At 36.2% G+C, this 72,089-nt stretch overlaps 3 protein-coding genes and 3 pseudogenes across 5 annotated transcripts; 3 read left to right on the forward strand and 3 right to left on the reverse strand.

Annotated features, from left to right (window-relative positions):
- Positions 1-4,540: 4,540 nt before the first annotated feature.
- On the forward strand, positions 4,541-6,895 carry LOC120214093 (annotated as a pseudogene).
- Positions 6,896-8,857: 1,962 nt separating this feature from the next.
- On the forward strand, positions 8,858-10,526 carry LOC120214122. Its single transcript, XM_039212094.1, has 2 exons — positions 8,858-9,638; positions 10,180-10,526. The coding sequence occupies exons 1-2, from the start codon at positions 8,929-8,931 to the stop codon at positions 10,418-10,420; spliced, it is 951 nt and encodes a 316-aa protein (XP_039068025.1). The 5' UTR covers positions 8,858-8,928; the 3' UTR covers positions 10,421-10,526.
- Positions 10,527-11,761: 1,235 nt separating this feature from the next.
- Positions 11,762-14,634, reverse strand: LOC120214136 (annotated as a pseudogene).
- A 22,999-nt stretch (positions 14,635-37,633) lies between these two features.
- On the forward strand, positions 37,634-38,157 carry LOC120214187 (annotated as a pseudogene).
- A 468-nt stretch (positions 38,158-38,625) lies between these two features.
- LOC120214095 lies at positions 38,626-39,899 on the reverse strand. The gene has a single exon (XM_039212078.1). It carries the CDS (start codon positions 39,805-39,807, stop codon positions 38,626-38,628), a length of 1,182 nt encoding a protein of 393 aa, XP_039068009.1. The 5' UTR covers positions 39,808-39,899.
- Positions 39,900-49,602: 9,703 nt separating this feature from the next.
- LOC120214137 lies at positions 49,603-52,090 on the reverse strand. Of its 3 annotated transcripts, XM_039212102.1 has the most exons (4): positions 51,672-52,090; positions 50,876-51,388; positions 50,698-50,761; positions 49,603-50,586 (listed from the first exon to the last, which is right to left on the reverse strand). In XM_039212102.1, the coding sequence occupies exon 4, from the start codon at positions 50,245-50,247 to the stop codon at positions 49,654-49,656; it is 594 nt and encodes a 197-aa protein (XP_039068033.1). In that variant the 5' UTR covers positions 50,248-50,586; positions 50,698-50,761; positions 50,876-51,388; positions 51,672-52,090; the 3' UTR covers positions 49,603-49,653. The 3 variants fall into 3 exon arrangements, with proteins under 3 accessions (XP_039068033.1, XP_039068034.1, XP_039068035.1); XM_039212103.1 differs by lacking the exon at positions 51,672-52,090 and having other exon boundaries at positions 50,876-51,396; XM_039212104.1 differs by lacking the exons at positions 50,876-51,388; positions 51,672-52,090 and having other exon boundaries at positions 50,698-50,867.
- Between the last annotated feature and the right edge of the window lie 19,999 nt (positions 52,091-72,089).

Genomic DNA, 72,089 nt, shown 5'->3' on the forward strand with positions numbered 1-72,089 from the left:
AACCACAAGCCTATAAACATACCAATTGTTTATGGACATTTTTATAACGCGGATGCAGGTAGGCAGCGTCTCGTATATATCGATCTAGCCATATAATGTCGAAACCACAAGCCTACTGCAGCTCTATCTATATCGGTGGGAGGTAGATACTTTATACTTCCTGTGATCAAACGGTCCAACGCCAAGCATACGAGAGGACTACAATCCCCTCTGGGTCCTTTCGTTTGTTGTGGTGCGGTCTCGTCTCTGCTAACTGTAATATTGAGCTTCTTTGGCTTCTTGTTTCCAGAACGAGTCCAATAATTTATCGCATCCAAGTATTTAGCCAAATAAGAGCTCCATCCCTTAATATATCTCTTAAATCAGCCAATGATATGTAATTTATCATGCTGTCATATACTATTGCCTTAAGGGATGGAATCTGAAGCTCGACGAAACCAATGGTTACGTTCCAAAACAGGGATAAACACCTGCAATCATAAGTAATAATTCATTCATTTGCGCACTTATTTATGATACCTTTAAACTCATCTAAAAAAAACACTAACCTTATCGACCTCCCACCATGCAGGATAAGTTTAGTTTGTCCATTGCCCAACGCAAATGATTCATCTCGTTGATTCTTCAAGTGAACTGCGTTAAAAGCCGTCGGCATTTGGTATACCGTGTATTTCTTTTATTTTTCCTTAAGTTTCCTAATTATTAGTAGACGTGACACCCATGCATCGATATGCTGTTTTACAAAAAAATACATATATTAGTGAATTACATTAATTTTTAAACAAATTAATCAAATGAAAATATAAGAAAAATATAAGACTTACCCCTCCATCGAATAGCCATTGTCTTCGACCCCTAATAATACGCCCCACCAAGACCGATCAAGCACAAATAGATATCATCATTGAGCTTGCATATGTCAGTGAAACACCCCTGGCTTCGCTCATGTAGATAAAAATCAACTGCGGTCTTAGCCCAAAGGGTGTTATCCAGAATTGTGTCTGGTAGTTGTTTCCTCTCCTCTTCAGATACCGGTATGGTACTGGCCGTCATACGAGAGCCAACTTGAATCCATCATGTCCGGCACGTCAGAGGGTTTCTCAAGAATCCTACATATGACGCCATGTGAATCGGGCTCTTGAATGGTGGAGGGACCTCTTCAACGATGACAGTGGCCTCTTGAACGATGGGAGGGGACTCTCGAGGAATGATAGGGGCCTCTTCAACGATAGGAGTGGACTCTTGAGGGATGATAGGCAAGTCGGGCTTCTTCTTGTGGTGTATTCGCACTATTGGGGTATACGGAGACTTAATAGCACGTGCACGCCGTCTGATGCGTGAACTCTGTCGTGCAAGAAAAACCCGACGTAAAGCATCCACTTTATCGGTCCGCTAAATAAAAATACAAATATCAGTAAATAAACAAACATGATATTTAAACAGTGAAAACAAAGATAAATATATTTCAAACTTTCAACCAAAAGACAAAACAAAGACAATACTAACTTCACAGTGTTAAAGTAAAAAGTTTAGCAGTTTTTGGCAGCAACCGAATAAATTTACTAAGCAATCTAAGTGAAATGGTTAATTTAGTGAAATTACGAGTAAATTTATCAACAAGTTAAATATGGAAAATCTTAAACTTACCTCGTTGCGTAGAGTATGAACCTCATTCTGCAACGATACTACCATCTCACGTAGAGCGGCAACCTCACCACGTAAAGTAGACACCTCCACACGCCATGCACCATCGTTTCGCGTAGAGTACCGATCTCCTCACGCAAGGCATTTGACCTCATCACGTAACTCCCTTGACTCATCCTGTGGAGGTGGAGAACAGGGAGATAGAAGTCGTGGCATCTTTGTCGGTCGCCTATCATGAGGTGATGTGGAGAAGAGACTCGATGATGTGACGGGATAGGTGATGGCTCTCGTTGTAGAGGTGTATAGTCGGGTCAATCAGGTGATGGCTCTGGGTGAGGTGATGGCTCTCGAAGTGGAGGAAGTGGGCTGCTCATCATTCGTGCCATCAAAAAAAACGCTGACTAGCTTGCCACCAATCAGTGGCAAGCTCAGCCTCCATGGGTGTCAGTCTCATTAATGGAGTGTTGGCCTCCTAAAATATAAAAACTAAAACAAAGTTAAACGTCTACTATTAATAACTTGTTTATATATGATAGTATTTGTGTTAACTTACATTATTTATTGTAGCATATGGTATTAAGTCTTCCCAATCCAACATACGTTTCCTCTTCCAGGAAATAGCCCTAGGAATATCATCTGAGGATTTTAATGCATATGTCTGCATGCTGGGGAAAGCCTCGAATATCCAAATCTACAACAATATAATAACAAACATTAGTAATTGTTAAATAATTAATTATAATTTTGAAAACATTATATAGAAATTCTTACCTTAAAGGCCCAAAAAAGCCTGACAAAGTGTATTTCGACCTATCACCCCGCAAACTTTTGCGGTCATCAAGGCAGACGACAACTTAGTCCAGGTAGCTTTCCATATATACGAACCCCACGGAAACAGATTCCATGCATTTAGGTCCTCTACCAATAATATTAGCTCCTGGAATAGGTTGTCTGGCCTCTCTGCCTAGAAAGCCGGCATACAAAAGTAGTAGAAGGCATACTCGGACAACATTGACGTCATTCATCCGAGTAAAACCATCTTTCTTATTAACAATTTCTTCATGTCGTCGACGTGTAAGTTAGGCTTCTCTATTGACTCATCAGAAAAACCCTGGATAACCATGATGGACGTGATATGACGAGTGTACCGGCCTACATCATCGTGTCCGAATCGTAGACCAGTGATTAAGCAGAACTTCTTCCGCCCAAAACAAGTATACGCCGGTGGAAAATGAAACCATATCTCTTCCTCACCACGTTGTATACTGTCGGTAGATCGTTAGTCATGGTCTGAAGCCACAAATGGGTCAAACTAGCATCTCCACCCGGATGCTGTACTCTCACCATGGCCCGAAGCAGGTTTCTTCAAACAATTTTCTTTGTGCAGGTGAAAGCTTCGAAGCAATTGTAGTGGCTAGGCTAACTTTATTCCTTAATGTCAATGAAGCCGAAAAAAAATTTCTACAAAAAACAATAAACATACCAAGTTAGATATACCAAAAATTACACTGTCAAGATATACCAAAAACAAAACAATAAACATAAATAATAGTTTATTCTTGAAACTAAATTTGCAACACTGTTTTTGTCTTTTGGTTAAAATGAAAATCGCAACGAGATAATGAGAATCGCAACGCGGAAATGACTATCGCAACGAGAGAATCGCAACGCAAATGACTATCGCGACCAGACAATCGCAACGCGAAATGAAAATCGCAACCGCGAAATAAAATCGCAACGCGAATGAAAATCGCAATGCGATTTTGGTTTCGCGTTGCGATTTTTATTTCGCGTTGCGATTATCTCGTTGCGATAGTTATTTCCGCGTTGCGATTTTCATTCTCGAAACTATTCTTCTTCTGCATTACTTCAACCAAAGACAAAGCAAGACAAATACTAACTTCACAGGCTAAACAGTTTAGCAGTATTGGCAGCAATCGAATGAATTTAATAAGAAATCTAAGTGAAATGGTTAATCTATTATTGAAATTACCAGTAAACTTATCATCAATCTCAATATGAAAAACCTAAAATAATGTAAAATTTCAAAATAAAAATAAAAAAAACTAACCCTCGGAGGTTGATTTTCCATTTCTGAATGATTGTGAGGGATTTTTGACTATGAATGGTTGTGAGGATTTCGCCGGCGATGGGGACGGAAATCTTCGGAGATGGGACGGATTTCGCCGTAGAGAGTGAGAGATGGAGATGGGACTGAGTGTTGTGTTTTTGGGTTTGAGGTTATGAGTTGCGATTACTGTGGACGGTTCATTTTCCGTTTATTAAGAAAAAATACGTGTTTGGAATTTGAAAAAAAAATACGCGTTAATACGAATGGCTATGTAAATCGCGTTGCGAAAGTCAGTATCGCGTTGCGAAAGTAAGTATCTCGTTGCGATTTTTTATTATCGCATTGCGATAGTCAGTATCGCATTGCGATTTTCCCAATTCGCGTTGCGATTTTCCCAATTCGCGTTGCGATTTACTTATTCGCATTGCGATTTTCCCAATTCGCGTTGCGATTTACTTTGCATTGCGAATTGGGAAAATCGCAACGATACTGTAGACCATCGCAACGCGATTTTCAACTATCGCATTGCGAAAATGCAACGCGAATTTGCGATAATGGAGATCGCGTTGCGAATTAGCGATCGCATTGCGCTTTTGTTGGTCATTTTGGCAAATCCGGAAAAACTTGGTTAAAATCGTATATTATATGATTTTTTGGTCACTGAGGTTTTTTCTCTTTTAAAAATGGTTCCAATTTTATCTTTGATATTTTTACATTAAATTTTATAATAGATTTTTAAAAATAATTAAGGTGTCATTGACCGAATATGTCGGGCTCTACTATTAAATTAACAATTCTCCAAGTCGTTATGTAACAAGACTCTTTGCCGTTAAGTCTGGTACTCGAGTGACCGTCATCACTCTAACGCTAAATGGAAACGGAACTGGAAACCGTTGGAAACGGCAACGGAACCACCGTAAACGAAATCAAAGTCCCATCACCACCGCCCCTAGATGGCGGCGAAGCCGCCGATGAAGGAACGATTGCGGAAGCCGTGAAGATTCGGCGGCCGGAGGGCGAGTGCGCAAACAGCGAGTGAAGGGCCTTGGTCGCCAAGGAAGATGCGATACTGAGTGAACTCGTAAGCAAGTTCGGGGCGAGGAATTGGAGTTTGATTGCGCGTGGAATCACCGGCCGTTCTGGCAAGTCGTGTCGGCTTCGTTGGTGTAATCAGCTTGATCCGGCCGTTAAGCGCAAGCCATTTACTGGTTCGAAGTCTATACATTGGCTCATTTTCTTTGATCTGTCGATGTAGTTATCTATTTTTCTTAACGTTTAGGAGTTGCTTGAATGTTTTTTGCCTGTTAAATTATGTAATGATTTGAAGTTAAGAGTAATATGCTTTCCAAAGTTCAAGATTAATGCCTTTTTTATTTGTTTGAAAACTACAAACTCTTAAGAACTGTGGTTTAAGTGAATCATCATATGATTTCCCCAAAATTTCTCATGCTGACCTCTTTTTAATGTTGAAATTGAAACAAAGTAGCTAGCTCTTGCTATGTAAAAGCTTGAATCACATGTTGAAATTGGGGCTAGATGAATCTAGTTGCTTGGAAATGGCAGTAGTTTTGGCAAGCATTACGGAAACTGCGTGTATTTTGGGCAAGTGTCATTACTTATAAGAAAGTAGCAATCTTCATTCATAAACTTGGTATTCGAGCCGAAATGATATGTATCAAGTCAATGAACATTCTGCTCGTAGTCATATAGCGGCAGTGAGTGTTAGTTTGCAACTTCACTTCATCAATTTTTTACCTTTAAACATATTTAGCATTTCTGTGGTTAGTTGGGTGTTTCGATTTATTAGCATTTAAATTTTTGACAAGAATTTATTTAATTCTTTTGGATAAATCAACTGATAATCAAGTTTTCTGCAGATGAGGAGGATCGGATGATAATTTCAGCTCATGCTGTACATGGGAACAAATGGGCAGTGATTGCAAGGCTTCTACCCGGGAGAACAGATAATGCTATTAAAAATCATTGGAATTCCACATTGCGGCGCCGATACATGGATCTTGGCAAAAGAAACCCAGAATCTGCAAATATGATGGAAGATGCTGGCTTGGACAAAAACAAGGCATTATCTGAAGAAACTCTGTCTTGTGCGGAGGACAGTTCGTTCAGATCCCTGGAAGTAAAAGATGTAAGCTCTTCGGAAAAGTTAGATAATCAATCAAAGGGAAAAGCACCAACAAGGACTCAATCTAGCCATGAATCAATTGAACAACCAACACTTTTCCGACCTTTAGCCCGTATCAGTGCTTTTAACGTTTATAATAACATGGATAGACAGAATTTGTTTCACCTTGTTCAAGGCCAGTTCCAGTGTTCGGCCCTTCTATTCAAATCAAAGCCAGATGTTGGGATTTGCAAATTGCTTGAAGGAGTTTACACTGATCGTTTAGTACCTCCGCAATGTGGTCATGGCTGTTGTGGAACTCAAAATGGTCAAAGTAAGTCCTTGCTGGGGCCAGAATTCGTGGAATTTTCAGAACCTCCATCTTTTCCGAACTATGAGTTGGCTGCAATAGCCACCGATATAAGTAACCTTGCTTGGCTGAAAAGCGGATTGGAAAATAGCAGCGTCAGACCAATGGATGATGCAGCTGCTGGTACAACACCTCATACATCTCTAGCGCACATGGGACATTTTGAGGAGAGCCGAATGGGTGATCGCTTATAAATTGAGAAAAACAGCAAGTTAATGGGCACTATGACCAACCTGCTGTCAACATAGAATGAGACAATTGTACTTATAAATTGAGATAAAGCGGTCAGAAAAATGATGAAGAATGGCAGTCTTAGCTTTTGAATTAGCTTGGGAGTAATGCTGGAATGGGATCCCGGTTTCTTGTGTTCAAGGTAAATGTCTTGCGGTACTGAATCACAAGAAAGACTTCATATGAGTTCATTGCAATGCTTGACCCCGATGCTTAAATGGGCATAGTGGTTGATAAGTTTGATACGGGGGAGCTTGTTTCCATTTTCATTTGATCAACAATTCCTATTAAATGGGCTTTTAGATTAAATGTTCATGTCTTGTGCTTGAATGACCTTTGATGCCAGAGAATAACATGGAGTGCGGGACAAAGCGTAAAGTAGGTTTCATGTGTTTAATTCTGAAGTAGAGCTGCAACTGCCTTGATATTTAGTTTCGTTAGATTCAAACAGTTAAGGAAGGGCAATTACATTTATTTCCCTTGATAGTTGAGTGAATATAAAAGTGGAAGACATCAGCCTTCACTAAAAGCAAGTGGCCATTACTAGTGAAAGAAACACGTCGATGTACCCTTTCCAGGTTCCATCGTCACTCCCTATATAACATACTAATCTTTCCAGGGTTCAAACCATGAAAGGGACACATGCTAGGGGCTGCCTGAAAGAGGGTGACCATGTGGCATTCCATTTGCAGAGATGCTTTTGGACTGAAACCAAATGTATGTGTGCCAACTCTGATGTCCATTTTGGTGCCAATTGTGTTGGTTTATGAATAGAAAGATTCAGCTTTGTCCTCTGAGAGGGTCTTTTCTTTTCATTTTTTCTTTGGTGTTTGTTTTACAAAGAGAATTGAATATTTGCCTATTTCATGAGACCTAACCCTTGGAATTTGATGGATTATGAGTACTTTGTTCCTTCTTTTGTCTTAGAAGTAGTAACTTTTGAACTAAAACCAATCATGTTCATTCATAAGCTCCAAACTTTTGAAGACGTTTGAAGTAGTAACTTGAGTTATCATAACATATTCTGATATTTAGAGACAAAATGGGGAGAATCCTTGTGAATTACAGCATTTTTTAAAAGCAATACCAAAGAAAGTATTCCAGGGACAAAAGGAAAACATTAGTGAAAACAGAGATGGCAAGAAGAGGGTTAGCAGACCCATCACATCACTGGCTCCCATGAGAATTGCAGATTCAACCGACACTTGAAAGGCATCCAAAACGGATTTCAGTTTTTCATTACTAATTTTATTTTGGAAATGATTTGTCAGAAGAAATACATTTAGGTTCAATGTTTGTACTGAGCATTTTGCCTTGATCTGCGAATAAACATGTGAGCCTGCTTCATTGTCAACTGATTCCTCAGACCCTCTTTCGCCTCCCCCCCCAATTGTAAATAAACAAGGCATTTATAATGTCCATTATTCAATCCAAAGTTGAAATTCTATATCAGAAGCATTGTATTATACTCAAAAGTCCATTTCAGCTGATAATCAAACCTAAGTTTAAAACACAAAATCTGACATTAGCAAAAGTTCAATTTAAAAATAACTTTTAATGTAAATATTAAATTATTCTAAAAAATCCATGAAGAAATTAGTAAAACAACTCCGGAGGATTTAAATTTTACAAAGAAAAAGAAGATGAATGAATAATTTGAAAGATAAAAAAAACACAAAGATGAATGAATTATGAAAAGTTTGTCTCAAGAAAAAACAAGATGGAGGAGAAAAAAATCTTACCCATAAATAATTTTTAAAATATATAATCTATGAAAATAATTTATATAAATTTAAAATATTTTTTATCTAATAAGATTTGAAATAATTCGTTAATCACAATAAACTTTTCACAAATAATTTTTATAAATTATATATTAATAATTTGTTACTCATAATAAACTTTTCAAAGTATAAAAACTCACAAATAAATACATTTTAAATTAAAAATTACAATTCTTATTAGATAAATATTAAATTTTAATTTTAAAGGTATAAAAATTACAATTTTTACATTTAATTAAAAATACATTTTAAATAAATATTTTTCAAAAGCTATAACTTTAAAAAATAATTCTAATCTGAAAAAAGAACTTTTCAAAAAACAAATCATAAAACGAGTTGTAAGTGATAATTCTCGGACAAGTAAATTTGTCGTTGCCCTCGAATTTCCATTGTCATAAAAGTATCGTGCGATCTTGAAGGATTATGCCTACCTAAATTATTGAGCGTCAGATCATCTTCACACCACTATACTGATACCATCGGACGTACAGAATCAGCTTAGAACAGAGATCCCCAAGTACTAACACCAAATCTTCCAACAACTTTGTTTTCTCTGTTTCCATCTTTATCATCATATTAATTATGTAAAGAAAAAGAAAAGAAAAGAAATCGATTCTCGGTTCTCTGTTTTTCTGTTTTTCTTCTCTTTAAGCTTCTGCTCCACTCTCTCTCTCTCTCTCTCTCTCTTAATCATTGTCTTTTTTCTATGCATTTGAGAAGCCATGGCTCTGTAAATCTTTGCCATGTTTTCACCTTCTGGTTCTTTGGGTCAGTCCTTATTTTTCTTCTTTTTTACAAGTTTTTCATATTTAATGTAAACTTTAATGGAGGTAAAGGGTCACCTAATCCAATAGCAACTTCTTTAGGTCCTCTCATTTTATTGTTTAAGACCATCACAAAGCTTCAATCTTTGACACCATTGTTGACCTTCAAAGCTTCAAACTTTAACCGCTTCATACACTTTTTTTTAATTCCAAATATGTCATCATTAGAGATTTCCCACTTCGATTTAGAGCAAGGTACTCACCGCCGGAACGGGAGTGATATGAGCGCCGATGAGGCTAGCGTATGCTTCTCCGACGCCGACGAGGGCTCTTGCTACTCTCAGTTCTATTCCACCACCGGCGGTTCCTACGATGATTGCGGTTCAGATGGCGAGATCGGTGACGTTTCGGGTTCCGGGAGGGTATCTTCGGCATCGGATTGTTCGGTGGTGGTGCAGATTCAAAACGGAGCTAATGAAATCAAAGTGCATTTGGCTAAAGTCGAGAAAGATTGTAGAATTTGTCATTTGGGTTTAGAGAGTAACAGCCATGAATCCGGTGGTGCTATTGAATTGGGTTGTTCTTGCAAGGATGATCTTGCTGCCGCTCATAAACACTGTGCTGAGGCTTGGTTTAAGATCAGAGGAAATAAGTAAGCATAATTCAATTCCAATCTCAACCCTTTTTAGAGTAAATTAACCACCTTTTCATGGATCATTATTGATATTTCTGTGTATTACTCTTTTGATGATTGCTTGATAGTTTAAAAAAAGTGATTACTTTAGGTGTTAGACTGTTTGTTTAACTATAGTTGTAAGGTGAAAACATGAGACAAATTTGCTTAATTGGAAAGAAAGTAGGATAGATATTACATTTATAAAGCAGCTTCAATGTAAAGCTAAAGACTCAAGATTTGTGCTTTGTTTCACTACACCGACTATTCTTTGCTGTTTATGTGCTTAATTTTGAGGTTTAGGAATATCTAGCTTTTGTTCTTTTCTCCTTTATGTTCACTTTCCATGTAGGAAAATGGTGCTTTGACATTTTTTTATTAATGCATTGTCTAATCTTTGGTCGAAGATCATTGTTTGGCGGTGCATTGCTTCGGATATTTTAATTTGCAAGTTGCAGATTCTAGATTTCTTGCTTGACATGGTTAGGGAGATTTGACATTTCTTGCTTTGGTCTTTTAGGACCTGTGAAATTTGTCAATCTATCGCACGCAACGTAGTTGGAGTGAATGAGATCGAGTCGGCAGAGCAACCAAACGACAACAACAGTTCTGCTGCAACAGCTGCTGTCTCAGGACCAGTATCCTATTCAGAGTCCCGGAACCTCTGGCATGGTCATCGCTTCCTCAACTTACTCCTTGCATGCATGGTGTTTGCTTTAGTCATATCATGGCTCTTCCACTTGAACGTGCCATCATCCTAAAACTTCTTTCCGCGCACAGTTGAACGATGGCAAGAAGAATGAAAAATAAGCAGAATTACTGTAAAGGATCCTCGGAAACTTGTTGCTGTGATGATGAGTAATGGAAATACGACTTATACAACTCTCTTCTCCATACGTGTATAAAGCTTGTTATATTATGCGCATTCATCTTAGTTATCTCTGGTCCGAATAACCGTTGTCGCTTGATTGTCGTCCGGGGTGCGTTTCTTTTACCGGATTTAATTTTATTCACGGTTGTGACTTCAGGGAAATACCATGTTCATCAATTATGATTGTAGTGAGAAATCTTAGCAAAATTTCAAAACCAACGATAAAAATTTGAAGAGTTATGCAATGCAGCGAAAACACAATTAAATACTCTGTTTTGAAAACCGGACCGAATCGGCCGGTTCAACCGGGAACCGTTGCTTAATCCGGTTCAATCTAAATCGGTTGAACCGCTATTAGTGAACCGGTCAGAACGCTGAACCGTTCGAACGGACCAGCTGAAAACCGAAAAAACCGGGATTTTTATTTTTTATTTTAAAAAATTAAACCAAACACGTCGTTTGTTAAACGAGCCAAGTCAACTCGAGTATTGCTGAGCTCGACTCGAACTTGAAAACTTTAAAAGTAAGCTCAACTTAACTCAAACTCACAAGCTAAAAATTATCAAGTTCAACTCAAACTCGAAATATAATATTGAAACTTAAACTCAAAAAGGCTTGAACTCAAAAAAAAATTAGAAGCTCGATTGAAGCCTAAAATTCGAGCTTGATTGAAGTGAAAGAATAGTTCACTCAATGCTCACCAAAAGGCTCTATGATTTTGAATGTCAAATTACCTTTTTTATTTATAGAAGATAATGTGATGCACTTCTATGTTTCTTAGCAATGTAAGATTGTTTTGTTCTCATATTTTACTCTTTAGACTTTTGGGATGTTCTTCTATGTTTCTTAGCCATGTGAGATTGTTTTAAAAAAAAAATTAAACCAAACAATATCATTTTGTTATGATTTTTTTAGCCCCAAATTTATTTTTTAATTATAGTTATATAATTATATTTATTATTTAATATATTTTACCTTAAATATTATGTTGTAGTTAATTTGAATCATTTTGTTTCACTTGATTTTATGTTTTTAACTTATATATGTTATGACTTGCTTTGAATATGACTTGTGATATAAAAATTATTTTTTATGAAATATTTATGGTATTTTTATTTAATTTTTTAAATAATTATGATGTCCGGTTCTTCCGACCGGTCGGACCGGTTCGACCGGTTGAACCAGTGAACCGATAGCATGACCGGTTCGCTAACCGGTCTTGTTCTGAAAACCATGATTAAATACAAGAGCCTGAAAATGAAAGGAAAGATAAAAAATAAATAAAACAATTTGAAAACCTATACGATATTCAGTTTTTGATCCTTTTGGCTTCCAAGTTGGTGCCATCTTTGAGTGTTTCTCGGGCATCAGTCTCCATCCCTAGGCTAAACAAGCAGGCCGCTTGTAAATACAAAGCAGTTGGCCACTGCAGCGACACCACCTGCGCTTGCATCGCATCCCCGAGAGCCTGTTGCGGCTTATCGTTCATCAATTAAGACAAGCAGCGTCTGGCATAGATGGTCAGTGACACTATGGTACCGCCATCGATGAACTACACAAGGTACACTAGTTGTTAATGTTCTGAAAAAAGAACTGCGAAAATTGAAAACCGATTAACATTTGGTCCCAAAGGACGGTCATATAGGAGGTGTTGTTTCCTTGCATTCGAATCATGGTGTTTATTATTTTAAGGAACAGTTGTATAACCAGTCTTGAACTCGGTCTCAGTATGTTGTACAGCAACAATCACAAGCATTATAGATTTGAAAATGAGTAACTCACCTGTGTGTAACAGTCAATTGCAGTTGTGAAATCCTTAGCTCGAAAAGCGGTATCACCATGTTTCTTGGAGTTCAAGGTTTCCTGCATTTGACTGGTCCACATTTGGAATGAAAGCTGAAATGAACCAGAGAATTTTGATACAAATTACATGAAAGCTCAAGTAACATTAGCTGTGGCCAGTGTAATAATAGAATATTGAGGATGGAGTAGCGAACCTCATTAGCAATTCTCTCGTCGTCTTTGTATCCGATCTCTCCAATATTTCATGTATAGCAGTCAGATCAATCGTCATGCAAGCCTCTTCGAAAGGCGTCAACGACGACGGCTGTTTCGAAGCAGTTCCATGTGGAATACCCATCAACACATATGATGGCACCTAGCAAAACTCCATCCAATGAGAAATTCAATGGTGTTTACAAAAGATAAATCTGTAATAACGAAGGCCATGGAGTTGGGATGATACCAAACTGCACAAAATTAACAGCTAAAGTTTATGAACTTGCAGGATTCAATTCAATCATCAATTATGTGTACCTCAGCTTCCTTCTGAACTGACATGATAGATATGACAAGGGATTTCGTGTTCGGCCTCTCACGAGCTTCATAATGCAAACAGCATGAAGCTAACCGCACTAACTCCATTCCGTCATCGTTTGAGAAATGGCCTTCCAAAGCAGAATCCATCAACATGAGAAAATTCTTGCATCGGATCAAATCAAGTGCCTACAAACAAAACAGACAGATTTGGATACATTAATGTTACTAAGCTTTCTCTTGCAATACCATAAAGAAAGACCCTAATTGCAACAAAAAATATTACTATGACAGAATGAATTTACATGACTGGGAGGAATATGTTTGCCACTCATAAGATCTAGCAGCAAGGTCCGAAGCTATACACGACACTTTCTGGCGACACTCAGACCTGCCGAAGGAGCACATCCAGACTTTTAGTAAAGATTCGAAGTAATACATCTCTTAAAAGTAAAGAAAAATGAATCATTTGAACATGTTTAGCCTGTTCTCAGATATTCTGGAGGTGTAAAAGCTAAGTTTGTACTATAACTCTTGCCATCTCTGCTGTTCTTCATGAGTCCAAAACAAGACAACCTGGGTTTACCATCCTTTTACCAGAAAGAAAAAGAGAAATAAGCCAATTCAGAAATCATAAACAAAGGGTCATTTGATTTCACAAGTAAAATCTTCATTAACTTACATTATCAAACAAAATCTTATAAGCATTGAGATCATGGTACAAAGCTCTTCCTTTACTACTACAATACTCCAAAGCTTGAGCCAAATACAGTGCCACCCTTAACCTCATTGCCCATCTCATTGGCTGATTTTCCCCTGAAAAAATTAACCCATTTTCCTGTAACTTGAATCCCAAGCTTCACTTTGAGCATAGAGGGAACAAAAAAGAAGAAGAAAAGGCTATGAACTTACAGTGAAAAAGATGCTTAGCCAACGTTTCATGGGGCATAAACTCGGCGACCAACAATCTATCATCACCTTCACAGCAACAACCGATCAGATTCGTCAACCGTTCACTCCTTAAACTCCCAACAGCTTTGGCTTCCTCCTAAGGAAACGTGTAATTTTCAAAAAGTAAAGTTTACTCGGTTAAATGATCAAGCAGTTAGAGAACAAAAAAGAAGTGGTGAAACGGACCATGAATTGGCGAGAATCGGGCTAGGCGAACTTGTTAAACCGTTTAACGGCAACCCAACGGTCGTGTTGTCGAGCTTCACTTTGTAGACAATGTTCGGAGCTTTTTCCCCGTGTTCCGACACTATGTTGTCGGAAGAAAAACCATTCGTGGCAGCTTTGAGTTGCTCCAAGCTAAACTCAGTAAAAAAAGGCCATGTGTTCTTCTCGCCTTTGCCCCCATTCTCTGCATTTGATTACGATAAGAAAAAAAAAGAACATCTTTTAAAGCTAAGAACCAGAAACGGAAGACAGAAAATGCAGTACCGAGATCGGAGGATTCGAGGACGGAAGCTTTCAGGTGAGACTGAAACCAACAGACTCCGTACATGTCTGCAACAATCCCGAACTCTGGTCGTCGTGAATTCAAAGTTTTCTTCTTTTTTTCTTTTCTTTAGTGACACTTACTTTCCCCCTCTTTGTTTACTATAAAAATGCAAAATTGTAGGACTTCAAATTTGTTGACATTTATCAAACAAATTCACAAAAAGAGACTTTTTTTTTTCTACAAGCTCATCATTTGAGTTTCCTTTTTCCCTCTCGTTTCTCCTTTTTCAACTTTGTGGGTGGTTTTTTCTGGAAAATATGTTATGATTTGGAGGACCTTTTGACAAATCTTCTTTGCCTTTTTGGATAATATTAAACATCTATATAAAAAAGGGTTGTTCTTTCATACGCGTAGTGGCGAAAGTTGGACAAGATCATAGTTTTTGGTCTTGGATTTGGTAAAGTTGCATCAATAAACTGATTATCTTTCTTTGACAGGGATCGAGTCACCATTTTTGGGGGGTTTAAATAATTGAAAACGAGAAGAACAACAGGCAATGGTTGATTTTTTTTAAAAAAAAGTGATATTCTACAAGTTTTGCTTTCAAGAATCGCAATTTGCATGACAAATCCGTCATGGAAACACGAATAATGTGCATGATCACCTGGAAATGATTGTTGCTATTAAAGAAAAATCGATAACCATTGATGACAGTGTAGGAAAAACATGTGGTCATTGACAATTGAGCAAAGCTGTCGTTTAATTTTACTATGATTCATCATCCTCCCTTTTTTTCAATAATGTGAATCCTGGGAAACCATAATCTAAGGGGGGGAAAGGCAGATTGGGTTTATAATTATATATCTGTTTACTGCACATTTAACCACTTAGTCACCGCGTAAAGGTAATGATAATCTGATTCATTACAAGTTACAAATGGAAGTCTGTACTATATGAAATGAAATGCTGTGAATATCAGATTGACGGTTGGGTTTGATTAGTTAAATCACTAGTTGTAACATCGATTCCTGATTCAACCGACTGATCATGTTATTAGGCAAGGGAGAAAGGGGTGTTAAAGAGTAAATTTATTAAAACTCCGGGTGAGCAAAACTTTATTAGATAAGAAAATTCGACCCAATTTGATTCAATTTGAATTTCATATATTTAGTTCAATTTAAAAAAGAATTTAAATAAAATTTAAATTATAAAACATGATTCGTTAACTAGACTAACTCAAATTTTCTTTTCTAATTGAATCAACTCGTTTAATTCAAATTCATCCTAATTCCTTCCTCATTTTAAGAATATTTTACTAAATTTAAATCACGTGCTCATGTAACACCAAAGAATATTTTTTTTAACTTTATTTCTTATTTTTAACAATAAACTTATTTTGCATGAACCATGTGACTTCAATTGTTAAAAACATGATTATTATATTTAGAGGTTTCGGATTTGAACACCAACTATATGATATTTAAAATTTTTTAAAACAAATATTACCACGTGTAATCTCCATAGATTAATAAAAAACAATGTTTTTTTGCTATAAATGTATGATTATATCAAAATACTATATCACCTAATCTATTAACTGTTAACAACAGTAAATCATGTGGTGCTTAGATCTTAATTAAATAAAAACGAAAGTAATTATATCTTAATTAAATAAAAATAAAAATGATCATATGTTATATTTTTTTAAAAATCAATGAGGAAAAATAGATAAAATAAATATAAGTGATCAATTATCTAATCACCCCAAAGAAAATGAGAGGTGATATAGGGTTAGGCTTACATGCCATAATGTTCAATACTTGAACTAAAGGTTTAAACCCTAAACTGCATACTAGGCCTACATTAGGGAAAGTTATACTTTAATACAGTCTTAATATACTGTTAATAAAAGACGTTTTTGATTTTGTTATTATTTTTCAATAAAATTGATAAAAATTTACTTAAAAATTTATTATTTCTATCTAAAACATTAATATTTTTAATATTTTCGGTAAAGTGTCAAATAATAACAAAACCGATAGTACTTTACCAGATATGTTAATAAAACTGGTAAAACGTCCAATAATAACAAAACCGATAGAAATAATAATATTTCTGATAAATTTTTATCATTTTTATTAAAAAAAATAATAAAACTGATAATATATATTTTTAATTGTATATTAATACTGAACGTTTGACTTTCCCCTAAACTAAGGTTCAAAGCATTTCGAGAAAATTAGAAAAGGCTGCTTCCGGCCTGCCATAATGGTTAGGGCGGGGTGCCTATCATGGACTCACTCTGTCAGTGGGGTACTCCAATTACCAAATCCATCAACGGCACCTTTCAATTGCCTAACCCCCCAACTGTCGTCATCCTCCTCTTGTTTTTTTTACCTAAATATCCGACATAACATAATTTTGAATTTATATTTTAGATTAATATATTTTCGTATCACGTAAAATAAAAATGTTCCATACCAGACACATCTTTTGATAAGCCAATCTTATAAAAATACTTTTTTCACGTGAAAAATTAAAAACAAATTTATATGAATTTTATTAAAAATAATAAAAGATATTTGTGAAAAATGTCACAAACATATATGCATGAACACGAAATAACTTAAATCTAATAATAATAATGACACACATGAATAAATATTGTCTTAATCACTCGGTGCGTGTATGTATAAAAGATTGTATTTAAAAAATTAATATCTAAATAATGTGAGGTAGGATAATCTTGTGAAATGAGATTGTAGACTCCATATTTCGCCCTTATTATATAATGCATATATTATATAATATGTATATATTATTTACATTTTTCTTTCTTTCTTTTTACAGGTCTAGACACGGGGCCCATAATCATTACACCTAGTCCATTTGCAAAGAACAAAGGACCCAACAGTGGGGAACCTGTGCAACCCGAATCAGAGTAGATTAGGGTTTGTGTGAAACCCTAGTTGTCTCTTCTCTCGCCTCACCCCAGCGTCGCGCCCCTTCAATGAAACCTCCTCAACAGTCGCCGCATGCTTCGGTCAATGCCCTCCTCACGCAACCATCATCGAAGATTTCGACGCTCACATCAACAAATAAGAGCATTAGTATTTCACTAGGAAATAAACTCTTAAAAATAGGACTTTCTTTTACTATAAATCCCATGTAATTTCACACGATGGGAGGAAATAAACACTGTTTTTACACGAAAATTACGAGCAAATACCAGTAAATACGAGAGAAGCAATATCAAAGACCAACGCGTTGTAAATCTTTTCAAAGCAAAATAAAGGGTAAATGTTTCGTACATTTCTGTTTTACTTCGCATGTGTGTTTTCAATCACTTGGTTTGATTCAAGAAAAAAATGTTTTGGTCGATGACGAAGGGGGGTGTTTTTCGAACTTTCGTTCTTAGATCTACTCACCCCCGAGGCTTATTTTCAAAAATCATTCAATTTTTAGGCAAAGGATTGAAAAAGCTCTCGAAAAAGCAAAAAAAATGTGTTTTGCCGTCGATGACCGGTGCCGATCAACGGCGGCGGCGAGGCGACACACGGTGGCTGATTCCTAGGTTTGCTGGAACCCACCTCCGTGTTCATCACAAGGATGAACATTAGAGAGAAAAAGATGGGGTGGGAGTTCTCTGTTTTGAGAATTAGAGAATTATAAGAGTTTAAATTTTTTTAACTTAGATACTCGGCCCACGTCCGACGTGGAGCCTCGTCCGACCCGACCCATGAACACGCGACCCGCGTGTTTTGAAGAAAATAGGTAAACTACCCTTTTGGTCCCTCCATTTTTAAAGTTATGTTATTTTGATCCTAAATCCAGTTTTAAAACCCTGGTTTTTTTTATAATTTGGCCACTCAATTTATTTTCATTTTCAATTTAGCCCCTATTAAATTTATTTCATTTTGTAATCTTTTAATTTTTATTATTATTTTATATATTACGTTATATTATATATATATATATATATATATATATATATATATTACCTATTTTCTTTTTTATACTCATTACTATTTCTATTATTCTTATTATTTTCATTATTACTATTACTATTATTATTGTTTTGTTTTTACTTATTTATGTATATATGTATATATTTTCACGTTTTTAATATTTTCTTCTTTTAATTTATTATTATTTATTATTTGCTTTCTTTTCTTTTCCTTTTCCTTTTATTTTATTTTTTTTCTTTATTTATTATTTTTGTATATTATTTTTATTTATCATATTTTTAGGTTCTTTTTGTGTTTAGTATTTCCATATTGGTGCATTTTTTATTCGATTATATGTTTCATTACAAGTCTAGTATTTCTATTTTTAAGGGTCTCCATTTAAATCTATCTAAGGTAAGTAATTTGGATCGTTATTTTTTACCTTTTAAGTTAAACTTTCAATTTTCTTAATTAAAGACAACTGGAAATTACGTAGTACCGAAAGGGCAGTTCAAGGGTGCTAACCCTTCCTTGATTGTAACCGACTCCCGAATCCGACACATCTTTTGGTAAGACGCAGATTAGGTAAGAAATAAGGTATCCGGTCAACCTATTTGTTTTAAAATAAATGATCGGTGGACTCCCAACCCAATTCATTCAAGTCGAAGCCCAATTCCGGGCCTAACCGAAAAACTGTTCCGATAGCTTGGCGACTCCGCTGGGGACACATGTAAGTGAGTTAGGCTAAGGTAATTTCCAGTTGTCTTGTTAATGAAAATGGTAAGTTTAAATTTTAAGGTAACATTTCAATCCTTATTGCTTACCTTTGATTATTTTTCAAATAAATAGTTGTACTGACCGTTTTTAATGATTTCAACTGTTAAAGATTTTTCATCTAAGGCTCTAAACCCGAGCTCCAAACCCGTTTTAAGTGGGGGTGAAAGCGATGCATTCGTGTGAATTTATTCACCACATATGCCTAGCAAGTAGCCTTCGGGATTCATATACCTTATGTATTCGTGTGAATTTATTCTCTGCATAGACATAAGGGAATGTGTCATCTCGAGTTTAACTTAGTCCACACAAGCCTGTGATGGGTTTAGGACTAAGGGTCTGGTAAGCCCAAAGGGGCACTAGCAAGGAGAGCTTGGGTACCGTTTTTTAGAACCTAAACCGGGAGACTATGGAGATTTAGAGCCTACCCCGATACCACATTCCAAAACATAGGATATTTTCACCCTAACCATTATGTTTTTTTGTCTTTTTACTCTTTTTCTTTCATCATTTTTATTTACTTTTTTTACTAACTCTTTTGCCTTTGTGTTTATTTATTTTTATCATTCACATCATTCGAAAGAGGTGTTGATCCACCAAAAATGAGTTTGTTGAACATGAATAATCTACATTAATGGACAAAGGGGTTGTAATACAAGAGATGAAAATACAGAGGACAATCTATAAGGCGACTATGTGTCACATTCAATCCCGAAGATGTGGCGCCCACAATTGAAGAGTATATCACTCTGTTGCATTATAAAGGACTCAGAATGAATCGGGTCTACATCAAGCACAATGAAAGCCTATCTCGGAAGAACTGACTGGCAGAGGTTGCAGGGGCAAGATGAAGGTCACTGATCTTGGGAGTCCCCTCAAAGACAACAATGGATAACTGAAATTGGAGACCATTGATGACGAATTCAAGAAACAGACAAATGAACTTCACATAGTTCCTATCAATTGAGGGCTCCAATGACGTATTCGTTGGGAACATGCTCAACAAAAGATAAATGCCCGAGATGCAGTCATTCGAGACTTCTTGGGCTAATACAAAAAGTAACTCAACATTTGCACTGTTCATCCAGAGAAGCCGGAGCGGTACAACAGGTTATCCAACCGGTGACAGACGAACACAGAAGACTAATCAGTATGTCAGAAGCTGTCATGATATTTTTTGGTCTCTTAAAAGATAAAACACTTTTGTCCCCAATAAGGATTATTCATAATAACAAGTACATTTTTTTGGATCAATGCCTCGGACATTTCATGCATCATGCATTTAGACATATTTTGCATTTTGTTATTTTCTTTGCATTCGCATTAACTAACGAAAGAATGCTTCAAAATAAAGGAATAAATATTGGATACATCACCTCAAGCGTTGGACATACCCCATCCGCTTAAAAAAGAGGAGAATGGAATCCATAATCATTCAAATCGAAGTGAATATGGCAAAATTGCAGAAAGAGCTAGAAGATAAAATGACTCAGAACAGTAAGAGTACCATGGATTCCATTGCGAGAAGCCAGGAGTTCTGAGTCGACCAAATCGTGGCTAAGTTTTCGCGTTTACAACAACAAGCAAGTTCACCAGGAGTAGGTGCGTCTGAGGGGGTAACCATATCACCGACTGTTGAGTTAATCAATTGACGGAATCGGCCAGAAGGGGGTGAATTGGTAATAAAATTTTGGTGGAAGCTTTTGCAGAAAATTGAAAGAAATTGCACAACGATTTAGAGTGGTTCGACTTTCTCAACCAAAGTCTACGTCCACTACCTTAGCTATCCACACTAAGGATTTTTCACAAATTCACTAATTTGTCTTTCTTTTGAGGACAAAGGGTAACCTTACAAACCATCAAGAATTATACCCCAAATTCTTGAGAACACTCTCTCCTAAAGAGAACAATACAAATTTGCAAACTTATAAGGAAATCCTCACAAGGTAGATTGTTTGCACAATTCTAGAACAAAGAAAAGAACACTCAAGAATGAATACAATTGAGCACAATAAGTGTTCTTGAAAGCAAAATGAATATTGAATGAAAAATAGGCTTGAAATGCTCAAACTTAGGATTTTCCACACTACCTTAGCTATCCACACTAAGGATTTTCCACAAATTCACTAATTTATCTTTCTTTTGAGGACAAAGAGTAACCTTACAAACCATCAAGAATTATACCCCAAATTCTTGAGAACACTCTCTCCCAAAGAGAATAATACAAATTTGCAAACTTATAAGGAAATCCTCACAAGGTAGATTGTTTGCACAATTCTAGAACAAAGAAAAGAACACTCAAGAATGAATACAATTGAGCACAATAAGTGTTCTTGAAAGCAAAATGAATATTGAATGAAAAATAGGCTTGAAATGCTCAAACTTAGGATTTTCCACACTACCTTAGCTATCCACACTAAGGATTTTCCACAAATTCACTAATTTGTCTTTCTTTTGAGGACAAAGAGTAACCTTACAAACCATCAAGAATTATACCCCAAATTCTTGAGAACACTCTCTCCCAAAGAGAACAATACAAATTTGTAAACTTATAAGGAAATCCTCACAAGGTAGATTGTTTGCACAATTCTAGAACAAAGAAAAGAACACTCAATAATGAATACAATTGAGCACAATAAGTGTTCTTGAAAGCAAAATGAATATTGAATGAAAAATAGGCTTGAAATACTCAAACTTAGGATTTTCCACACTACCTTAGTTATCCACACTAAGGATTTTCCACAAATTCACTAATTTATCTTTCTTTTGAGGACAAAGAGTAAACTTACAAACCATCAAGAATTATACCCCAAATTCTTGAGAACACTCTTTCCCAAAGAGAACAATACAAATTTGCAAACTTATAAGGAAATCCTCACAAGGTAGATTGTTTGCACAATTCTAGAACAAAGAAAAGAACACTCAAGAATGAATACAATTGAGCACAATAAGTGTTCTTGAAAGCAAAATGAATATTGAATGAAAAATAGGCTTGAAATGCTCAAACTTAGGATTTTCCACACTACCTTAGTTATCCACACTAAGGATTTTCCACAAATTCACTAATTTGTCTTTCTTTTGAGGACAAAGAGTAACCTTACAAACCATCAAGAATTATACCCCAAATTCTTGAGAACACTCTCTCCCAAATAGAACAATACAAATTTGCAAACTTATAAGGAAATCCTCACATGGTAGATTGTTTGCACAATTCTAGAACAAAGAAAAGAACACTCAAGAATGAATACAATTGAGCACAATAAGTGTTCTTGAAAGCAAAATGAATATTGAATGAAAAATAGGATTGAAATGCTCAAACTTGAGGTTTGATGCTTTCTCTTTGATTCTCTCTTGATTCAAGTTGCTTGATGTTTCTTGTTGTTGATCAATGGCTTCTATGCTTGCTTAAATACACCTTGAATCACTTCTGAACGTTGGGGATCATTAATGAAGATAATATAGTCGTTTTAATGTGAAATCAATTAATAAAACAGTTTGGAGCGTGGGGGGAATCGGTACCCCTTAAGGGGAATCGATTCCCTAAGTGTAAAATTCAAATATTTCGACCGTTACACAGGGGGGAATCGGTACCCCTTGGGGGGAATCGGTTCCCTCCGAGCATACTGGAATTCTCAGAGCCAAACCATTCAGGGGGAATCGGTACCCCCTTGGGGGGGAATCGGTTCCCTCTGAGCAATCTGGAATTTTTGGCTTTGAGATGGTTCGAAATATTTTTTAAAATCGTTTTGAAATTATTTTAAGATTAACACTTAATTTTACACTTGAGTAAGGATTAAAAATGACATTTGAAATATTTGGAGTAATATTTTGATATTCGAATAATTATATCGAATATACTTAGAAAACCTTTTTGGAAAATCTTAAAATTTATTTAACTTAATTTGTTATATCGAAATATCAAAATGTTTTCAACATCGACCCCACAGGTGGTTATTTCACCTGGGATTATACCCGGACCGCAAGAAAACACTTATGCTACCAAAGGAAAAGCATCATCTGCTGCAAAGGGGCAAACTTCCACAATCTGTCCTGGAAATCATCTGGATGATTACAATATCCCGGATTCTAATGAAGAGGACAAAGCGAAAAAGATGGCAGAGAATATCAGAATGCTGGAAGATCAGATGAAGATGGTCCAGGGAGACCATGATTATTCTGGGGTGGACACAATGAAGCTGAGCCTAGTTCCAGATTTGGTGCTTTCACCAAAGTTTAAGGCCCCGGAGTTCGAGAAGTTCGATGGGAACAGCTGTCCCTCAGCCTACATCACTATGTTCTATTGGAAGATGACGGGATATGGGGGAAATGACCAACTCCTGATCCACTGCTTCTAGGAGAGCCTGTCCGGTTCAGCTATCCGGTGGTACAACCAGCTCAGCCGAATTCATATCAAAACATGGAAAGACTTAGCCAACTCTTTCTTAGAACAGTACAAGCATATAAATGATATGAGACAAGACCATATATGAGACTAGACCGAGTTATGCTGCAGAGCCTGGAAAAGAAACATAACGAAAGTTTCCGACAGTACGCACAGAGATGAAGGTATTTGTCTGTACAAGTTCATCCACCTTTAGATGAAAAGGAAATTAGAAAGTTGTTTCTCAGATCTAGTTATGGCTGGTGAGATGATCGAGCTAGCTATAAAACAAGGAAAAATTGAGGGAAGTAAATCTAGTGAGAATCCTCCCATGAAGAACAAAGAGCGAGAGATCAACAATATCAACAAATACAACGCTAACAAAGGTGTTACGATCTCAACCACTGCAGCTGTACCATCCGGTACTTCTAAACGAACTCAAAGAGAACCAAGGAATGAAAGAGAATCTTACCTGACTAATCTAGGGATTAGACCTCATAATGTCTTCCATAAAAAGACTCGCATCAGTCCAATCCCAATGACATATGAGGAGTTGCTTCCAACGCTAGTTGAGAAGAATCTTGTCACTCCGGTTCAATCTAAACCAAGAGAGGCCCCATATCCTGAAGGCTATGACATTAACGCCATATACATATATCATATTGGGAGCTCAGAACACACCACTGAGAACTGTGGGGCATTGAAACGTAAGGTCCAAGTTCTGATCGATTCAGGGGCATTGACTTTCAATGAGTAATGAGGCATTCTGATCGAGTTGATTAGGGCATCCATCAGGAGTTTTGTGTGTTTTCATCTTGTTTGAAATTGTTTATCTTTTGTGCTTCTTATGTTCAAAAGTCACTTGACGTTTTAAATAAAATGCTTCATTATGAGGAAATGAACAAATTTTAATCTTGAATTCCTTGAATATCACCTTAATTAAAAGTTGTTTAATAATTGAGGTTGTAAATATTTGACAAATGACAAGATTAAACCCTATAAAACAAAGACCCCCTAGTCCTAATTTAAATATTAGACTACATGCTCTTCTCTTACAGGGACTGAGCTAGTTTTCTCTTCTCATGAAGAGTCCATCAAAGGTTTGGTATTCAGGTATGTGTTAGGAGCGAACAAAATGGGGCAACCAACACATGAGATTGCAAAACTAATTGGTTTATACTTTTTTAAGACGTTCAGTGATTATCACGATCTTCTCAGATGGAATGGTTAAGTAAGTGAATCTAGTTTAGGCCAGTTGCTTGGGAATTGAACTCTAACGATGAGATTTTCTGACCTTCAAAAACACCTAGACTATAAGAGGTTCTTCTTAACAAACTTAAGAAATTGGACCCGTATACCTACATTATAATATTATCTATACAATAAAGCTCGAGTTGTCCCTCTAGAGCAATTGGTTAAACGCCCCGGCTTTATGGATAATATTCAACTAGCCTGATAAAGGCGATTATACTATAGAATATGACTTGAGTTGTCTCTCAAAGGCAATTGGTTAAATGCCCCGGCTTTATGGATAAGATTCAGCTAACCTGATAAAGGTATTTACATATTGAGCTGTCCCTCTAGAGCAATTGGTAAAACGCCCCGACTTTATGGATCCAGCTAGCCATTTAATGACAAATTTAAATAAGGAGTTTTGGTAAAAATGTACTAAGGGAGTTAAGGAACACCTGTTATAGTCAAACACACACGAGCACTCAAGAATCTCATTTTTAGATCGATATTTCTGCACTACCTTTATTATAGGAGCTTACAAAACTTGAACAAATGGAAGATTTCAAAGAACTGAAATAGAAATCTTCTGAAAGGTCTAGCCATTGATTATGCTAGTTGTGTCATTTTGTTAGCCTCCGATCAAAATGTCTAATCAAGAAAAAGGGTGTGCCATGATCTTCACGATGACCGAATCGATGAAACAAACCTTAATAACCAACCTCTAAACCAACTTTTCGATCTTGATATTTGTCAAATGTTTACAACTATCAAAGATTAAAAGAGCATTTGATTATTTTGATATCCAATGAACTCTGGTTTTATGATTGGCTTCAATTGTGAAACCTAGAAGGAGACAATATTTTTCAAAACTCCTTTTGATATTTTTCAAAATTTTGAAAATTCAAAAAAAATATTTTTAAACAAGATGAGTTCTCTGGAAGCATGTCTTGGAAATCAACGAATATCTCTCCGAAGCTAAAGATTGAAGATGGGACAAGATAATCCAAATTTTTGGGGCAAAATTTGTTGGAGCAAGGAAAATAAATTGTCTTAGGTTGAGGTTTGTAAGAGTACACCCTGGTGGAAATGAAGACAAACCGAGTCAGAGATAGAATGAAGATTGCTCACGCAATTATTCCCTCACAGATCAATATTTTGTACATCAGATTTAACCATGTTGAAGAATTTAAGATCAAGAATAAGAAATTCAAGATTCCAGAATCAAGAGTCATCAAGACTGACATCCAGAGATTGAGATTTATTTCCAAACCCTAACATATTTCACATATACATCAACACATGCATACATTATGCATGAAATTTGCATCTTTGCATTCATCTTCATGTGCATCAAAGACCTTGATTTTTCCTCTTTTGAGGACAAATTCAATAAAACAACAAATAAATTTCATCTTGGCATACATCAAACATCCATCATCAGGATAGTTACATCCAGATACATTTTTACAGATCTTTCAGGAGAAGATGAGATCAAAAGACAACAAGACATCCTCATCAAGAATGAGCAATCATCTTCAGATTCAATATTTCCAATATAAATTTTGTCTCGCTTGAGACAATATCTTTTAATGCATATATTTTATCTTAATGGAGATTGTTTTTCTTAAAATAGACTTTGTCTCACTTGAGACTGCTTTACTCGAAAGAAGATTTATCTCACTTGAGATTGTTTTATTCGAAAGAATATTTATTTCACTCAAGATTGTTTTTCTTAAAACAAGATTTTTTCTCACTGGAGATTTCGAAAGAAGATTTATTTCACTCAAGACTGTTTTTAAAGAAGATTTTATCTCGCTTGAGGTGGTTTCCCTCGAAACAAAAGATTTTATCTCGCTTGAGATAGTTTCCCTTGAACCAAAATTTTGTCCCTCTTGAGACAGTTTCTCTTGAAACATAAATATTGAAAACATTTCTCTTGAAATGGATTTGGTCTCCTTTGAGACAGTTTCTCTTGAAACATAAACATCGAAAACATTTCCCTTGAAATGAATTTTGTCTCCCTTGAGATAGTTTCCCTTGAAACAAAATTTTGTCTCCCTTGAGACAGTTTCTCTTGAAACATAAACATTGAAAACATTTCCCTTGAAACAAATTTTGTCTCTCTTGAGACAGTTTCCCTTGAAACAAAATCTTTTAATCTGTTTTCCTTTAAACAAATTTTGTCTCTCTCGAGACAGTTTCTTTTGAAACAAATTTTGTCTCTCTTGAGACAGTTCCCTTGAAACACAAAATCTTTGAATTTATTTCCCTTAAAATAAAATTTTGTTTACCTTGAGACCGTTTCTCATGAAACAACAAATATCTTTGAGATTGTTTCCCTTGAAACAAATTATTTCTCTTTTGATATAACTTCTCTTGAAGCATCATTTGAATCATGTCATTTAAATCAGAACTCGGTGCCGCATCAACCACATGGTGGAGTCCAAGAACTACTTCCTAATACTCTGAGTTCGATTTCAACTTCGCGACGAATGATTTCACGCTCAGAAATTTCCAATTTCGACTTAACCTCACGACGAGAGAGTCATTTTGTGATTCAATTCAAATTGACAAGCCAATCATTACATCTTATTTCAGCTCTATAACAGAGGACATTCGATATGGACGAAATTTGTGTCTTTTAATCTTTGCTCTATTTTCGTTACACAATAATGAGCAAAGATGGGCAGCTGTAGACACCATATTTCGCCCTTATTATATAATGCATATATTATATAATATGTATATATTATTTACATTTTTTCCTTCTTTCTTTTTACAGGCCTAGACACGGGGCCCAAAATCATTACACCTAGCCCATTTATAAAAAAAAATGGACCCAACAGTGGGGAACCCGTGTAACCTGAACTAGAGTGGATTAGGGTTTGTGTGAAACCCTAGCTGTCTCTTCTCTCACCTCACCCCAGCGTTGCACCCCTTCAATGAAACCTTCCCAACAGTCACCGCATGCTTCGGTCAATGCCCTTCTCACGCAACTATCATCGAAGATTTCGGCGCACAAATCAACAAATAAGAGCATTAGTATTTCACTAGGAGTTAAACTCCTAAAATTAGGATTTTCCTTTACTATAAATCCCATGTAATTTCACACGATGGGAGGAAATAAACACTGTTTTTACACGAAAATTACGAGCAAATACCAACAAATACGAGAGAAGCAATATCAAAGACCAATGCGTTGTAAATCTTTTCAAATCAAAATAAAAGGTAAATGTTTCGTACCTTTCTGTTTTACTTTGCATGCGTGTTTTCCTTCACTTTGGTTTGATTCAAGACAAAAAAACATTTTGGCCGATGACGAAGGGGGGTGTTTTTCGAACTTTTGCTCTTAGATCTACTCACCCCCGAGGCTTATTTTAAAAAATCATTCGATTTTTAGGCAAAAGATTGAAAAATCTCTCAAAAAAGAAAAAAAATGTGTTTTGCCGTCGATGACCGGTAGTCGACGCCGATCAACGGCGGCGCACGATGGCTGATTCCTGAGATCGCTGGAACCCACCGCCGTGTTCATCACAAGGATGAACATTAGAGAGAAAAAGATGGGGTAGGGGTTCTATGTTTTGAGAATCAGAGAATTATGAGAGTTTAAATTTTTTTAACTTAAATACTCGGCCCACGTCCGAAGTGGAGCCTCGTCCGACTCGACCCATGCACACACGACCCGCGTGTTTTTGAATAAAATAGGGTAAACTACCCTTTTGGTCCCTCTATTTTTAAAGTTATGTTATTTTGATCCCAAATCCGATTTTAAAACCCCGATTTTTTTTAATTTGGCCACTCATTTTATTTTCATTTTCAATTTAGCCCCTGTTAAATTTAATTCATTTTTTTAATCTTTTAACTTTTATTTTTTGTATATATTACGTTATATTATATATATATATATTTATTACCTATTTTCTTTTTTATACTCATTACTATTTCTATTATTCTTATTATTTTCATTATTACTATTATTATTGTTTTGTTTTTACTTATTTATGTATATATTTTTACATTTTTAATATTTTCTTCTTTTAATTTATTATTATTTATTATTTCCTTTCTTTTCCTTTCCTTTCCTTTTTTTTCTTTATTTATTATTTTTATATATTATTTTTATTTCTCATATTTTTAGGTTTCTTTTTGTGTTTAGTATTTCCATATTGGTGCATTTTTTATTCGATAATATGTTTCATTACAAGTCTAGTATTTCTTTTTTTAAGGGTCTCCATTTAAATCTATCTAAGGTAAGTAATTGGGATCGTTATTTTTTACCTTTTAAGTTAAACTTTCAATTTTCTTAATTAAAGACAATTAGAAATTACGTAGTACCGAAAGGGCAGTTCAAGGGTGCTAACCCTTCCTTGATTGTAACCGACTCCCGAATCCAACACATCTTTTGGTAAGACGCAGATCAGGTAAGAAATAAGGTATCCAGTCAACCTATTTGTTTTAAAATAAATGATCGGTGGCGACTCCCAACCCAATTCATTCAAGTCGAAACCCAATTCCGGGCCCAACCGAAAGACGGTTCCGACAGTGCTATTGAGTTTATGGTGTCAAAGACATGTCTATAGCTTGATAAATCCAAGGCTTAACTCTATTTATTGTTGTCTTATAAAATACTTAAGATCTAAATACTTAAAATTGTCTTTAATCATTGTACCAACACGGATATGATAGCAGGTCATTTAAGTATAGTTTTTAATATTTAAATATAAACTTATAAATATATATTTATTGGATCATTAAAAATAAGATTAGTACACAAAGTATTGTACCAAGGATCTAGCTTTTGCTACAACGTAAATTCAATTTTCTCCTACTTCTACATATCTTTGTTGCTAAAGCTTTAGTTGCTGTTGAGTACTTGAATTTGAACGGCAGGGTTATTTTTTTTTTGTCAATCTAATTAATTACCACTTTCGATTTCGTGAATTTGAATCCTATAGATATAGTTCTAAGCTTAATTTTGCTCTATGTTGAATAAGAATTTGCTTGAACAATGGAAGATGAAAACTGCCATGTTTGAGATAAATTTGGGGAAATTTTATTTATTTCCAGAGATATTTGTAATTCAATTATCATTTTTTTATTGTTGTAGGTAAATGTTAATTGCATTCCATGTTCAAGCTCTAATTGTTTTAACAGTCTTCGTTGCCTTTTGCATCCAATTCCAAAGCCATGTATTGTGGTTTTAGCTGAGGCTTCAAGAGGAAACAAGACCCAGTTTTTTTTACGGGCCAGTGTCTCTCCAAGTTGCCAAATGGAAGACCACGTAAGTTTCTTGGATTTGCAAATTATATGCTTATATATGTATATGTGTATATATATATATTCATTTTATGTACTAGGCCAATTGGTAGGTGTTGAATCCAACAAATAATAATACTTGCTTTTAGAAATATAAAATTGTAGTAGTGATAAGCAAAGTCGAATCCACATGGATTGAGTAGACTTATTTTAATGAAACTTAAAGTAAATAAAAGGGGTTTGAAATTGAGAAAAATAAAAAGAAAAAGCAATTATAATCAACTAAGAATTTAGAGAAATCAATATCAAGCAAATATCCAACTAAAGGTATAATTTCAGAATTGGTTCAAAGAATTGATCATAGATGCAATGATAAAATCTTCTACTTTTCACTAAATTGGTTATGGTTATTGAGAAGCTCTAAAAACCTGTCTTTCCTTAGTTTCTTGATAATCAAGAGTTGCTCTTTGATTATTTCCCTTGTTAATGAACAACCCTAGACAAGCTCTTAAGATTTAATCCACCAACAACATTAACCACTAGAGGGACCACCAATTCTAGCCAACGAATACACAAGCTCGATTCATTTAGACTAGGTTACATACCTTCATAACATAATCAAAATCAACTATGTTACTTTACCACTAATATTAGAACGTTTAAACAATTACAGATTTAAAGTTCCAAATGGCAATTTATCAACCTGATAATTGAACAACGGGCCCTTTGCACAATCAATCAAGACAATAATTCTTAATAAAAACAGAAGATATATAAATAGCAAAGAAGTAAAAGAACAATGAAAATTATTTAGATCTCACAATCCTTGAAGAACCAAAACTTCAATTATCATTCAGTTGGATCAAAAGTATTTAGCTACTCATAATTGAAAGAACACCAAAAGAAAAACTTAAAGAAAACTTAATGAAAAACTTGATGTAAAACTGATGCCTCCTATGAAAGCCCTAACTCCCATTTTATAAGGATTTTCCTACTCTAGATAAGGAAGTTTATTAAAAAGTAAATCCCATAAAAATAGGAGTTTAAAATACCCTCATCCTTTTCTAAAGATAAAAATAATTCAAAAGAGTCTTCCAGCCGTCATTAAACTCATTTTTTCTTGTAAATTCGTAACCCTAATTTAGGGTTGTACAGACTGGTAAGGGCGGCTCATGCCTTAACTGAAGACTTCTTCTGCGATAGCTCAGGATGAATAAGTCGTACCCACGCCTTATGCGAAAACCTCTTATGGTCTTGTCAACTTCTTGAATTCTGATTTTTCCTGCTTAATTTGGGGATTTTGTGAAGATCATGCTAATCATTAGATTTTGAACTTGTTTAATCCAAATCTTCAACCTAATCCACAAAATATGAAATATAATCAAAATCCAGGATTTAAGCAATTTTAGTTATTCAAATATGAGGAAAATATCATAGAATATATGTCTAATATGCATCTTATCAAATTCCCCCACACTTAAATCAATGCTTGTCCTCAAGCATACAATAGTTCAAATTCATAACTCTTCCCAACATCAATCCTTCTTCTGCCTTTACTCATCATTCCAAAATCAAAATTTTTCATGCCTTAAAGACTCCAATCTAGACACAAGTAAGGAACGAGCAATTTGTAGAAGAAGTTCTCATAAACTAACACACATGAATAATCACTCCATCAATCTTTTCGAAATCAAAATGCTGTGGGATCTAATACCCTCACATTAGATTCACTAAATACGCTCAAAGTGTTTAGGGTGTCAATAAACTCTCAAGCCAAAACATAGAAAGATTTTTACTCTAGGCTTGCTAACCTATCACATCCCCACCACTAATCAATGAATTGAATGCATAAAAATCTCAGGGTTTTAAATAGGGTGTAATGGGGTTTAGGTGAGGTTTGGTAGGACATGAATTTGAGCAGTTTTATCGAATGAGTCATACAAACTTATCCACATGGAACTCAATCTCAAATGTTCTCTTCAAGCCACATAACATGTTTTTTTGCACAATCTCTTTTTTCTTCCTTTCCTATGCACGATTTTGCTTTTTTTGTTTTTTTTTTCAATGAAAGAGATTGCAACTTAAATCGCTATATTCCAACATCTTCCGATTTTCTCAAGATAATTTGAATTCTCATGTGAAGAAACTCATACAATCCTCCAATTCAAGGTTCAAAAGATGGGAAATTAACAAAAAGGATTTGATATTTGCTTGTACCATGGTTAATTTCGAACAAAAAGGCTCAGGCTCAAAATTGGCTTTCTAAGGATGATAATTAGGGTAGGCTCTTTACGAAAGCTAAAAGTGGTTTCACCTAAATGCCCTTATCGTTCTTGATGCATCCAATTCTAAAATGTAGTCTTCGACATGTATAGCAAAGCAAGTTCTAGAAAAATCAACTATGTATGGCAATCACTCAATCAAGAAATGGAGCATGCTGAAAATGAGTGCTCATTAGCCCAAAAACTCGCAAAAAGGGTAAACATGTATTAAATCCCACACATTTTTCATTCAATCAGTCATCAAGAGTAATCAACCAGTGTGTAACAAATAAGAATTTAACTACTCAAGCTAATCTCCTATTATGCTTCAACTTAATTCGATAATTCACAACAATCCAAATCATGTAAGGATAAACATCGAAAGAATCTAGAATTTCGAAGAGAAAAATCACAAAAAAGAACTAAAGCATACTTATTTTTTTTTTCAAAAAAAATTGAAGCAAAATTATGTTCAAAGTAAAACCATGTATGAAATACTCTCCACCCACACTTAATCCATACATTGCCTCAATGTATCAAAAGTAGATGCTCAAAAAACCATAAAAGAATAAGAGTAGAAAACTCCCCTGAAAATGTTGAGCATCAACCACGGTATCTTCACGAGATGGGGGTGAAGGTGTTATGTGCAGGCTGGGTTGATTCTCGGTCTGAGCGGATATGTGGGTCGGGTGGAGCGGAAAGGGACGGTTGGTGGCGCACATTCTTATGAAAGAGCGCAAAAAATAAAGAGAAGATGAGGCACATTTATATTAAAAAGTTTCTTTGAATCTTGTTTCCTGAACCAGAAGTTGTGTTGAGTTTAGACATGGGCACGTCTTATACAAAAACATCTTCTGGATAGTGAGAAACTTTAGGAATAATTATGCTTTTGTAAGGCGTGCCCACGGGTTACATAAATTCATCTTCTGACCTAAAGAGGAAACAAGATTAACTGTACTCCGAAAAATCAAGGAAACAAATAAAAATAAAAAGAACAAAAATAGAAATTGAAAAAGGAAAACTTGGGTTGCCTCGCAAGAGCGCCTTTCTTTAACGTCTTTGGCTAGACATCGTAGCTTCTTAAGTATCCTAAGTTGGGTACTCCAAAATGGCTTGACCAACAGTATGCACCAGAGAACCTTCATAAAAAGGTTTGAAACGATAATCATCAACCTTAAATATTTAACATGTATCCAAACTTTGTATTTCATCGATAGAGAAGTTTTTCCTCCACCAATAGCTTCCTTGTACTCTCTAAGCATTCGAATAAACTTTCATTCTTCTAAGTTAGAGAGTTTGTTGGGAATGATTACCGGAATAATTTTATCTTTTCCTAAATATACATGTTTCAGATGACTTGGCAAAGGCTTCGTTTCCAATTTGGGTGCCTCATGGGTTTGAGTGATTCTAGTTCTTGGATTGTATCTTGCAAATCAAGATCCAACACAGACTTTTTCATGATTCCCTGCAATCCTTCAGAAGTGAAATTCATGTTGAGTGTATCTTTCAACTTGTCATATTCATTTTGATCAAAAGTTTCATGTGCTAAAGGGTCAATAACATCCATGACAAAAACAGAGGACACATCACTAGGACATCTCATGGCATCATAAATATTGAATTTAATAATTTCACCATCAAATTCCATGGTAAGTGTACCATCATTCACATCAATTTTTGTCCTACCTGTTTTAAAAAATGGTCTTCGTAACAAAATTGATGTTGATTTATAAGAATCATCTTCTTGCATATCAAGCACATAAAAATATGCAGGAAAAACCAATTCATTAACTTGCACCAAAACATCCTCTAAAACTCCCTCAGGATATACATTAAATCTATCAGCAAGTTGAAGAATCACTATTGTTTCTTTTAAAGGACCAACATTCAGGGATGAGTAAATAGAAAGAGGCATGATATTTATTGAGGCTCCTAGATATAACATTTCTCTCTCAATCCTAACATTACCGGGTTTACAAGGGATAGTAAACATACATGGATCTTTGCACTTGGGGGTAGTTTTTTCTGGAGGACAGCTAAACATTCTCCCCAGACTTACGTTTTCATTACCCTTGAGCTTTCTCTTGTTGGTGCACAATTCTTTAAGAACTTTAGCATATCGAGGTACTTGTTTAATTGCATCAAGTAAAGGAATATTTACCTCGATCTTGTAAAATGTCTCAAGAATTTCTTTCTCTTCTGCTTCTTTCTTGGACTTAGCGAATCTAGCGGGAAAATGAGGTTTTATGACAAATTCCTTCGGTTGTTCGCTGTTGAGTCTTTTGGTTGATCTTTTTTAGTATGGGGAACAACAACTTCCTTTTCAGTTTCTTCCTCTAAGGCTCTCCCATGTGTCAATAAACTAGGTTCCTTCAACTACTTCCCACTTCTCAATGTGATTGCACTAACATTTTACTTTGGATTAACAATGGTTTGTGACGGTAGCTTACCTTGGGATTCTAACCGACTTATGGAGGATGCCAATTGACTCACTTGATTCTCCAAATTTGTATGCTTGTTCTTGTCTCTTACTAAATTTTGTGTATTAGTTGCAAGTGATTTGACAATTTCTTCCAGGGACATACCTGGCTTTGAAGAAGACTGTTAGGTGGAAAACGCTGGAATTGCGATGGTCTTGTCCATAGCTCAGGTTAGGATGATCCCTCCATCATGGATTATAGGTATTTAAGTAAGGATCATACTTCCTTTGTGGTGGACCAGGAAACCTTCCAACTACATTGGCGTACTCATGAGAATCATCTTGAAGTATATGGCACATGTCAGTTGGGTGACCGATCACAGCACATATCCCACAAGCTTTCACTTGTTACGTTTTTCCTACAACTAGTTGTTGAACAAGGGAGGTGAGATGCGATAATTGATGTTCAATGGAGGATGAACATACCTCATTCACCATTCTTGAAGATGTGTTTTGCCTAAAGCCAAATTGTTGTGAATTAGCGTCCATGATGAGATCAATTCCCTAGCATTACGAGGAGTCTTATTCACTATGGAGCCTCCACTAGCTGCATCCATCATCTTCCTCTCTATGGGTAGAAGTCTCTCATAGAAATATTGGATGAGAAGTTGTTCAGAAATCTCATGTTGAGGGCAGCTGGCTTTCAGTCGTTTGAATCGTTCCCAATACTCGTGAAGGGTCTCAGTATCTTTTTGTTTTATTTTACATATCTCCCTTCGAATGCCGACGACTCTTGAAGCAGGGAAAAATTTATCAAGAAACATCCACACCATCTCAGCCCAAGTAGTTACAGAACCAAGGGGTAAATATAAGAGCCAATCTTTAGCTCTATCAGTTAGCGAGAACGGAAAAGCGCGCAATTTTATCTTCTCTTCAGTCACTCCCTGCGGTCTCATATTTGAACATACCACTTGAAATTCCTTCAAATGCTTATTAGGATGTTCATTCTCAAGTCCATGGAAAGTAGGCAACAAATGAATCAAACCAGATTTTAGTTCAAAAGCTACCTCTAAAGTTGGGTAGTCAATGCAGAGAGGTTGTTGATTCTCATTTGGTGCAGCCAATTCTCTTAGAGTTCTTTCTTCGTTGGCCATTGTTCCTTCTATTTCAGAATCGCTGGATAAATCAACCAAGTTGACTGCAGATTCTGATTCAGGGGATGAAGAATAAGAAGCTTGTTTGTTGCGCAAGTTAGTTTTTTTTCTTAACTTGCGAGCGGTTTTCTCGATCTCAGGATCGTATTAGAGTTCACCTGCATGAGAAGAACGAGGCATCAAAATACGTCTAAATGACACTAATCCCCGACAACGACGCCAAAAATTTGGTGGGTGTAGAATCTATCAAATAATAAAACTTGCTTTTAGAAATATAAAATTGTAGTAGTGATAAACAAGGTTGAATCCACAGGGATTGGGTAGACTTATTTTAATGAAACTTAAAGTAAATAAAAGGGGTTTTGAAATTGAGAAAAAAAAAAGAAAAAGCAATTATAATCAACTAAGAATTTAGAGAAATCAATATCAAGCAAATATCCAACTAAAGGTATAATTTCAGAATTGGTTCAGAGAATTGATCATAGATGCAATGATAAAGTCTTCTACTTTTCACTAAATTGGTTATGGTTATTGAAAAGCTCTAACAACTTGTCTCTCTTAGTTTCTTGATAATCAAGAGGAGTTCTTTGATTATTTCCCTTGTTAATGAACAACCCTAGACAAACTCTTAAGATTTAATCTACCAACAACGTTAACCACTAGAGGGACCATTAATTTTAGCCAACGAATACACAAGCTCGATTCATTTAGACTAGGTTACATACCTTCATAACATAATTAAAATCAACTATGTTACTTTACCACTAATATTAGAACGTTTAAACAATTACGGATTTAAAGTTCTAAATGACAATTTATCAACCTGATAATTGTACAACGGGCCCTTTGCACAATCAATCAAGACAATAATTCTTAATAAAAACAGAAGATATATAAATAGCAAAGAAGTAAAAGAACAATGAAAATTATTTAGATCTCACAATTCTTGAAGAACCAAAACTTCAATTATCCTTCAGTTGGATCAAAAGTATTTAGCTACTCATAATTGAAAGAACACCAAAAGAAAAACTTAAAGAAAACTTAATGAAAAACTTGATGTAAAACTGATGCCTCCTATGAAAGCCCTAACTCCCATTTTATAAGGATTTTCCTACTCTAGATAAGGAAGTTTATTAAAAGTAAATTCCACAAAAATAGGAGTTTAAAATACCCTCATCCTTTTCTAAAGATAAGAATAATTCAAAAGAGTCTTCCAACCGTCATTAAACTCATTTTTCTTTGTTAATTTGTAACCCTAATTTAGGGTTGTACAGACTGGTAAGAGCCCACGCCTTAACTGAAGACTTCTTCTGCGATAGCTCAGGATGAATAAGTCGTGCCCACGCCTTATGCGAAAACCTCTTATGATTTTGTCAACTTCTTGAATTTTGATTTTTTCTGCTTAATTTGGGGATTTTGTGAAGATCATGCTAATCATTAGATTTTGAACTTGTTTAATCCAAATATTCAACCTAATCCACAAAATACAAAAAATAATCAAAATCCAGGATTTAAGCAATTTTAGTTATTCAAATATGAGGAAAATATCATAGAATATATGTCTAATATGCATCTTATCACCAACTAAACGTACATTTTCTTTTGATTTCTGAGTTTTTTTTCCCTCTTCATACAAGTACTTGGTCAAGTTGGATGACCTTTTCCTTCTGATAGATTGTCGAGATTATCCGCATTTTGAGCCCATATTTATCTTCTGTTGAGTTCTTCAATATGAATTTTGATGGATGGATATTATCTTTTCTTTAGGTTTCTTCACATATCACCTATATAATTTCCTTGTTTTTCCTTGTTGGGATTTGAGTTTCGCACAGTTCTAACTGCTGATTAATTTAGTGCAGCACCCTTCAGACAACATCTGCATGTGCTGTCGTCGATGCCTTTTCAAGCCAAACATGATGACATTGATCTAAGTGCTGAAAGCATCATATAAGATGAACAAACCTTGCAGAGGGATCTACAGACTGCCATTGAGGAAGAAAACTATGCTGAAGTAGCAAAAGTTAGGGATGACCTCCGAGTCCTACACGAGGATAGTAAGGCTTCGGTACTGGCAGCAAATTCTCGGTTTTATGATGCTTTTAGGCGAGGGGATTTAGCCACGATGTAGAACCTTTGGGCAAAAGGAGATGATGTTTGTTGTGTGCACCCAGCTGCAAATGGGATATCCGGTTAGATTTTGTAATGGAAAGCTGGGAGATTGTGTGGATGAACTATGAATTTCCCTTGGAGATGGAACTGAAAAATGTCCGGGTTCACGTTAAAGGAGATTCCGGGTATATATATGCATGGAATTCGTCAAGACGACAAAAGGTAACAATTGGGGAGCACAGTTTGTAACAAACGTGTTTGAAAGGATCAACGGTCAATGGTACATATGCATTCACCATGCTTCCCAAGCCGACATTTGAAAGCATAGTTCACTATATCAGCATCCTTATTGTGTTTTCTTTTTGGCTTTTATTCCTTTTCGGAGTCTGGTTTTCTCCCATTAACATGGTTGGATGTTCTATTAAAGCAACTTATTCCTTTAACACGTTATTCTCAGTTTGATTCAGCTTGTTAACAAAATTTTATGGCATTTTATGTATATTTTCTTGGGCATATTACTACAAAGTTTATGTTAACATATAGTACGATGCTGTTCTTGATTTTAAAAAGTAAAAACACTTTAAAACAGTGAATGATATTTACCATTATTATATCCTTTATACAAGTGATCTCTATTGGTAATGTGCAACTCTTACAAAATCATGACGATTAACCATGTTGAACAAGCCTATACCCCAAATCCAATTCCTTGTATGTATGACCATTAACCTCAAGTTTTAGCACTCTTCGAGACTTTTTATAACTGTATCTGAAAATTGAAGCAGGCCACCGTTGCGAAACTAACTATACCCTCCCAGCAGGTGAATGAGGCGGGTTAGGAGCATATTTTGCAGGCATGGCTCCAGCTGCAATGGTTGGTTTGGTGTCCATCCCAAGGCTGCCATCAAACATTTCTTCCTTTAGGTTATTGAATTTTGGAAAATCAGAGGATTTCCAACAACTTACAACTGTTACGGCAATAAAGAACGCCTGCAACGCAGTGATTGATGAACTGAATTGCATAAATTCCCTTTTTGTGTGGAACCAAGCTGAAGATAGGCATGTTTTGTTTGGCATGCTATGGACTCCCCCAGAAAGTATGACAGTAGTACTTTTGGAGCTCGAATTTTCCATGAAGTTGCACAGGAATCCATCTTTATCAGCTTGCTGTGCATCGCTTTCACCAGGTATTTTGATGATAACAGCAGCAAGCTCGTTACTTGGTGTAAACTTCACCAATGCTTGATCAGCTTGTCTTTGCTCCACACTGAACAGAACAGATTCTCTTACCATATGGTAATAGTAAGAGTCTGCCGCAGTCAAATCTGAAATATGAATGTCGGAAATCTTCAATTGTCCAATGATATTATAGATGTAACCACAGTTTTTTTCCTTGTTTCCTTTACTAATCCTTCTGCCACTCTTTTTCTTAATTTCACTAACCGAAGAGAATACGTAGTTCTTATCAGATCCCACCTTGTCAGATGATGCTAGACTTTTCACGGTTGTTGCAAGCATGTTGCTACCATTGGTGACAACAAATCTGAACAGTGGGTGTCCATTCTTCATTGCAACCTCTAGAAGAGCTTTAGTCATTGATGACCCCAACTTTTCTTCCTGAAAGGATTCATTTGCATAAAGTGGCCGTGGAGTAGAGGAGTTCAAGCTTCCCTTTGATGGCTGAACAGTGTCAGTTGATCGAAAGGAATTTAAGCCCTTGGACTTCAGTAGTGGATCCAGCACCCTTCTAAAAGGGCTGGATCTAGTTCTATGACGGCCATTCAGCTTCTCTATGTGCGCATCATCAAGAAAACAAGAAGAATCAGACCTCATTGGACCGGACCTCACAGAAACATAATCAGAGCTCAATTGTGGGACTGCAGAACTTTCCTTAAAACTGAAACTTCTACTAATACGACTCAAGCTGAAACTAAAGCGGCGATTTGGTGAGTTAGTTCTGCTTCTTTCAGTTGCCAGCTCAGCCATTTCTTCTTCCAGTATCTTCAGAGTTTCAAAATCAGTATCTTGAGATTTAGTCTTATTCTCTGCTGAATACTTGCCCCGAGACCTTAGATTTCATGTGTTTTCTGAGAACAAAGGCTCACTTTAACCCTTAAATCCGACCTATGCGTTTCGATTAAGTTTAATAGATCACATTCATGATTCTTAAAGATATTTTTCCAAAACCATTATTTAATCAAGATAAAATCACATTATAAATGACGTTTATGAAATTATAATAATTTATACTATAAAAACCCAACTCATAAATATAATGAAAAAAAAATTAATTTAAACATGTCTTAAAAATCTCAATTTACGATAACCAAATATAAATAGCAAATGAGTAATCATTATAAAATCCAATACTTTAAAATAAGGCCTATGTTACCAAATTAGAGTCAACTTAAAAGATAAAATATTACAATACGATATACTTCAAGAGATATGTTGATCCTCCAAGTGCTCGATCAGGTGTATCTAACCAATAGTATCTGAAAGGGGAAAACATTTTCGAAAACTGAGCTAGGCTTAGTGTGTTCCAACATTACTATAAAATCATGATAGGTACACTAAACAAATCATAGTCTAGTAAATCTCATAAAATTATACTGCAGTAAATCTCATAAAGAGTTACCCTAAGGGAACATCTTAGGGCATGAGAGCCTATCTAAGATAGATTTCGGGCCGTGGGGCCTACCTAAGAACACATCGTAGGGCCGTAGGCCTACCCGAGAATGATCTCAAGGCCGTAGAGCCTACCTAAGAGTCACATTAGGTCCGTAAAATTTTTCAGTTTGATCAGAGCTGTACTTTATAAATTCGTATTTTAAAAATTCAATTGCACCGTGACATAAATTCCATAAATCCATAAACATGGTAATCATATACCATTTCAAAACAAAAATCAGATAGCAGTCATAATCAATAAACCATCACATTAAATCGGTGCATCAATAAAACAGTAACCAAAGAATTCAATGTACCACATATTAAAACAAATAAAACAGTTCAGTAATAAATAGGGAACACACCTCGATAATAGGTTCAAATAGTAGATCTATTGATTGCTGGTCTCACCACGCTCTGCTACAGTTTTCGAACCTAATTCATAATAACACTATATTACTAATGGGTAACATAATTAATCTCTAAAATCATAAAATTTACGGGTCTTACGGGTGAATACTGGCACACGTGGTTTAACTGATCTAGAGGAGCTGGGTCAAGCTGTCGAACGATCAGAAGAGTCTCTTGTACCTTCAAACAATAATAATTTATCAGTCTCAACTCTTACTTAATTGTTCAAAGCTAAAATTCTTAAGTATATAATCATTTTCCGGGTTTGACTATCAATTTGGAGGATTTTGAGTTTGAATTTGACCAAACGGATTGCGGAATCGGAATCAGGACTTCGAAAAACATAAAATATGACTATTCAAAAATTCAAATTATTGGTCAAAATCAAAGTCAACGGGTTTGACTGATGATTTGGAGGTCTTCGAGTTCAAATTTGACGAAATGGACTTCAGAAACGGATTCGACACGTCGAAAAATGTCAGAATAGGTATACTCGAACAAAATCTAAGGTCGTTTAATAGCCGGTTAAAGCCGGTCAAAGTTTGGTCAAAAGTGCTCAGAAGTCCACAGTCAACTATTACGAAAATAACACATTTCTTAAAAATAATTACCAAAATATCACCTTTTTCAAAATAATTACCACAATATCATCGATTTCAAAATAATTACTAAAATATCACCGGGTCGGGTCGGTTAACGGGTCAGGTCGGGTCAACCCGGTTCAGACTGGTCAGACCGGTCAAACATCACCCATCAGTTCGAAACTCCCCCACGTGCAGGGGGGCGCGTGGGGGCGTGTGAAGGCTTCTCCGTCTCCGAAAATTCCTGAAAAAAATTCTCAAAATTATTTTAAGCGATTTTGAGTCACTTATCAACCTCAGTTCAAATTTTTGAACGGTGGAGAGCTCGATTTCAACTCAGCTGAATCTTTGACCGCTCCACATCCCACACGCGCCGCCACCTACGGAGACAAGGAAGACACTGTCGGACTCGGAACGACACAAGGAACACGATGGTGCGGGAGGTGTCGAAAACTGATCAACGATTGGAGATGAATTTAAGATTTTCTCCGGCGGTGGTGCTAAAAAAACGTCGAGACTTTGACTCAAAATTCACGTCGTTTGGCAACATTTCGCTATAATTGGTTTACTGGGTTTTGATCACAGGTCGAAGATGAACACAACGGTGGTTTCAAATTTACGATTGGAAGTCGGACGACGTCGGAATCAGGCTTGGAATGAGGGGTACAAGAGAGCAAAGTTTAAGCAATTTAACATTTGTTTTCTGGTTTGAAACCAGAAACACGCTTAAATCAACAAAGCTGCCGACACTCCTTAGCTAAATTCAGGGATTGGTCCCTGAATTTCTTTTACTTCTAAAATGGCCTACTAGTTTTCAAAACTTTTAATTTAGTCACCAAATTTCACCAAATCAAACCAATTTAAATATATTTTTTTTCGGGTTGTTACAATTCTCCTTCTCTACAAGAAATTTCGTCCTCGAAATTTACCTTATGAGAATAGTTGAGGAAACTGAGTCTCCATTGACTCTACTCCATTGAACTTTTACCATTAGGATACGCCTATTCCGAAGAACTCGCTCATCACTTTCTAAGATCTGAATGGGCTCCTCCTCAAATGACAAATCAGGCCTCAGTTCTACCTCTTCAACCTGAATGATGTGACCTGGATCTGGACGGTATCGCCTCAACATTGATACATAAAAGACATCATGAATACGACTGAGCTCATTAGGCAACATGTTCTACCCTCTTCAAAATATGAAATAATCCAATAAATCTTGGACTCAATTTACCCTTACGCCCGAATCTCAGTACTTTCTTCCACGGAAATACCTTCAAAAATACATGATCTCCAACATCAAACTGAATATCTTTCCTCCTTTGATCTGCATAAGACTTCTGTCTTTCAAATACCTCTTTCAGACGGTCACGAATCAATCAGACTGTGTCCTCCGTCTCGCGTACTAACTCAGGTCCCAAAGTCTTCTGGTCACGCAACTCAGTCCAACATATCGGAGTGCGACATTTACGCCATAGAGTGCTTCGTAGGGTGTCATACGAATGCTGGTATGATAACTGTTATTGTAAGCAAATTCAGACAACGGAAAAAAGTTCTCCCAACTACCATGAAAATCAATTACGCAACCTTCGCAACATATCCTCCAGAATCTGAATCACTCTCTCAGATTGACCATCAGTTTGTGGGTGAAAGGATGTACTATAATCCAATCTTGTTCCCAAAGCCGTATGTAGCGCCTTCCAAAATCCCGAAGTAAATCTCGGATCTCGATCAGAAATAATAGACAATGGAACACCATGCAATCTGACAATCTCCGAAATATACAATCTCGCCAGCTTGTCCAAAGTATAATTTACCCGTATAGGAATGAAGTGAGCTGACTTTGTAAGTCTGTCAACAATAACCCAAACTGAATCCTTTTTCGAAGGAGTCATAGGTAATCCGGTAACAAAATCCATAGTAATACGCTCCCATTTCCATTCAGAAATATTGATAGGATGCAACAAACCTGATGGATGTTGATGCTCTGCTTTAACTTGTTGACAAGTCAAACACCTAGCCACAAAATTCGAGATGTTCTTCTTCATGCCGACCCAATGATACCTCTCTCTCAAATTTCGGTACATCTTATCTCCACCAGGGTGCATAACATATGGACTACTGTGAGCCTCATTAAGAATAATCTGCCTCAACTCAACATCATCAGGCACACAATAACGACCTTTAAAGCATAAAACTTCATCCTGATCAAGGGCGTAATCTGAGCTTGTCCCCTGCTCTACTTGCTCAAAGATGGATAGCAATGAGCTATCAAGGGGCTGCTTAACTTTAATTTCATCAACCAAAGTCGGTTTAACTTGTAATTCTGCTAACAAAGTGCCATCGTCATATAAATTCATTTTGGCCATTAAAGACCTCAACTCCGATACCTCCTTTCGACTCAAAGCATCCGCCACAATGTTAGCTTTACCAGGGTGATAATCAATCACACAATCATAATCCTTTAGAAGCTCTAACCAGCGCCGTTATCTCAAATTAAGCTCCTTCTGGGTCTGAAGATACTTTAAGCTCTTATGATCAGTGAAAATATAACACTTCTCTCCATAAAGATAGTGTCTCCAAATCTTCAAGGCAAAAATCACTGCTACTAACTCCAAATCATGAGTAGGATAATTACACTCATGTGGTCGTAGTTGACGTGACGCATAAGCCACTACCTTAGCCTCCTACATTAGTACACAACTAAGTCCTGAATGTGAAGCATCACTATACATTGTAAAATCCTTCCCGGACTCTGGTTGAATCAACACTGGTGCTTGAGTCAAAACAATCTTTAATTTCTCAAAGCTCTCCTGTTGTGCCTTGCCCCAGTCAAACGACACGTTCTTCCTTAACAGCTTTGTCAAAGGAGCAGCAATGATCGAGAAGCTCTCAATAGAACGTCGATAATATCCAGCTAAGCCCAAGAAACTGCGGATCTCAGAGACGTTCTTGGGTCTTTTCCAATTCACAATAGCCTCGAGCTTGCTTGGATCAACCTGAATACCTCGAGCAGAAATAATGTGCCCCAAAAAGGACACTTCTTGAAGCCAAAACTCACACTTGCTTAGTTTGGCATATAGTCGATGCTCTTTCAAGGTCTGCAGGACAATCTTCAAATACTCGTCATGCTCTGTTTCCATCCGAGAATAAACCATAATATCATCAATAAAGACAACCACAAATTGATCCAAATATGGTCAGAACACACGATTCGTCAAATCCATGAAAACTGTAGGAGCATTCGTCAAACCAAAAGGCATTACTAAGAATTCATAATGACCATATCTAGTTTGAATGGCCGTTTTTGTAACATCGGACCCCTTAACTTTCAATTGATAATACCCCGAACGAAGATCAATCTTAGAAAATATAGTAAATCCTCGTAATTGATCAAATAAGTCATTAATCATCGGTAATGGATACTTATTCTTGATCGTCATCTTGTTCAACTTCCGATAGTCAATACATAGCCTTAGCGACACATCATTCTTTTTCACAAACAGAATTGGAGCTCCCCAGGGTGAGGTATTATGCCGAATAAATCCTCGATCAAATAATTCTTGCAATTGGATCTTCAACTCCATAAGTTCCTTTGGAGCCATACGATAAGGTGCCATAGAAATAGGTGAAGATCCCAGATAAGTCTCAACCTCGAACTCTACCTCTCTATCAGGAGGTAACCCAGGCAACTCCTCCGGAAAAACATCAGGAAATTCGCTAACTGTACGAATCTCCTCAATTGTGGACAAGGAACCTTTAGTGTTCAAAATATAGGCAATGAAAGTCTCATATCCCTTCCTGATCATACAATTAATTTCCATAGCTGAAACAATATTAGAGAGATAGACACGCCGTTCACCAATTAACACAACAGTCCGACCATCTGAAGTCTTCAGAGTAGCTCGCTTATATTCGCAATCCAGATTTACCTTGTGTTTATTCAACCAATCCATCCCAAGAATTAGATCAAACTCCTCTAAATGAAGCTCCATAAGATCAGCGAGAAAAATTTGTCCCTAAACCTCTAGAGGCCAACGCCGAAATACCTTATTCACTAATATTGCCTGTCATACTGGACTCGTAACCGTAACAGTATTATCAGTGTTCTCGATCGGAATTTGAAGGTTTCGAGATACTGAGCTCGATACATAGGAGTGGGTGGAGCCATTGTCCAGTAATGCAAAGTATGGAATGGAATAGAATAAATAGTAAATGTACCTGCAATAACCTCAGGCTCATCTCTGTCATCCTGACGTCTAGTGGCGTAAACCAAAGCTGGTTGTCTAGCCTCAAAAACTGTTGGCCCTCTATTCTGCTGAGGTCAGGCTCTACTGTCTGTCCTGGACGTTGATCCTCTAGCCTTTCCTTGACTACGATCTCTAATTGGGGTTTGTACTATAGTATGAGAACGTACAAGAGTCTGGGTAGCGGTCCGCTCAGACGAAGCTAGCTGAAGACAATCCCTCCGAAAATGACCACAAGATCCACAATGAAAACATACTCCGGTCTTCCTATAACACTCTCCTGTGTGTTGTTTACCACAAAAGTCACAGGGAGGCACTTGAAACTAAACCGAAGAACCACCTCTACTAACATCTGAAGGTGATGATGCTGCAGGCCTGAAACGTGCATTGCTCCTCTGAGGGGCCGAAGTACGAGTCCTCTTACCGGACTGTGCAGATGATTCAGTAGGGCCATAAGATTTCCTAGATCGCTCCTGATCAGCACGCTCTCTACCAGAAGCTAAAGCCTCCATCTCCTCAGCATCCTTAGTTCTGCTCACCAGCACATCAAAAATCTCATCTTGGAGGGCAACAACCTGTCTATGTAGCTCGTATCTGAGTCTGAGGGTAAATTTACGGCATCGATCTCTCTCATTAGGCACCAGACTGATTCCATACTTTAACAATTTCAAGAACTCTATCTCATACTCTGAAACAGTCATGTCACCCTGAACCAAGCCTTAAAACTGCTGTCGTCTTTGGACTAAGTAACGCTCCCCCAGGAATCGGCTCCGAAAGCGCTCCTTAAAGAAATCCCATGTCAAATGATCGGTAGGAACACTACTGGTCACTGACTCGCACCAGGTGTGGGCATTGCCATGTAACATCGCTACTGCCCCCAAATATCTCTTAGTTGGGTCCAAACCCAACTGATCCATACGTCTCTCAGTATCTTGGAGCCAATCTTCTGCTTCAGTAGGAACTCCACCAAGCTGTCCTCCAAAAGTTCTGACTCTATTGGCAATCAGAGTATGAGAAATAGGCACCTCGGATCCAACACCAACAGCTCTAACCGCTCCTTGAATCAACTAAAAAAATTGTCTACCAAAATTCTCATCAAATACGACTCTGGTAGAATTAGGCTCACTATCGGTTGCTCCCCTAATCGGTGTTGTCATGCCAATCCCAGCAGTAGGAGGTAAATTTGTCGGGGTCGTATGATCATGATCACCTGTCAGAGGTGGAGGATCTACCCGAATCTCATCGATCGGGTCTGCAAATTTAGCCACTCGACCTCGTCCACGGCTAGTTCGACGTCCACGCCTAGCACTCATTTTGGTGGATCTCAAGTTTACTACATAAGATAAAACTTAGGGTTAGATAAGCACTTGGAGTATCGAACACATTTAAAACCGTAAAAACTTTGAGACATGACCTTAGTAACTTGTTTTGTAAAATATTTCAAAACCGCATTTTCAATTTGGACTCATACACAGTCCGAGGTTTAGAAACCAAAAGCTCTGATACCAATTAAATGTAACCCCCTAGACCCGACCTATACTTTTCGACTAATCTAGTGGATCATATTCATGATTCTTTAAGATATTTTTCCGAAACCATTATTCAATCAAGGTAAAATCACATTATAAATGACGTTTATGAAATTATAATAATTTATACTATAAAAACCCAACTCATAAATATAATGAAAAAAAATTAATTTAAACATGTCTTAAAATTTTAATTTACGATAACCAAATATAAATAACAAAGGAGTAATCATTATAAAATCCAATACTTTAAAATAAGGCTCATGTTATCAAATTAGAGTCAACTTAAAAGATAAAACATTACAATACCATATACTTCAAGAGATATGTTGATCCTCCAAATGCTCAATCAGGTGTATCTAACCAACAGTATCTGAAAGGGGAAAACATTTTCGAAAAGTGAGCTAGGCTCAGTGTGTTCCAACATTACTATAAATCATGATAGGTACACTAAATAAATCATAGTCTAGTAAATCTCATAAAATTATACTGCAGTAAATCTCATAAAAGAGTTACCCTAAGGGAACATCTTAGGGCTGAGAGCCTACCCAAGATAGATTTCAGGGTCGTGAGGCCTACCTAAGAACACATCTTAGGGCCGCAAGGCCTATCCGAGAATGATCTCAGGGCCGTAGAGCCTACCTAAGAGTCACATTAGGTCCGTAAAATTTTCAGCTTGATCAGAGTTGTACTTTATAAATTCGTATTCCAAAAATTCAATTGCACCGTGACATAAATTCTATAAATCCATAAACATGGTAATCATATACCATTTCAAAACAAAAATCAGATATCAGTCATAATCCATAAACTATCACATTAAATCGGTGCATCAATAAAACAGTAACCAAAGAATTCAGTGTACCACATATTAAAACAAATAAAACAATTCAGTAATAAATAGGGAACACACCTCGATAATAGGTTCAAATAGTAGATCTACTGATTGCTGGTCTCACCACGCTCTGCTACAGTTTTCGAACCTAATTCATAATAACACTATATTACTAATGAGTAACATAATTAATCTCTAAAAACATAAAACTTACGGGTCTTACGGGTGAATACTGGCACACGTGGTTTAACTTAATTGTTCAAAGCTAAAATTCTTAAGTATATAATCATTTTCCGGGTTTGACTATCAATTTGGAGGATTTCGAGTCTGAATTTGACCAAACAGATTGCGGAATCGGAATCAGGACGTCGAAAAACATAAAATATGACTTTTCAAAAATTTAAATTCTTGGTCAAAATCAAAGTTAACGGATTTTACTGATGATTTGGAGGTCTTCGAGTTCGAATTTGACGAAACAGACTTCGGAAACGGATTCGGCACGTCGAAAAATTTCAGAATAGGTATATTCGAACAAAATCTAAGGTCGTTTAATGGCCAGTTAAAGCCGGTCAAAGTTTGGTCAAAAGTACTCAAAAGTCCACAGTTAACTATTACAAAAATAACATTTTTTTAAAATAATTACCAAAATCTCATCTTTTTCAAAATAATTACCAAAATATCACATTTTTCAAAATAATTATCAAAATATCACATTTTTCAAAATAATTACTAAAATATCACCGGGTCGGGTCGGTCAACGGGTCGGGTCGGGTCAACCCGGTTCGGACCGGTCAGACCGGCCAAATAACATCACCCATCAGTTCGAAACTCCCCCACGCACAGGGCGGCGCGTGAAGGCTCATTCGGTCTCCAAAAATTTCTGAAAGAATTTCTAAAAATTCTTTTAAGCGATTTTGAGTTACTTACCAACATCGGTTCAAATTTTTGAACGGTGGAGAGCTCGATTTCAACTCGGTCGAATCTTTGACCGCTCCATCTCCCACACGCGCCGCCGCCTACGGAGACATGGAAGACACCGGGACTCGGAACGACACAAGGAACACGATGGTACGAGAGGTGTCGAAAACGATCAACTATCGGAGATGCATTTAAGATTTTCTCCGGCGGTGGTGCTAAAAAAACGTCGAGACTTTGATTTGAAATTCACGTCGTTTGGCAGCGTTTCACTATAATTGGTTTACTGGGTTTTGATTACGGGTCGAAGATGAACATGACGGTGGTTTAAATTTATGATTGGAAGTCGGACGACGTCAGAATCGAGCTTGGAAGGAGGGGTAGGGAGAGCAAAGTTTAAGCAATTTAACATTTGTGTTTTCTGGTTTGAAACCAGAAAACACGCTTAAATCAACAAAGCCGTCACACTCCTTGGCTAAATTCAAGGATTATCCATGAATTTCTTTTACTTTTGAAATGACCTATTAGTTTTCAAAACTTTTAATTTAATCACTAAATTTCACCAAATCATACTAACTTAAATATATATTTTTTTCGGGTTGTTACACCACAGGTCGCAGACGAAAGATCCAGACTCTGTTCCATCATGTCAGTTTCAGAAGAAAATGATCCTTCTGAAGCAGGTCATAGGAAGAGCTATTATGTTTTGCTCCATTCAAAGTCACATCGTAGGTTTCTTCAAAAAAGTTGTTTCGGGCAGAAGTTGGAAGAAGATCATGTTCAGATTCCACAGCATCTTTGTTCTTAGTTTTGTTGCTTTCAGCACCGAGCATTTTGCTGGAACCCAGTGAAACTGCATTGTTTCTTGATCTGGATGAAGAAGCCTCCATATCTGAAGTAGTATTATCATCCAAATCCTTCTTATTTACATCAGTTTTCTGCCTTTGCTCTACTCTTTTTTTTGCTCGACCATCACAAACACTTGCATTTTCCTTTGGCAGAGGTGAGACTCCATGATTTCTCATGTTTGACGGCATATTACCCATTTCTGAAGTGATTTTCTGATCTAATTCTTTTCTCTTCCCCTTCTGAAGATTTGCTTCTGAATTAATTTTGTCAGAGGATTTATATGTCTTGGATGTCTTCTTCTGCCGATCCAAGGTGCTCTTGGAAGCAGTTTCAATATCTTGATAGTGCCTAACTTTGGAATAGATGGTTTTGTTGTTGAGGAATGTCATCCTTTTGAGATGGGGTAAGACTTGAACAAGTTAAGGAGTGTTGCATACCTTTATTGGCAGAGGTAACCTTGGGAACATCATTAGAAAGCAGAAGATTTGGGCATTGGTTTTCGATACATCATTTCCAGCTGTTGTTGGGATAAACTTTTGGTGGTACTGCCATTTTTCTAGACGTGCCCAATCCAGAACACCGACATTCAATGCCTTCTCTTGAAGGTTATCTGAACTGTCTACCCGCTGTAGGTAACCCGGCAGGTTTGACATGTACTCTTTTGTTGGCTTGCTCTTGAGAGACTGCTTCAACCAAGGTGCTTTGAATCTGATCGTTCATTATTTCACCTGGCAAAATACCATACGGAAAAAGGAAACGAAACATAAAAGCGAAATTAATTAAAGAAAAATAGTGAGAGAGAAAGCGAGAGAGAGAGAGAGAAGGGAACCATTCATTACCAGAAGAAACGAAACCAATGCAGGTTGAAGAAAGCGACGTAAACCTTGAAAAGCTCGCCGATCTCTAAAAAGATACCGATTGCAGAATTAGAAGAAAGTCGGAGAAAATCCCGAACACCGAAAAGAAATAACAGAACTTAAAACTCAAACGTAGATTCTAAGCAAAGCAAAGAATTACCTCAGATCGAGAACAAATAACCAAAAGCAATCACCTAATCTGTTCCTTCTTCAACAAAATATCAAAATCTTTTTTAAAAATTAATCCAAAGAAGAAGCAATCCAGTGGTGGAAAATAAAACGAGGCCAAGCAATTTTATTTTATTTTTTGTTTGGGAGCGAAGTGAGAGTGAGAAGGTTGAAGTTGGCGTTGTCTATTCATTAGATCGGACTGTTAAAAAAAGCGGGGCGGGGCGAGGGATTAGACTATAATTGTGGATCCGCCATTGTGACTTTAAAGAAAATTTGCCCACCCGTCGGTTAATCCCAATGAACGATTGTGTCCCATGCGCCACCCTCCCCTCCCCTTCTTCTCCGACCTGGTGGTGGTCCACAACAGCGCCTTGAACTTCCCCATAGTAACACGAGTGAAAATCTCCCATAGTAACTGCTACACCAAAACCTCAACCTTCTATCTTCGCTTCGATCAAAAGAGATACAACACCTTCTCAAGGATTGATGTTCCCCTCTCTCCCTATTGAAAAGAAAAAGCCAACAACTTATGAGCTCTATCAGCAGATTAAAAGACAAAAAACAGAAAGAAGAGAGAAAAAGATAAAGGGAAGAAACAAGAATAAGAAAATCCTTCCCCAAAATTCTCAAAGGCACTTATGATCCAACAAGGACAACAAAATCCCTTAACTTCCTTTCTCAAGGAATATAGGGAAGCCATTATTTCAAAAATTGCTATTGTTAAAGAAAAAGCATCAGAAGATTCTATAGAAATTTCAGAGTCTGAAAGCTCAGAAGATTCTTACTCCTCATCATAGGGTGTGAATATGGCTGCAACAAATCAACCTGAGGTTAAGTCAGACACTTCAGATTCTGACAATCCTATGGAAGCAGAAAGTTCTACAGGGAGACAACCCTTTACCACCACTGGAGGAAAATACACATTTACTATTGATGATATTCCTGTATCTAAATGGTCTCAAAGATTACAGGAATTCCATTCTTGGATGGAAACTCAAAAGCTAACAAGGGAAAGCAACTATGATATTATCATTGAGTTTGTGTCCAGATTCACTAGAGTACTCAGAGATTGGTGGATATCATTATTTGCAGGAGATCAGATGCAATTCCTTGTTCAACAAGATTTTGGTGTAGCAATCAGGATCATGCACAATTTTTTCCTTGGAAATCCAAATGATGTGAAAGCTCTCAAAAGAAAGGAGTTTTTCAAAAGAAAATATTGCTCTTATGAGAAGAAAGACAGAGAAACATTTATGCATCTGAAAATCTTCCACTCTTATATCTGCAAACATATCTCTTCTTGTATTTTTCTTCTAAAAGAATTGATCCCCAATATTTATCACTTGCATCTGTCTGGAGAATTCTTTTTCCATCTGAAGGAAATTGTACTGGAGTTTTTCTTTCAACACTTTGACTGCTCTGGTTTGAGGTTCCTTCCATACTGTTGGACCACTTAGAGAAGACAATGGAAAATTCTAATTTCTTGTTGATTACTCGCGCAAGGCTCCTAAACCGACCCAAAATACTCCCCAACCTTCTCCACCAAAACTAAAATCTCCACCACCACCACCTCCAACAGATCCTCGAACTTTAATTCAACCTTGCTACAAAAATATCCAGAAATAGATACAAAAGAATCCTGAAACCCAAGTAAAACCTCTTGAGCCTCAAATCCAGCCGATTCTGTTATTTGTATGTTTCATCCATCTCATCCATCATATGATAAAGAATTTCCTCCCCTTGAGGAATTCAATGAAAAGGAGTACAAACATGCTCCTAAGATCCCTAGTCAGCTTTTTGGAGAAAAATAAGTGCAGCAGAAGCAGCACTCAATTGGCAGACTGAAAATGCTCTTGCTCAAAATTCTACCTTGAAAAAGATTGACTCTAAACTCACACAAATGGATGTCAAACTTACTCAAGTAGAATCAAAGGTGGATACCAACACCAAGATTGCCAATGAGCTTATTGTATTACTCCACAAAAGGCTGCAACAAGTTGAAAGACAAACGACCTCTTCAGGACAAGACCTCTTTTTCCATTTAGAACAGAAGGAGAAGGAACACGACAAACACACATATTTTACACGTTTTCACACAGTACATAAGATTCCAGACAAAGTCCGGTGCTTTGAAAAGTAAAAAAATTAAAGTAAATATGTCACTATAGTCAGTGGACTCATCCGACGTGATGTTTAGATCAATTATTCGGTCTTCTGTTTCCTGCTTTTTATTGTAGCATGCTAACTGATAAGCCTCGTTCCAATCCTCTGGGTCTATTTCCAGCTTATCTCCTGTCTGTGCTTTTGTCGTCTTTGATGACTCACCTCTTTTACTAGCAACATTACTGACCCAAGGATAATCTTAGGACCATTCTGATGGGTCTAATAAGATTTCCCAGTATTCACGTTTTGCCTCCATAATTGCTTTGTAGTAAGATGTCAAGAGTGTAACATCTTAGGGCCATGAGTCCCATGGTGCATCAACATTTGGTGGTGGCCATATTTCAATGGGAATTTGTATGTTTATCTGGCACAAATATCTCTGGAGTTCTCTGTACTGATCATCAAGTTTTCTAACATCTTCATGGTATATATGGTGTATCCACACTGTAGAAAGTGTTCCTAGCTGCTTTGATGCTCCATGATGTAGAAAGTAGTGTGGCTTGTAGAAAATGATCAGTATATACTTTCATGGATTCTTCTGGGCTTCTTTGTTCACCATCTCTAGCCATTGATGCAAAGTATAAAACCATTGAAAGATAAAAAAAAGATTCTTGAGTTCTGGTTGAATCAGTCCTAATTATGGTTGACTCAATCCTCTGATAGCTTTGTAAAGAAAATACTGAAGATCTTCTAAAAGAAATTGGATGGCTACATGGTCTAGGTGGGTAAAATACCATAATAACCATTTTAGTTCGTCTGGTACTTCAGTAAATTCAAAATGGATTGGAGGATGTAATCCATGAGGTTTTAGGAAAAGGCCTCTATAAAATCTAAAAAGATCTAATTGGTATTCAAACATCATATTTTTGGGTTTTGAGTGAAACTTGTTTTCAATAACCAGTCTATAGACTTCAGGAGGGAATTCTGGATTAATATTTGGAGGAGTAGAAAAAGATGTTTCTGAGGGAGGTTGAGGTTTTGGTCTTTTTGATGGTTTTGAAGGTGACGAGGATGAAGCTCTGAGGGAGGATGAGTTTTATCATTTCTGTTATTTAATTGAATAAAAAATATTAATTATTTACAAAGAGTTGATTTCTTTTCTTCACTCGTGTTAAGGAAAATATTATTATCAATAAAATATCAAAAATATGATTATAATTATTTTTTAAAATTAAATTATTTTGAATATAAATTTTTTTTATATTGATTTAATATTTAAATATTATATTCATAATATATGTAATATTAATTTTAAATATATTATGTAAATCCATCCGCCCTAAGAGAGGGTAAGGCAATTGAATTAGGTAAATAATAGAGGTGTAGGTCAAATTTAATTTTTCAAAGAAGGCAAAGACAAGCTTAACTCCACCAAAAATAACGAGGGGGTGAAATACTTGGATGGGAATATTTCATTTGGGATTGTATTATTTATCAAAGTAAATTGTCGCAATCGTCTTTTGGTTAGGTCTGAAATTGGGCTTCGACTTGAAAAAATGTTAGAGTCGCCACCGATTATTTATTTTAAGAACAAAATGAGTTGATAAAATACCTTGATTTCTTACATGATCTGTATCTTACCAAAGATATGTCAGATTCGAGAGTCGGTTATAGTTAAAGAATGATTAACACCCTTGAACAATCCTTTTGGTACTAATTTTCAGTTGTCTTTAATTAAGAAAATTACAAGTTAAATTAAAAAGGTAAAGTTTGATCCAAATTACTTACCTTTAATGGATTTACGAGAATACCCTTAAAGAGAAAAACGTTAGATTTATAAAAAAAACAGAACCAAAAACAGAGAAAGGTTAAATTATGAAAAAAAATAAATATGAAATTATTAATTGCAAACTTAAATATAAACAACTACTACAATAAAAAAAGGAAGTAAAATAAAAGCATAAGAACCCTAAATAGAAGCTAAATAATAATAAATAACAAAATAATAATAAAAGACTTATCTCAAAAAATAAAACACAAATAAAAAATAAAAAATGTAAAAGAAATAAAACAAAATAGAATAAGATAAAAATAAAAAATAAGGGAAAAAAAGAATTGAATAAGATTAAAAAACAGAAACAAAATAAAAAGGAAACAAAGAGAAAAGAGTAGAAAAATAAAAATAAAAATAACATAATATATATATATATATATATATATAAAATATAGTTTTAATAAATAAAAAAAGAAAAGAAAAAAACCAGAAATAAAAAGGAGAGAAAAAAATAAAACAAAATAATGGAATTAAATAAAATAAATAAAAATATAAAAATTCAAAACAAAACAAAAAGAAAAAGAAAAGAGTAAAAATAAAATATAAAAAATATGTATAATAAAAAAGGAAAAAATTAAAAGAGGAATATACAAAAGGACCAAATTAAAATAAAATAAAATATAGGGTAAAATTAAGAGGAAATCGAGGCAAAATTACATTAAAGGGGCCAAAATAGATCTTTAAAACAAGTGGAAGACCAAAACGTAATTACCCATTTTTTAACGAAAACACGCGGATCCTGCTGGGTTGGATCGGGTCACGGGTCGGGTCGGCAGGTTGTTAAAATGCCAAATTTTACAAATACCTCCCATATTTTCATTTATCCCCAAACCAAATCAAAATCCCCCTTTTCATTTTCTCTTTAGAAATTCAAAGTGTTCTTCTTTAGATGAAGAACATGACCGCTAAGTTTATACGAACCCAGATTCCGGTCGATCGTCGCCTCGCCGGCTGCCGTTGATCGACTCCCAAAATTTTTTTATTTTATTTTTCGAAACCTTTTCATATATTCTTTTCAAAAAAATAATCTATTTTTGCAAAACGATCTCGAGGAGGGCTAGATCTGAGAGAACCTCTCGAATGCCCTCCTCTCTGATCATCGACCGATCTTTCTTTCGAGTCAAAAATAAAGGAAAATCAAGGAAACAAAACGCATGCAAGTGAAGAAACCAAGAAAGGTAAGAACTTTACCCTTTATTTCATTTCGAAAGTTTACAAGTGCTTCGGTTTTGTCCGATATTGCTTCTATGATTTTTCGTGTTTTCGTGTATGATTTGTGTAATTTCTAGTGTGATTTTACATTCATTTATAGCCTAAGATTTTCTATTTTTAGTTCTGATTTAGAGTCTCATTTGGATTTAAATGTTTCAGTTTTTAGAGTTATATTCAAACTAAAATGCTCATTGCTTACTTGGTTGTTTTTTGGTGTCGAGAATTCTTAGGATGGTGGCTGGATGCGGCTGGAACATCGTTGAAAATAGAAGAGATGAGAGTTAGGGTTTATAAACCCTAACTGTTACAGTTCGGGTCAGACCGGTTCGGGTCATGAGTTGGGTCTCGGGTCGGGCTCCAAATCGGGTTTTGGACTACTGGGTCTATTGATACTGGGTCAACATCATTGTAAATGGGCTTTGGGCTGTACAAAACAAATAAAAAATGTTAGTTTAATAAAAATGATGATAATATATATATATATATATACACGTATGCTCCTAATCGGTCAGAAAAAGTGTGTCTACAGTTGCCCCTCTTTGTCCATAGTCGTGTAACGAGAATAGGGCAAAGATTAAAATACACACTTTTCGTTTAACATTAATGTATCCAAATTTAACACTATTCATTATAGGGGTCAATCCCCATCTTTATCGAATATCCTCTGTTGTAGAGTTGAAATCTGACGTTATAATCGGTCAGTTAATTTGGATTGAATCATAGATGACTCCCTCGCTGTAAGGTTGAGTGAAGAATCCTGAGCATGGATTTCTTCGTTGTGAAGTTGAAATCGTTCTCAAAGCATTAGAAAGTAGCTTCCGGATCATCTTCTAGCCCAATACACTTCATTATGAAGCTGAAACTCGACCTGAAGACTTCAGTATGAGACTGATTTTTCATTGTTGTGTTATAGATGACTCTTTGGTTGTGAAGTTGGGTCAATCTTCTGTGTACGATATCATTCGTTGTGAAGTTGGAATCATAGGTAAATCGAAAAGTGGCTTCTTGTTACCAAGCTTGGTCAACCTTGGTCTTCTTCTCGACTTAAAGACCTTGATGTGAAAATTTGACCGGAAAGTAGTTCATTGCTTCTACCTTGCGGTAAATATCCTTTCGAGCTGAATGAAATCGATCTCGAAAGTTCTTATTGACAGATAACTCTTCCCGCCTTCGAGTTATGTTGTACTTGGCTGGGGAGTAAAGCTCTATTTTTGTAGATGACTCATTTGAAGTGAAATTGAATTGATCCGTTGGCAAGATATCCTTTTTCGTGAAGTTGAAATCGTGAAAAACTCATTCTTTGTGAAGTTGAGCTTTGAAGTGGATATCCTTCGTTGTGAAGTTGAAATCCCATTTTTTGAATTGATCAATTTTGAGTTCAATATCATTCGTTGTGAAGTTGAAATTGACTCTAACAAGAATATGCAAAATTATGCATATATGTGATGCTATGGATGCAATGCTCTTAGGTGTGCCTAAAATGCATATGTAAAATATGTTATTTTGGGTTCTGGAGAGAAATCTCAATCTCCAGTTGTCAATCTTGACGATTCTTGACTATGAAATCTTGAATATCCGATTCTTGATCTTGAATTCTTCGACACGTTTAAGTCCGATGTGTGGAATTTATTTTTATCATTGATTTGGGAAATGCTTCTCAACCATCTCAAATATAGTGCATGAGCCTTGATCAGCTTCTAAGTACTTGTACTTTTCAAAAAATCTTTGTACAGTAATATGCAATTATCTTTTTAAGAAGTGAATAAATCATTAAGTTTAAATTCAACCCAAGATGCTTAAAAAGAATTGATTTAAACAAATGGTCATCTTTATTCATAAGGAAAAAGAACAAACAATACATGACAAACATTATGGAAAGTGAATATATAAATGAAGTATGAATGGATGTCTTAGATCTCAATAATGCGGGCGCTTCTGAACTGATAAGCATTGGATGACATTGAACGCATCCTTTGTCAAGGGATCTTTGAAGATGCAACAATGTTTAGGAGAGTGCAATATTTTTTTGACTTGTTAAGCATGTAGATGATTCGGATGCTGTGATGCTTCACTGTCTGGATTAGGGACCTTTCTTGAATCAAAATCCAAATCGCCCTTTCGGGTTTTCAATTTGGAATCACACTTGGTTTTAAGATGCCCTTAGTGGGTTTTCATCTTAAACCCACCTTATTTTCTTTTATTTTTCTTTTTTTTTTTTCAATTTAGGGCACCATCTCGGGTTTTCACCCTAAACATTTTTTTTCTCTTTTTTCTTTTCTTTTTCTTATTCTACTTAGGACGCCCTCTCGGGTTTTCATTCTAAGTGAAGTATTTTTTGATTGCATCTGAATTGACGGGATTTGTCAGTTCTGACCCATCCATTTCAGCCAGGACAAGTGCTCTTCCGGAGAAAGACTTTTTCAAGAAATAAGGTCCCTCACAATTTGGCATCTATTTTCCTCTGAAGTCTTTTTGAATTGGCCAAATTTTCTTAAGCACAAGATCTCCTTCACAAAATACTCTCTGGCACACCTTCTTTTCATTTGCTCGAATCATTCATTTCTGGTAGATTTGGCCATGATGAATTACTTTCAATCTTTTTTCCTCTATTAAGTTCAGCTGATCATATCGGGATTGCATCCATTCTTCATAATCCAGTTTGACTTTTGAAAAGACCCGAAGTGACAGAATCTCTACCTCAATGGGCAGAACTGCTTCCATCCCATATACCAATGAAAACGGAGTTGCCCCAGTCAAAGTTCGCACCGAGGTTCAGTAAGCAAACAAAGCAAAAGGCAATTTCTAATGCCAATCCTTGTATGTCTCAGTCGTTTTCTCCACTATCTTCTTGATGTTTTTATTTGATGTTTCTACTGCTCCATTCATCTTTGGTCTATAAGTAGTAGAGTTGTGTGCTTTATGATGAATTGCTCACAAGCAACATCCATCATCTTGTTATTCAAGTTTGTAGCATTATCGACAATGATCCTTTCAGGTAAACTATACCGACATATGATCTCTTTCTTTAAAAACTTACAAATAGTGGACCGAGTGACATTGTGTATGATGCAGCCTCTACCCATTTTGTGAAATAATCAATTTCCATGAGAATGAACAAGTGACCATTTGAAGCCTTCAGACGGATTTTCCCGATAACATCCATGCCCCACATAGAGAAAGTCTATGGTGATGTCATCACATGAAGAGGTTGGGGTGGAACCTTTATTTTATCTCTGTAAATTTGACATTTATGACATCTTCTAGCATAGTGGATACAGTCACTTTCCAGTGTGGACAAAAAATATTCGCATCTCATTATTTGCCTTGACATTATATGTCTATTCACATCTATTCCACAAACTCCATCATGCACTTCTTCCACTATCATATTTGCCTCTTCTGCATCTACAAACCTTAACAGGACTTGATCATGGCTTTTCTTGTATAAACCTCCCATCAAGGACATATCCAGTTGCCATCCTTCTAATGGTTCTTTTATCAGTTTTAGTGGCTTCCTCCGGATATTTCCGATTCTTAATGTATTGCAGAATATCGTGTTACCAGGGCATAGTGTCTTTCACTTCCTCGATCTGGTAACAATGACCGGGTACTCATACAAATGCATATCAATTGACATCATTTCAGACTCACCACTAGCCTTGAATGCGGCTTCTAAGGTAGCTAAAGCATCAGCCATTTGATTTTCTTCTCTAGGCACGTAATGGAAGGTTACTTCATCGAATTCTTCGAGCAAATCCAGTATTAGTTTCCTGTACTCCACCAGCTTTACATCCATGGTTTCCTGTTCTCTACGGAGTTGATAGATTACTAAGCTGAATCTCTATATACCCATAAGGTCTTTATATTTTGCCCCATTGCAGCTCAAATCCCCAAAATACAAGCCTCATATTCTGCCATATTGTTGGTGCAATCAAAATTCAGTCTGCTAGTGAATGGGTAATGATTTCCTTATGGAGAGACCATTATGCGCATGATGTCATATCCTAATGCATTTGATGCACCATCAAAATACATTCTCTAGGAACTGTCTGTGGAAGTACTTGATTCTTCTAAGGATATAGACATCAAGTGTTCGTCTGGGAAGTCAAAGTCCAGCAGCTCGTAATTTTTATCAGTTCTTCTTGCAAGAAATCCAATATGGCACTTCCCTTTATGGTTTTTGGCTCACATACTCGATGTCAAACTCAAATAATAATATCTGCCATTAGACTAACCTTTCAGAGAGAGCTGGTACACCCATCATGTACTTTTGTGGGTCTAACTTGGAAATCAACCAAGTGGTGTAATACAACATGTATTGTTTGTGTCTTTGCGTATCCCAGACTAAAGCACAACAAACCTTTTCAATGGGAGGATATCTGACCTCACAATCGGTGAACTTCTTGCTTAAGTAGTAGATGACCATTTCATTTCATCCGGATTCATCATGTTGACCCATGACACACCCCATTGAATTCTCAAATATGAATAAATACAAGAATAGAGGTTTGCCCTGGATGGGAAACATCATGATAGGAGAGTGAGATAAGTACTCTTTTATCTTCTCGAATGTAGTCTGACAATTCTTGTCCTATGCTCCAGGGTTACTCTTTCACAGAAGACGAAAGATTGGGTCGCATTTATCGGTCAACTGAGATATGAACCGTGCTATGTAATTCAATCTGCCCATAAAACCTCAAACTTCTTTTTATGTTTATGGAGGAGGTATATTCTAGATAGCCTTAACTTTATCGGGATCGACTTCGATGTCTTTCCTGTTGACCACGAAGCCTAACAGCTTCCTCGATGTTACCCCGAATGTACACTTACTAGGGTTCAATCTCAGCTAGAACTTTCTTAATCTTTGGAAGAGCTATCTCAGATTCTCGATATATTCATCATCGGTTTGTGCCTTGACAATCATGTCGTCGACAAAAACCTCGATTTTTTGTTCATCATATCGTAGAACATGGTCACCATAGCTCTCTGATATATTACCCCAATATTCTTCAATCCGAAGGGCATCACTTTGTAGCAGAAAGTTCCCCACATTGTGACGAACGTGGTATTTTCCATGTCTTCAGGGTGCATCTTAATCTGGTTATATCCTAAAAATCTGTCCATGAACGAGTATAAAGTGTTCCCGGCGGTATTATCAACCAACGTATCTATGTGTGGCAAAGGAAAGTTATCTTTGGGACTTGCCTTATTAAGGTCCTGATAATCAACACATATGCGTACTTTCCTGTCTTTCTTCGAAACCGGTACTATGATGGTTACCCACTCCGGATACTTGGCCACTTGAAGGAAATAAGCATCGAATTGCTTCTTGAGCTCTTCTTTGATCTTAAGGAGTATTTCAGGTCGTATTCTCCTCAACTTTTGTTGCACGGGTTTGTATTTTGGTTTGATAGGCAGTTTGTGGACTACCATATATGTGTCTAACCCCGACATGTCTTGATACAACCATACGAAAACATCTATGTATTCTTGAAGTAAGACTATCAAGTTTTGCCTTGTTTCAGCCGAAATAGTTGTACCAATTTTGACATCCTTTCTCTCCTATTCGGTGCCCAAATTTAAGATTTCGATTTCCTCTTCATGTAGAAATATTTGTTTGTCTTCTCTTTCTACCATTCTCAACAATTCTGTAGGTAAATTGAACTCATCTTCATTGTCGCATTCATCAATTTCCCCAAGACAAATGGATGACTCAAAATCTACCTCTGATCAGGATCGTCAGTGCCTACATTATCGTTATCTAGGGACTCTGAAAGACATTTGAATATCACATACAATTCTTTCGTCGACCAGTTGCTAAGAACAGGCCCAGGTGGTAGTGGGTGGATTCCAGATCTATCCGCATCTTCAGCGTTTTCTATATTACGACATTGATACTCAAATCTTTCAGCGCTGCTTCCAAATCTGATGAGGTGGTCTCAAACACATAATCACCTGACATGAATGTGTCTTAAAGAGGTGGAAATACGATGGGTTCCCATTGAAACTCAGTTCCAATCAATCTGGCCAATTGTTTCTCTCGGTTTTTCTGAATTTCTTTCCTCTTCTGCTGCTGATTGGGCTGAAAACTAAGCCCAAACTGATCTAACTTCGATATAGGAAGGACATGATTAATCCTTCCTTACAGTAGCTTCCTAAACCCTCTTCCTACCTTAACGCCTCACCCCAAGGTATGCTTGATTTATATCTTGGTGCATTCAGGAAGTCGGGGTTTAAAAATCTTTCTTCCTTTAGCCACGAATGTGGTATTCACAAATTCTAAGGAGCAAAATGAACATTCTACCGCCTCTTCATCTACCTCAATGTGTGAAGCCTCCATGGTCACATTTCCACATTATCCTTTTCGGCATTAACAATTACCAGGGCCCCGTCAATGACAAACTTGACTTTTTAGTGCAGTGTGGATGGTACTACACCAGCTTGATGAATCCAAGGCTTTCCCAAAAGGCATTTATAGGAAGGCATGATATACATAACTAAGAATTCGATATTTAGGTGGCAGGTCTGATGGTTAACAACACCTCAATCTTTCCAACTACCTCCCTCTTAGTCCCATCAAAGGCTCGAACATGCTCTAGTTGGTTCTCATATGAGAGGTATCCATTGATAGCCTTTTCAACATAACTAAAGACATCACATTAAGGACTGAACCATTATCGATTAATATACTCGGCAAAGCTTGCCCCTTATAGTGGGTGGTGATATGTAATGCCTTAGCTCGACCTCTCCCTTCAGACGAAATCTCATCATCTGAAAATGAGATAAGATTATCAGCTTGAATGTTATTAACCAGTCGATCCAACTTGCTGACTGGTATGTCTTGTGGCATAAACTTCTGATTCAGGAACTCTTTAGCTTCTTTCTTATTTATGGGTACTCGCTGTGCTTCAAAAAATTGAGGAACTCTTTAGCTTCTTCCTCATTTATGGGCTCGTTGATTGTCAGTACATCCTCCTTAAAGTGTTCAAGTGGTTTCTTGGGGACTTTTCCTCTTGGAAGTAGCATTTCCCTGCAGCCTACCCCACTTCTCTATCATCTTCCTTTAGGGTGCTTACTCGACATTTGTATTTCTATGACACTTCTTTGCTATCTTTGTAAGCAAAAGGTCGAGGTGTTGTGATCACCACCTTCGCTTGTGTCTTGTCTGTTGTTTTTACTTTTGGGGGTAATTATCAAAGAACTACCTCTGTCGTATCTTCTTTTGGATGACTCTCCGGTAGCGCAAACATCTGATCCCAGAGATTCTTGGACTTCTTCATAGAACTCATTCTTATCCATCATGAGCTGGACCAAGGCTTTGAATTCTGGGCAATTTTGCACCTCATGCCCCTCTTCATTGTGGTAACAACAGTGGTTACCATCTCCATTCCTTGTTGTATCCGGATGTGGTACGGGAATTCATGCTATCACCATTTGTCTCCATACCCAAGCCAAAGGAAACTTTATTTCTGAAACATCGATTTTGATTTTCCTACCCTTCTCGATAGTGAATGCGTTAATCCCAGTCTCCTGATGATTAGGCAAAGGATTTTGTACAACGTTTGGTGCTCCGGAGTTAAAGTGGATCCAATTCTTGTTGTGTATTCTTTGTACAATCCTCTTGAATCCGAGGCAATTTTCGACTGTGTGTCATGGTACACCACCATGGTATTCAGAGTGAGCGTTCTCATCATATCATCTGGGGTATGGGGGCTTCATTGGTTCCACTGGGTATGGTGACACTACATGAGTGTCAAAGAGTTGTTAGTATAATTCCTTGTATGACATGGGAATATGATTGAATTTCTCATTCTCTCTTTCTTTCCTAGGTTCCCTTGACTTTGTCTAGAAGTACCTGACGGTACAGCTGCAATTATTTTTGTGTTAGAGATCGTAACACCTTTGTTGGTACTGTAGGTGTTGACGTTGTTTGTAACATCCCAAAAGTCGGGTCAGTGACCAAAATAACATTTTGGTAAAACATAGTGACTAATCTCAGAAAAGATTGAGAGTTCAGGGATTAATTGGAAGTTTTGGATATTGGACTTGATAATTAAGTTTGAAAATAATAAAGGATATTATGGTCATTTTATAGGGAAGATTGTTTTCCCTTTATAAAGGGTAATAGGTCTTCTTCCTTCTCCCAGTCGTGAACTCCAACTTGCAAAGGTAAGATTTCTTAGAAGTTGATTATTAGCTAAAATTTAAGTTGGGTTTTGATCATTGGATGATAATTAAGCTTAAGGAAATCTTAATTTGTCTTAAAACCATAAGATGAAGAAGTTAAGAGAGATTAAAGATTAGAAGTTTTTAAATGAAATTTTGGAAAAGAGTTGATAAGTAGAATTTGAAGTTAAATTTGACTTGTCAAAGGGTTAATTAAGAAGTTAAAAGTGATAGAATTGAATTTAGAACATGTTGAAATTCGAGTATAATTCTTGAATTTCATAAAGATGAGAGAATATTGCGGTTAAAGAAGGGATAAATGAATATTAGTGAGGCTAAGGATGTGTATGTATGTTAGGGAGATTAAAGGAGGTGATAGATGAAACATTTGAGCTAAAAAGAAGTGATTTTCGTGCATAAATGGAATTTATGGGTTGTGTGCATCGATGCATCTTTAATGTGCATCGATGCACTCTCAAATAAATGAACATCGAATGCCAATAGTGCATCGATGCATAAGGAGTGCATCGATGCACCCGTTTAAAATACAAACATCGAATGGGATTTATGTACCAATTCACAGGTAGTGCATCGATGCACCCGTTAAGGAATGCATCGATACACTATAGAGTGCATCGATGCATGCCTTCATTAAAAGATGAAATTAGCTTTTCTCTTAGTCTAAGAAGTGATAGATTATAGTATATCAATTAGACACTGATATGTATCAATGTATAAACATGTAGATATCGAGCACGAACAAGTTTCGGGATGATCATCAAGTTAAGATTTGATCGAAAGAGAGGAAAATCATAAAAGGGGATTTGAACTTAGTGAGGCCAAGGTGAGTGCATACAAGTTAGTTTATGATGTTTAATGGAAATAAGACTTGTGACGAGTCTATTTCCTATATTAGAATGCATGAATTTATGATCATATGTATATGCTTGATTTGGGTATATATGATATATATTATAGTATGTATTAAATGATTTTGTGTGAATACATGTAGTGTGATAAGTTATAGGAATTAATATGAATAATCTATATGATTATATGGGAATGTGAAATAGGTTATATGATAGGTGACCATACATGTTACATAGTAAATGTGATCAATTATAAGAATCAATATAATAGATTTATATGAATACATGAGAAGAGTGATGAGTTAAATAAGATTAGACTATAGAATAATATGAGAATAATATATTAGTGAAGGGAATTGAGTATAAATGATGATGCCAAACTATAAGATAAGTATTATAGAGAAGAAGTATAACTTTATGAGGAATAATCAGGTGTTTTATGATTTAGGTATGGAAATGATCTATGTGCAAGTAAATTACGTAATTATGTGACTATGGGTGAAATGGATTACACTAGGTAATTATAAGGTATGTGAAGGTAGGTATAAAAGATAAGCCACATGACTATGAATTAGTTGAAATTAAATGGTGAAATGATATGACATAAAGTTATAAGAGAATATGTTATGAGAAGATATAAGAACAAGTATAAGTTATGTGATATGTGAGTATTATGAAAATGTTCTACGTGCAAGTGATCTACGTGTATTTGTGATTTATATGGAAATGAAATACTTGACTACGTGTGATCTTATAAAAATATAATAATAAAACATGTGACAAGAGATGTGTGATTACATGAAGGTATGATATAAGCTATGTGAAAGGGATATATATGCTTATTTGATATGAATGTGTGAATATGTGACAAACATAAATATTAATGCCCATGTTATGTGTCTTGAGAGCTAGAGGTATAGTTGGCATGCCAAGAGTCGAGGGTCTACGCGGTCCTTCGGGACATATATGTATTCCTTGGAACATGTGTGATGTCTTTTGAGACACATACTTGATCCTTTGTATATGTATATGATTCTTAAGGAATTTTCTACGTGGTCCTTAGGGACAACCTTATATAGCACTTCGGTGCATTTCTACGTGGCACTACGGTGCAATTCTACGTGGCACTTCGGTGTATTTATACGAGCTGTGGTGACAGCATTAGTGCACAACCTCTATAGACTCACATATCTATAGTTCTCATAGGTGTACATGGGTTAATAAAGAAATACAAACAAATACATGATATGTAATGTACCTGCTTTGCTATGTGAAATGTAATATATGTTATATGTGATGTCAAATATAGTAATTATTAAATGAATGATATGATTATTAAGAAGTTTAAGTATAAGAATAGATAACTAAAAGACATAAATGGATGGAATATTGATTATGAAACAAGGTTATTGATAGTTAAGATAAGATTTATATATTTGTATGCATGTGATTATATGAAATGTTATATTGATTTGTATGATATTATTATATGATATGCTCATATTTTTTTAGAAATTAGAGTTTCAATTATGAGATTTATTTGCCTCACTAAGTCTTCGACTTAGCATGTGAGTGTTTCACACGTAGGTTCTGAGAAGATTAAGAGCTGAGGGGAGCAAGACAGGCCAGTCCTCCTTACCGAAGATCAGATCAGAAAAGAATTAATAGTATGTATTTTTGTAATACAAATTGTGGTTGGCATGTAAATAAAGATTTAAATTCGATATGCTCTAATTGGGTTTTTGTAAAATCATAGGATTATAATTTATGCAAATTAGTCAGTTGTATTCAGAAAAAGTTTTAAAATTATTCACTATTTTGTTCGAGTAAAGGTTTTGAAAAGTCAATGTGACACCTCAGACTCGTATCCAGGTAGGGTACGGGTAAGGGTGTTACATTGTTGACCTCTCTATCTTTGTTCTTCATGGAAGGTTTCTTGCTTGATTCCCTTCCCTCAATATTGCCTTATTTTATGGCTAATTCAGTCATCTCTTCGGTCATAACTAAATATGAGAAACTTCCTGATTTGATTGCAACCAGGTGCCTGAAGTAAGAAGCCTTCAGGGTCTACACAAAGAGCTTCATAGTTTCCTTTTCATCCAAATGTGGACGAACTTGCACAGTCAAATCCCTCTATCTCTGACATATTATCGGAAACTTTCATTATGCTTCTTCTCCATGCTTTGTAGCATAACTTGGTCTGGTTTCATATCATTGATGTGCTTGTACTGTTCCAAGAAAGGCTTGGCTAAATCTTTTCAGGTCTTGATATGAGATCGATTCAGCTGATTGTACCATCGGATAGTTGAACCGGACAGGTTCTCCTAGAAGAAATGAATCAGGAGTTGATCATTGCCCATATACCCTGTCATCTTTCGATAGAACATAGTGATATGGGTTGATGGGTAACTGTTTTTGTCGAATTTCATGAATTCAGGGACTTTAAACTTTGGTGGAAGTACCAAATTTGAGACTAGACTGAGTTCCACTGCATCGACTCCATAGTAGTAATGGTCTCTTTTAACTACTTTCATTTGGTCCTCCAATTGTTTGATTTTCTCTTTAATCTTTTTTACTTTGTATTCCTCATCAAAATTTGGTATATGGTAATCATTACGATTATTGTCAGGGTTGGATACAGGAGTATGTATCTTAACAACATATGAGGTTTTCCCTTTAGCAGCATATGAGTCCCCTTGTAGTCCGGGTAAGATTTCAGGTGAGATAACCACATGTGGGGTTGGTGGTATAGTTACCCCGTCAGACGAACCTACCCCTGGTGCACTCGCTTGATGTAAACCAGATAACTTGGCCACAATCTGATCGACCAAGGACTCTTGGCTCTTCGTAATTATATCTAGAGTAGTCTTATTGTTCTGGTTTATCTTATCTTTCAGTTCTCTCTGTAACTTCAACATATTCTACTCGAGTTAAGTGATTTTGGCTTCCTTTTGTCTTTTCTTGGTGCGGGTGTTGTGAGGATGATATGTGTCCAGAGCTTGTGGAGGTAAACTCGGTGTTTGTTATTTCTTCTGATGAGACATTTTTTGTTAGTTAATATGAATGCAAAAACATGGAAAATAAAATGTAAAGTATGAAATGCATGATGTATTATAATTAGAGGCATTGATCCAAAAATGTGTATGTTATAATAAATGATCCTTATTTAAACAAAAGTGTTTTATCTTTTAAGAGACAAAAAATATCTTAAAGGTACATCCAGACTAAATCCTCTAGACCCCAAACAACTTTTAATAGGTTGGAAAAGTCTTCTCCCTTCATCTGTCACCGGTTGAATGCCTTGTCGAACCACTTCGACTTTTTTTTGCTAACCCATGCATATGACGAGCCGCCTTCTGTACTTGTTTCGGGAAATCATGGATGGTTGCATCTCTAGCTTTCACCCTTTGTTGAGCTTGTTCCCAACAAAAACGCCACTGCAACCCTCTATCAAAGGGCACTATTTGAAGTTCGTTGGCTTGTTTCTTGAATCCGTCCAGAATGGCTTCTAACTGAGCTATAGTTTTTCCATTCCTCTCTTGCTATTTCTGAAAAGACTTCTCTAAATCAGCTACCTGGATTCTCAAACGCTTGTTCTGGTGCTGACTGTCTATCAAACGCCTCTGAGCAATATTTAGTTGTTCTTTCAAAGTCTCTCTTTCATCATGCCCTTCAAACTTCCTCTTTAGGCTGCTATCTTCGCCTTTCCAATACTCAGGAGACTTTTTCAATTTGGAATTGCTCTGGACTTGTTCCCGATATCCTTTCTCAAGTTTTCAGGCTCAAAACAAGTTTTTTTCTGTTCTTTCTCTAACTTGTCTGCTCGGTCCTCCTGAGCATCGACATCTAATTTCCATTGGAACCTTTCAGCTTCAAGTTCTCTTATCCTCTGTTTCAACTTGTCCTTTACAGTTTTAAATTATTTCCATGTTATATCTAGCTCGGAAGAAACATGTTTAAGATGTTTCTCCATGGTCAGGGTATCCTTATGATCTGACACTAGATGTTGTCATTTTTATTTAACCTTCGCCACTCCAAATAGTCTGGAGTAAGCATGTCCTTGGCTGCCACGACATCCATTCGGAACACTTTCTTCCATGACTCGATTACTTCCTTGATCATTTTCTTGTAGTTGTCCCCATAATAGGCAAATTCTGATCTAGATATTCCGTGTAATGCTGGGACAAACAGGCAGGCCCTATAGTACCGAAGTGCCAAAAGAAAAGAATATCCAACTCCACCCCATAATCCAAGTAAAGTCATAGTATCTGAATCCCCATATCAGAAGAGAATATCACTGTGGGTCAACCAAGTAGCTCTCCATGCAATATCTATGTCCTAAATATGTGTGAATACTTTCATCCACTTTTCTTTTGAGGCACCCTCATGCCATTTTGGAGTAAGGAATTCTCCCAAAGGTGAATAAGTCGTGCTGAATCGGCGATAAGCAATCATGTTAGTCTTCCAGAAATGACTGTGGATCCAAACTTGGAGAAGCTGAGCACACCCTATGAATCTTCCTCCGCCAGTCTTTCTGCAGTGGTTGAGAGAGCGGAAGGTCTAAACTAAGATTACTGGTGTAGAATTTACTCACCTCGGGAGTTGTTCAAACAATTCCACCACAGATCCCTCAATGTACCCCAAATTTTTTGGGAAGATCACCAAACTATAAATCCCCAGCGCTATCACCTTCCATTCATCGGGGTGATTCTTCATTAGTTGTTTGATGTCAGCCCAAGGAATTCTTTCCCCGCTACCTTTGCGTTGAATCCGATCGGTTACCTATTTCTCATCTATTCCTGTAACTTTTGCCAACCCATTCTTGAAAGGCTGACTTTTGATGTGCTTGATGTAGGCTCGATCCATTCTGATTCCCTCGTAATGCAACAATATGGTATACTCTTCGATTGTGGGCACCATATCCTCCTGATTAAAGGTGAAACAATTATACCCTGAATTCCAGAATTATACCAAGGCTTTGATTAAGGGCTCATTGGTCTTAACATAGAGTAGGAGTGCAATATCACCATACCGCTGGCTGAACTTCTGCTTCCGGCCACCCTTCCAACTGTCCTAAATGCTCAGTAGCTCTTAGACATCATTATGTTTTAGGCTGACAGAGGCATATCTAACCAGTTCTGACACATAGCTTCCTTGCAGACTGTCTCCTTTTTCTTTCTGAGTCTTTTCAGACCATAGTCATACCTCGGCGTTTTTTACCTCTTGTATTACAACACCTTTGTCCATTAATGCAGATGAATTTGTGCGTAACTAACACTTTTTTATGGATCAATGGCCTCTTTTATGATGCAAATGCTAAAAAGACAAAAATGAAAGAAAAAAGGTTAGTAAAACAAAAATAATAATGATAAAAGTAAAAATAAGAAACATAAAGTAACAAACTGCATGATTGAGGTAAAAACATCCTAGGTTTTGAAATAGAGTTTTGGGGTAGGCTCTAATTCCCTGTTGTCTCCTAGTTTAGGTTCTAAATAAGGTACCTGAGTTCTCCTTGTTGGTGCCCCCTTAGGCTTTCCAGACCCTTAGTCCTAAGCCCATTACAAGCTTATGGACTAAGTTAAACTCGAGATGATACATTCCCTTATGCCCATACGGAGAATAATTCACACGAAGACATAAGGTATATGAATTCCGAAGGTTACTTGCTAACCCCATACGGAGAATAAATTCTTACGAAAGTATCTCTTTTACCCCCACTTAAAAAGGGGTCTAGAGCTCGGGTATAGAGCCTTAGATGCAAAACAAGTTTGATAAGCTAAAACCATTGAAAGAAATCGTCAGTACAACTATTTATTTGAAAAGATAATCAAAAGTAAGTAATAAGGATCGAAAAAGTTACCTTAAAATTTAAACTTACCCTTTTCATTAAAAAGACAACTTGAAATTAACCTTAGTCTGACCCACTTACCTGGCCTCCAACGGAGTCGCCAAGCTGTCGTAGTCATCTTTCGGGTGAGCCAGGAATTGGGCTTCGACTTGAAAAAATGTTAGAGTCACCCCCGATCATTTATTTTAAGAACAAAATGGGTTGATCGGATACCTTGATTTCTTACTGGTCTTCATCTTACCAAAGATATGTCGGATTCGGGAGTTGGTTACAGTCAAGGAATGATTAGTACCCTTGAACTGCCCTTTCGGTACTAATTAATTTCCAGTTGTCTTTAATTAAGAAAATTGCAAGTTAAATTAAAAGGTAAAGTTTGATCCAAATTACTTACCTTTAATAGATTTACGAGAATACCCTTAGAGAGAAAAACGTTAGATTTATAAAAAGGCTGAACCAAAAACATAGAAAGGTTAAATTATGAAAAAAAAATGCATAAATATGAAATTATTAATTGCAAACTTAAATATAAACAACTACTACAATAAAGAAATGAAGTAAAATAAAAGTATAAAAACCATAAATAGAAGCTAAATAATAATAAATAACAAAATAATAATAAAAGACTTATCTCAAAAAATAAAACACAAATAAAAATAAAAAGGGTAAAATAAATAAAACAAAATAGAATAAGATAAAAATAGAAATAAAAAATAAGGGAAAAAAGAATTGAATAAGATTAAAAACATAAACAAAATAAAAAAGGAAAATAATGGAATTAAATAAAAATATATATAAAAATATAAAAAAACCAAAAAAAGAGTAAAAATAAAATATAAAAAAATGTTTAATAAAAAATATATGTATAATAAAAAAGAAAAAAAATTAAAAGAGGAATATACAAAAAAATACTAAATTAAAATAAAAATAAAATAGAGGGTAAAATTAAGAGGAAATCGGAGCAAAATTGCATTAAAGGGACAAAATAGATCTTTAAAACAAGCGGGGGAACAAAACGTAATTACCCTTTTTTAACGAAAATAAGCAGATCCTGCTGGGTTGGATCGAGTCACGGGTCGAGTCGGCAGGTTGCTATAAATGCCAAATTTTACAAACAACTCCCATATTTTCATTTCTCCCTAAACCAAATCAAAATCCCCCTTTTCATTTTCTC

Source organism: Hibiscus syriacus, unplaced genomic scaffold (genome assembly GCF_006381635.1).
Source record: "Hibiscus syriacus cultivar Baekdansim isolate YM2019G1 unplaced genomic scaffold, ASM638163v2 tig00110053_pilon, whole genome shotgun sequence".
NCBI lineage: Eukaryota > Viridiplantae > Streptophyta > Magnoliopsida > Malvales > Malvaceae > Hibiscus > Hibiscus syriacus.

What these genes read in the sequence shown, in the direction of transcription:
- LOC120214122 (XM_039212094.1), top strand. Translation starts at nt 8,929, where the DNA reads ATGCATTTGAGAAGCCATGGCTCTGTAAATCTTTGCCATGTTTTCACC. An exon ending in TTTAAGATCAGAGGAAATAA is followed by an intron (nt 9,639 to 10,179) that starts GTAAGCATAATT and finishes TTGGTCTTTTAG; the next exon opens with GACCTGTGAAATTTGTCAAT.
- LOC120214095 (XM_039212078.1), bottom strand. Translation starts at nt 39,807, where the DNA reads ATGGCTGAGCTGGCAACTGAAAGAAGCAGAACTAACTCACCAAATCGC.
- LOC120214137 (XM_039212102.1), bottom strand. Translation starts at nt 50,247, where the DNA reads ATGACATTCCTCAACAACAAAACCATCTATTCCAAAGTTAGGCACTAT.